Genomic DNA, 72,089 nt, shown 5'->3' on the forward strand with positions numbered 1-72,089 from the left:
CTGTGAAAACCTATCATGCAACCAGCGTTCGCATGGGTTCGAACTTGGGTGATACTACTAGTATTCAGTAGTCTTAATCATTCAGCCTGTGAAAGTCTCATAAAACCTCCAAAGTATAGGTGGAAAGAACTGAGCACCTTTGTCGCCTCATCCGAATTTCAGCCCTCTGTTTTAGTGAAATTCTTAGTAACATGTTTCGTCTGATATTATTTCTTTATGCCTCTTGTTTTCATAAAGAGACAAATTAGTCCTTAACAATTTAGAATCAGCCATAATTTAAGTTTTAGAAGCTAGAAGTCATTTCTGGCCAATCATCCAAGATATAGGTTTTAATGTGGTTTTGCATGCGATTCTCATGGACTATCTTATAAGACCTACAAAAAGCTCCCGAAATCTGTATTTATCTATCTTAAACTGCTCAGGTAGTTGAACTGCATAAACATCACATGTGATTGTGTGACACAGCAAGTCGCTTTTCAAAAGGTAGAACGGATCAGTCTAGGAATTTTGTACCGTTTTACACGTATCCTAATTACCTCTTTGCCTGCTCCCTTTTTCTCATTGACCTATGCTCATCGCCTTTGCTTTCCTTTTCATAGTGGTGCAGTTTCCGAGATGAGATGTCTACTCCAAATCCTTTTGACATCCTCACCGTCCCTCTCTGTCTTCTGGCATCTCGCGAAGACGGTGGTACTACTCACGTATAAGAATTCTTTGAAAAATAAATGAATTTTATTCATTGTAAATTCCCGAATTATTTAATTTACTATATTCTGTATGGTTGCTAAGACTCCACAGATACACTACCTATCAATTCTTGCAGAACTGGACAGGCTGACTGCCAGTACATTGTGCATTTCGATGTCCGACGAAACATGCTTTCCTTCTGGAACATCTATGTGTTTGGCTCACTACTGTCTTCAACCTGTACAGACTGATATTATATATCTGTTATCGATTTTACCTGCCTTCTAATGGACTCACAGATAATATCAACTGAAAACGCTTAAGATAGCACTTATCTGCATCATTCGTTCTAACCGATGATTTTAATGACTCTTTGAGGAAGTAAGGATAAGAACTTAAATATATAAACAGAGCTACTAAGTATGTCACTGCGTATGCCTCCCTAATGATAGATAGCAAACCCATATCTACAAACTTAAAAGGCTACTTCACAGCACTGATCTGGTTATATGTACGCCATAACATCTATCATTTTATACATTTAGAATCTAGAGTGATCCATTCCCAATATTTGCGTCTTTTAAAGGAATATGAATGTTGGACATATTTAGAGTTCCAAGGTTTCTTTAAGAGTGAGAGACTTAAACTTGTTTCCCTCTCTAGCTTTTCTTACGAATGAAAAAGTAAGGTGTGTAAAAATAGATGATACTGTGAAGGCCGTTACTGATCTGTTGTCCAGGCGTTCAGAAACCACAAATCTGTATTCCTACGTCATCAGACAGACTTCCTAGATACATATCTAAAATCATAACAGAACCCTATGAAGAGAACTTTAGTTAAGACATATAAGGGAAACCCTAGTCTCAGAATATTAGCAATTCCATGCTGAAGCATTCATTGACTAAGTCTTTTATTAGTTTCCCTTCTTACTCTTTGTAATAGAGGTTGTAGCAGGGCATTTAATGTTTGGCATAGAGAAATCCAAAAAACAAAACTTGGAAAAGTCAGAATTTCAATAATGTTCCGTTATATATTAAAAAATGCTTTTTACTATACTTGCCCATCAGCAGCCGAGCGGTAAACTCACTGAATACTAATAGTTCGGCCCGTGGTTCGAATCTTGGAGAATGGGCTGGCTGCATGGGTGTTTTCTTGATTTTCCCCATGTGTAACGTATATACGTGGCAGTTTCCTTTAAAGAATCCTCCAAGAAGGCATCCCTCCCTTTAGTCAGATAGCCCTTGAGTGTTTAGCTGCAATCAAACAAAACGAACGAAATCGCCAGAATTTTGCACTAACGAATCACCTACGCAAACTTCTGGGGGAGGATGGCATACTGCAGCCTTGATCATTATTTAGAAGAAAATGATAATAGCTTTCCTAATCACAATGGTTTTCTAGAAAAGGAGATCAATACTGAAAATGTACTTCTGTTCAGAGCTATATTTTCTGCTTTTTTTAAGAGGAATCACTTGATGTCAATATTTTTGTGACAAAGAAAAAAGTGTATGAATTAGAGTTCTCTAAAATCTCTTCATTGTTGTTTGCAGAGACCTTCCAATTTTTAAACAAAAATTTCTCGAAGAACTGGTTGTTTCTCATAAAAACTGGTACTTTGTTGTTTTAAGTCATTAACTCTTTCCAAAATTTTTGGAGTGTTATGTTATGTAGGTTATTAAATTATCTGCAGTATCTGAAACCTTTTGGCTGACTGCCAATAACCATCAATATTTTTGATGGGCACTGCTGTTCTTTAGTTTAGTTTTAAAATCTGTTCAGTCCTTTTTTTACTGTCTTACACCAGTAAACTAGGTAGGCGTTCATCTTCACTGGCTGCCAATTCATAGGCCAGTAGTGATCTTCATGGGTACAAGTATTCTTGGATTTAATTTTAAAAAGTATCTTAAGTTATTGCAATATCACATATCAGGGATCTTTAACTTGTAGGTCTCTGGCGATGAACAACATTGGCAGGCATCCATGTTCTTCAATATAATTTTAATTAAAAATGCTATTTAAATTTAGTGCAGTACTCTGTACTAGTGAATCTGTTTGTTAACAAGTGACAACCAAGCTTTAACTTTTTTTTGGATCGAATGTTATAAATTATGTAGGGGCTACCTTTCTCATGGAAACAGCCTCACATTAACTGAAGATTTGGAACATCTATTCACAGACTACATGGTTTGCTTCTAGCAGTCACTGCACCTAAGGTACAAAAAGTTCTCTTTGATTTCAAAATTTTTTAGAAATCTGATCGTCCAGTGCTTAGTAACAACCATTCTTGGTACAAAATGCATCCATTCTGCACTTCTGCCTTCGGATCTCACGTCGAAAAGGTAACACAACTATTATTATGCCTGAATAGAGAGAGGATCTAGAAATATCCCTCTGCACATATGAAACTTTTGAATTATTTCAGAATTTTATTAAAGATAACAGTCATGTTCTTAACTGTAGCATTTTTATGAATACAGACAAGAATATAATAATTATATCTATACAAATGTTTCTAGGTTCCCTAATCACATCTGTTTGGCTGTTATGTATAATACAACACTACTTTAAATACCTTATATGGCATTGAACCTATGGTAACGTTTTTAAAAAGTACAAAATCTTTTTTATAGATATATTAAGTTTGTGATGAAGCCACGGTTAATTTTTATACTCCATAAACACAACAACGTGGTTTAACATAGTAAAATCTAATTTTTTTTTGTAGTTTTTTCAACAGTTCACAACAATTTTATTTATATGTAGTAGTATTTTAAAACTGTACTTGGACGTATTCTTGTCTTTACTTACCAGTTTAGAAAATCTGGAAAATGTTTGGTATATACTTGATACTGTATAATGCATTTAATTTGCACCAACAAAACCAATTCTTATTTTTGTTTCGCTCATACCTTGCAAAGTTCATAGGATATGTTTCATGTTTTGCAGGTGTAATCTTTGGCATGAAAATACAGTTATATCTTGAACAGATCACTTCCACATACACAAATGACATAACATAACACAAAATATTCTGGTGAAATCCTATCTGAAATGATCTAATTTTTATGTCATGTTTCTCAGTATAAATCATACACACCAATACAGAACAGTATCTCGTATCTAAAAAATATTTTTTGGTTCCTTACGTATATCATTACAGTATTCATTTATGAAACCTCTCATTTTCTAAAAATGCAGGTTTTATTCCATATACTTTTGACACTTTGACATTTTCAATCTGTAATAGTGCTCAACTAGACCCAATATTTAAATTTGCTTGTTGTAGGCTTTTTACACCCCTATTCTGCATATCACAATATTAGTTGCTGTTATAATCAGTCACATTTATTCATGCTGTGAGAGAAAAACAGCACAGTTCAACATAGATGAAATAATTAACACTTAATTCCAAGAACCATTCCTACTATATTATGATACAAATTTAAGAGATTTATGAATGTGTTAGAATTGTAAAGTTTTCCGTTTAATGAAAACATTAGGAAATGTGACTTCAAATGGTTGCTACAGAATATTACAAGTTTGAATTTAACTGCACACTTTTGCCCAATTCATGCACTATAGAACCTCATTATTTTGGTTTAGTAGATTAATAATTAGATATCAGATTAGCATTAAGTTTTATTTTCTCAGTCATAGAGCATCCAAGAATAGAAATGATAATTAATTTAACACTTCAAAATATACTCATGTGCATGAAAATAACTGTAACTGATGCAAAATGGGAGAAAACATGGTCTTTGTAAAAGCAGTGTTCGTTCTTTAGTTATGATTGTTTAAATCAAATCTGGATTTTATGTATATGCTATTATTATTAAATTTAAATGAAATACATGTATATGCTTAGAGCAAATATTCACTTATTTTTAATGTGTCAAACAATTTATGGATATTAAGAGTTCTGCAGAAAATTCAACTTTTTGAAACCATCCATGCAAATGGGAAACAAAGAAATTTCAGCAAGTACTTCTGTAATGACAGGAAATAATAATAGGCATTATCTAACTATTAAGTAACTATAAGACTTATTCTAGAATTAAAATTATTTAATTTCCTGAATGCTTTAATATAAGTCTGGCTACACTCTTCTGTGTGAAAGACCACAAGCCCTTTGCCTGACACACAAACTTTTAAGCCTCCTTATTTTGCAATAAATAGTTAAAAATTAAAAAATGGGCTGTAACTTTAGCACTCATTTTTCATAATTATTATAAGACCAGTATATTCATCTTTTTGATTAGCAGCAAGTTCACTCCTATTTCTTTGTTTTTGATTATTGAAAAATTAAAATATCTAATTATTGGTAGCTCTTTTGATATTGGAATGTGTGAAAGTTTAATTTGTATACAGCTTTACATACTGAAACTTAACAAATATGCAAGTACTCTTATTAACCAGGGAAAAAAAAAAAAAAAAAAGTGTCCACATTTTTAAGTGACTATAGTGTTTTTTAATCTTAATCAATGAAAATCAATTGATATCATGGATGATGAAATAAAGAATGAAAATATATTTTATTTAAGAAGAAATTGGGATAATGTATTAGTCAATGTCTTGTAAGAAACACTACTTATATTATGCTTCTTAGATATGACTAATTCCTAATATGTGGAGTTATTTTCAGTAAAAAATAATTCAACAATGGATAATTTGTTTCCCAGACTTTATTCAGAATACATAATAATTATTTTACAAAGTTTTTATTCATCTTTTATTTCTGAAAATAAAGACATATCAGATAAAATTCCTTGAATAGAGTATAAATATTATTATTCAACCATATTACTCAAAAATTTGAGTTTCACAGTTTCAGAAAATTCTCCTGGCAGAGCTTGCTCTTGACTTTTAAATACATACCAGATTCCTGCCAATCGTTTACTGAAAAATAAAAAAGACTAAATTCAATTGTGAAACAGCCAAGATCACTGAAAACAATGCACTATTCATTTTGCAAACATAAGCCTGAAATATTAAAAATGATCAGATTGAGATCAGATATGAGATTATTTATGAACAGAAAAAAATTTGTAGTACTTGCATACTATCCCATTGGCCATGAAAATTGGTGCAGAACCACTAATCATTCCTGAGGAAATCCTTCACAGTCAATGGGATGAAGTGTTAAGTACAAATTCTCCGATTCCTCTTTAAAAATAAGATAAAATTTTGGCATGTAGGTCCCCGAGAATGCATTGTTAACATAAAATGAACTATTCTCTATTATCCACAATTGGGGGTATCACCCTGGCCAAAAGGGTTCATTGTTGCCTACTTTAACAATTTTCTCTTATACTACCAAGTTACATACAAACATAAGCATTTTTATTTGTTTATTGGCCATATAACATCATTACAAAATAAAGCAAACTAAAAAAAAAAGTGTTTTTATAGAAACTGTATGGCAACAGATGAATTGCAAAATATTTGTCCATTATACTTTATATTTTTCAAGCATCACCAAAGGAATGGAATGCTGTCCTGAAAAACATTTCTTAATTTAAATTTCTTTAAATATATCAATCACTTAAAATTATATGCTTGTATATCAATTTCCGGAATTCAGTTATATTAACTGGCATATTTAAACTTTGATTTTTAATCCTCTGATAAGCATAATAGCATACTAAAACACCACAGCTCATATTATCAGTTTGCAAAATATGTGAAGGACAAATTATTTTCCATTTAGTGCTAGTAGCAAATATTTTAGCTAAAACCTCACACCATGTATGAATTAAAATTTGATACTCTTGCCCACATGATTTATTTTGTGGATCATAAAATTCAAAAACCATATCTGGAATATTTACTATTATTAATATCCAATGACAATTTAAATTTGCAGGGATAAAAAATAATTTCGCTGATTTCAATCTTGTTAGTAATGGATCTTTAATACAAAAATTTGGTTTAGGAATTTGTAAGTTAGACTTAACAAAGGCAAAATCTTCATAACTGTTTAATATTTTAAATAAAAAAGAATCAATTATAGTATTATAGAGCCATCCTTTTCGAAAACATGAAGATACAGATTTAAACAAGTGTTCTTCATTACTTATAAAAGGATCTATAGATTTTAACATATATGGTGTAATTTCAATATCATGTATTTTTAAACATGATTTGGTCAAATCTTTATTCATTCTAACATTTACTGAAAAGTTTTGCTCTGCTGATGATAAATTTATCTTTTCCTGTGTACAAGGTGGAACATTTTCAGTTAAAATATTATAAATAAATTTTCTAAATTGAAGGGTATCTAAAGGAAGATTTAAGGCTAATTTATTTACATGTTGAAATGCATAATAACAGATGAAGACCCCACAACTGCTTTTATCATTTTGTAAAGCATGCGGTGGACACTGAATATCCCATGAACCGTTAATTTGTAACTCACTGTTAATTACATTAGACCATTTATTAGTTAAGTTTATGTATTTTGGATTGCATGAATTTATTAACGAGTCATATAAATAAAAGGTATTTTTCTTTAAATCTGCTATGATCAGAACCCAATGAGAATCAATCCAAGCAGGAATCAATAAATATTTGAAAGATTTCAAAGAAACAGGAAAAACATTTCCAAGTGATAATGCATCAGATAAGATAAGCTGGGTAATCGAGGAATCAGCAAAAGTATATTGATCATCACATTCTAAAATTTTGTATAAAAATGCATTTATGATTACATCAAATAACCACCCCCTAACAAAATCTGTACAAATCGATTTTATAAAAAATTCTTCACTTTTACTGATATAAGAATCTAAAGACTTTAAAGCAATACGATTGATACTATAGCAGCCAATTTGTAAAATTCTTTCAGAAATATCTTCGCTAGACTTTAATGGAAGGGAAAATGATTTATTTTGATCACTGGTTAAATCACATAGATATTTATCACTGTCATTTAAATCAAATGCTACGGCTTTAAATTTAATTTTCTTTTCCACACATTCATTTATTTCTGGGTCATCTACATTATCATTAAAATCTTGATTCTTATTCTGCTGACATTTCTGTAATTTTCTCTTTTTAGAAGTTTTAAACGATTGTGGGTTAAGTTTTTGATTTGGTGCAACTGGACATGATGCACTTGAAACTGCTCTTGAATTTTCATTCGAGTTTAAAATTCCTCTACATTCTGAAACTAATGAATTTAATGTTGTATGAACACACTTTAACATGACATTTTGGACTTTTGGTTGTCTTATTAATTGCAGTAATTCTTCTACAAGCTTTTCACATGCATTTACTCTCTGTTCAATACTTTGTGGATTGTAATGATTAACAGAATACACATTTATTGATTTCATACTTTCATTGCATTTCTGATTCGATTCAAGATTAATCCCCGAGGGATTAAACACACAATCATTTTGTCTATTAAGGAATGAATGCACTTTATGTATATGTTTGCACAGCAATTTATCTAAGCAATTGCAGTGATACAAGTGACTACACAATGAGACACATGATACTTTAGGGCATCTATAAAAGCAAAAATCCTGACACGGACAAATTTCAAAAAGACGCTGCACAGTATATATTTTATTTTTTGTCTGAGAACAAACAGTCCAAGAAGTATCAGAGCATTATTTACATCACTGTCCTTAATTTTTAGTCCTCTCTGATGCCTACTTAAACAAGAAATGGAATTTCTGGGAGATACATTAGTATCTTTCTCAATTGTCAGAAGTGTAGAAATTAAAATATCTAATCGTCTATTATGTCTCCGCTTAAAATAAACAGTTTTCAACTGATTGTGAAAAGATTCACAGTACATGTTAGTATCAGTAAATGCATGTGGAAAGTTCCGATAACACAAAGCCCATTCCTCTAATCTATTTTTATAATTTTCAGAAAAATATTCAATAAAATCTCTACTTTTCCTAGAATAGTCATTCAAAAACTTACTTATTTGATCATGAAAAGTGATCTGGTTTCTTTCATGTAATATTTTTGTTAATTCTCCTAGCATTTTTTGTCGCACTTCCTTATCTACCACTTTAGAATTTAGTTGCCGGAACCAACTTTGGCGTATGTGCCACGAACATAAAAGATGCTTAACATCTTGACCAAAAACCTTTGAAAATGCAGGATATGTAACTTTGTCATCATCTGTCATTACACAGTTTACATATAAATTTGGTACACGACACTTTAAACTATTAAATAAACAATAAAGAGTGTCAGCATCTAGAAAATTAGTAATAAAATGAGCAACTGGATAGCCACAACCAAATTCATCAGGTACTATAAGATTAAGAAGGTAAAAATCATACTGGTTAGTCTTATGTGTAGAATCGATACATAAAATCTCTGTACAACCTTTTATCATCATTTCTTTCTCTTCACGCGTCTGAAGACCAAGAGCAAACGATACTTTATGATTTGGAAGATTATCTAGATCAGTTGGACCGTACAAAGTTGAATTATTCTGAGGCTTATATAATGACACAGGATTGTATGCTTCACATTTTAAAGTTTCAATGATTGAATTAACAGAAACTGCATCACTACTTGGACGCAATGAATTGTTTAAATATCTAGAATAAGCAGAAATAGTTTTACGGGAGACAAATCTTTCCTTTACAGGGAAATTATTTCTATTCTTGCGATTTCCTGATCCATCTTGTAAGATATCCCTTATTTTTTGTGGAGGCACAGATAAACATAAATTTGCTTTTATCAAACACCGCGTACTTTGTTTCAATGGCTGATATTTACAATTTTCAAACTTTTGCTCATGATTATGTTTAGGAAAGTAAAAAACAGAGATTTTATTCGTTTCTTCACAAGCCCATATTCTGACAGGACAACATACACTTTTGGAAATTGTACCTTTTTCATTTTTCCGACTAGTTTTTTTTTCAAAATCAGAATAACCTTGTGTGGTAAACTGACAACAATAATAATGATAAGTTTTAGAATTTTTCGTTACTTTAGAAAACTTTCTGAATGAAGTAAATGTCGAGGTTCCTTCCAGTTCTAGCCAATCTTGAAAATAACTCATTGTTTCAAATGAATATTCTTTTAAGTTATTTAAATTATGTTCATCTGCTAAATGCTTATTAAAATTTAAAACATATGTAAAAGACTTATGGCAATCAGGTATGAAGCATACATACAATTTATTAACTTCTGTGCAAAATTTCTTATGTTTAAAAAATGATAATTTGCAAGGATAACATTTATTACAATTTAGACATTTCCGAGGGTAAACAGATGAAAAATTTTGTTTTAAATCAGGTACTTGTTTATTTGAACTTTTTTTTTTTTTTTTTTTTTTTTGTGGTTATAAAATGAATTCTTCGATTTATAAGTTTTCAAGCATATTTCACATTTACGAAGATAAGCCATTTCTATTTTATCACTAATACACTCTTTGGTTTCTAATTTTTTAGCACTCAATACATTATCAATGTTTATAAGAATATTACTCTGAGGAGAAGTTATTGAAAGTTTAAAATTTTCAGTTTTAAGTTTTTCTTTGCAATTTTTTTTATGTTTATTAAAAGAATTTTTAGTTTTATAGTTTTTTTACAAATATCACATTTTCTAGGATAAAGCGATGGTGCATTACAGTCAATTTCGGACCCCCCTCCAGTCAGAATAGGACACATAGACTTATTTTTCCTCACTTGACAATTAATTTCACTGCTTTCTACATGATCTTTTAGTAAACAAAATTTATTAAAGTGAAAGAAACTTAGGCCTGAACTACAAGAAGTGCTTTTTCTGGTCATAGAAATGTTCTTTTGCTGCAAAACATAACTAGAGGCAAAGTCAGAGTAAAAATCATCTTTTGTTGTACACAGTTTAGGTTGTGAAATATCAAAATTTGTTGAATCATTTTTTAAACTCCCTTTGCCACTAACAGAAGCACAATACAATGGATAACAATCACTGAAAGAAACAGCACTTGCCTGCTGTACACTACAACCAGCAGCAGTGACTGCATTCTTTAGTGATGATCCCATGTAGGCCATTACACTTCTTAGGCGCAAAACAGCTGAAGCAGCATTCTTCAGATGCAAACTGCCACTAACAGTCAAATCCCTCCTTGGACACAAACCATCACCAAAAGCACGAATTGGTTTCTTCTGAGAACTAGCAATTGGGACAGTAGTGTTCATAGAAGAATTAACAGTGGAACTAGCACTGCTCCTCAGAAAACGGCCAGAACCATGGACTGCAACACGCCTGAAGGAGTCAACATCAGCAAGGATATCATTTCTATGACAGGGGCTGGGAGTGACGTTATTCCTTGAATGCAAACCAGAAGCAGCATTCTTCGGATGACAGCCAGTACCACGGACACCAACAAGTCTAGAATGACAGCCAACACCGGGAATGACAACATTGTCAGGACTTAGGCCAGGGGTAGCAACGTTCCTTGGACGCAAATCAGAACCAGAACGAGGGACGGCAGCATTCCTTGGACGTGAACTAAAACCATTGACATATTTAAAATGAGAACCAACACTACATATGGCAACATTTCTAGGATGACATCTAGGTTTAGTCCCATTCCTTACATGCAAACCAGAACCAGTTCTATAGACAGAAGCGTTCCTTGGGCGAGATCCACCACCATGGCCAGCAATGCAAAGAGACCGAGAGCTAGCATCTGGGTTGGCAACGTTTTTCGGATGTGAGCCAGGGGTGGTATGATTTTGCAGATGCAAACTAAAACCATCTGTGTGGTTAACAGCATTCTTTGAATGAGAGTCACCACCATGGACAACACATTTAAAACGAGATCCAGCACCAAAAATAGCAACCCTCTTCAGCCGAGAGCCGGAAGCAACTTTAGCAGCATTTCTCAAATCAGAATTAGCCTTCTTAGTAGCATCTACAGCACAACCAAGCTTTAAAACAGTTGAATAGAGAGGATAAGAAGGGCATGCAGAAACAAAAGAATCAATCAGAGGTGGAAAATCCAATGTAGTAAATGAAACACAAGGCAATACAAAAGGACTTACCTTTGTAGAAACTGGCTTTGAAGTCAAAACAATCTTGATATTATCCAGGAAAACTGCCGCAAGTTTCTTGTTCCCCAGACGGTTTAGATGTAATCCATCCTTAGCCAATAACTTAGCTCCAAAATGATGAGACGACCTGCAAATAAAAAATGCTTCTCGATTTTGGCAATACTTTTCAAGATGAGAATTTCTCGATTTTGGCAGTACTTTTCAAGTTGAGAATTAATTTCTACAATCTTTCTATTAATTACCTGTAAACGGTTCAAAGCTGCTACTCGCTGATTTAAAGTTGTGAAAAAATCTTCGCCACGTGGTAGGATATCTGAAATGATAACATTGATATTCGGGTTCAAATGTTTAATATCCTTAAAGAGGCAATCGTACTTTTTAAGAATATCTTCAACACTGTTATTCGAATTGTTGGTACCAACATGTACCAAAATCAAATGGTATCGATTGTCCAAAAAGGATATCTTACGTCTTAACCTTTCTATCGTTGCACCAGGAAAAGAATGTAAATCTACTTCATAATTCAGAAGATTCGCCGGTAAATATTCATCCAAATATTTAACCATTGAATCTCCAATTATAAGTAATTTCATCTTTTTTGGTTGCATATCGGCAAAACAAACAACTACAAATAGAAACACAGATCAATAATTATATATGCTGTAAATAAAATGCAACTATAAATTAAATGAAAATCAAACACTAATCATAAATATAACAAAATACAAATAATTATTAATAGAAAAAAAGAAGATAAATAGCTGAAGGAAAGCGAGAAAAATGGCGCAAAAAATACACACCTCACACTCGCTAATTAACACGTGAACTAGATTAGCGCCAATTCTTGACCTCGCGGAAAAATTTACGGGAAAAAAATAACGCCAAATGCTCGCGAATTTTACAGATAACTGAGTCCCTGATACCGGAAGTTTACCGAAAAATGTGTACTTTTTCCCACGATGCCTTTCGAAATCGCTGATGCAATGTAAGGTTACCAGAATAAATTTTAGAGCCAAGTGCATTGTTCAAAAGTAGCCAAGCTTTTGTTCAATCTGTCTTTGTTCGTAGTCGTATTATTAATATTAGGTCGTTCGCGTCGTGAATACGAATCGGAAGTTTACCACAAAGTTGACCCTTTTAAAATAGAAAAATTAAAAGTTAGATGTATAGAAAGGCCAATAGGTTCGTAGGGCATAATTATTCCTATTATGTAAAAGAGCTGCTTTGAGGAAAACTGTGAGAGAAAAAAAATTTTAAATTGATGATGCTTAGTGAATTGAAACTAGTGCCATATTTATTCTCATTATTCAAAACTGCTTTAGGAAAGATTTTAAATGAAGTATGCTATAAAATTAAATATGTTATTAATCTGTTGCTTTAATAGTTCATTAATACTCTTAATTCAGTTTTGTTCATCAGGCTTTTGTAATATTTAAATTAAACTGTATATTTTTATTAAACCAAATAAATATATATTAATATCTTAAAACTGTTAAAAAATAAACTTAAAAAAGTTACAATAACATTTTTTTTTTTTTTAGTATCATTTGTTAATTTGTTGTCCCAAGTAAAACTGAGAATGACTAAAAACTTTAAAATGTTCTGGTTATGAACCCATTTTATACCGTAAATCAAAATATTGTATTAAGAAAATACAAAATTTGGGAACAACCTTTAACAGAAAATTTAAATAAAACTCTACTTTTGAACATTGCTGTCTAAATTTTTTTTTTTTTGGGGGGGGGGGGCTCCTGTGTCAGATTCCCAAAAAGTTAATAGTTTTATTTAAAATCTCTGCCGATTTATGCATTGTCATAAGAGTTATCATAAAGTCATGCATACAGTCATGCATAATTTTGCATAACATCTGTATATATATGCACAGAATAAACGACTTCTTTTCCAAAAGGAATTTTTTCAATGATTTCTGTACATACATATGTATTTATCTCACATAACTAAAAAAGATTAGCCGTAGAATGTTTGTTGTATATGGGACTGCTATAGTTGTGCATCTCTCTTTTTATTGTAATTGCCAGAACCAAATGTGTATATATACACACACACACCTTTACCTAGCCTTAATTTTCACAATCATTGGCCCTAGTCTATACTCCCAATTATCATTGAAATGCTTTAAATGATGAAAATAGTTGTGTTTTATCAATGTAAAACTTTTTTTAAAATTTATTTTGACAAATAACGAAATCTATTTTAATGCGATCTCCAGCTTCCTTATGTCTGCAAAAATATCTGGGACATTTTTATACTTATTATAAAAAATGAAATTATGAGAAGTTTGACTCCCATGTGACAAAGACTGAGCAGTGTTTTAAATTTCAAAATCTGCAGTTTTTGTATAATTTAATAAGTAATGTGATGTGCACATCAGATTTTGCATATGTATTTTAGAATTTTATACTCTTTAATTTACATCTAGTAATAATGTATTGGATTGAATTAAATTTTATAATATATGTTTCTGGTGTTATTTTTATTTTAATGTTTGAATTTGTGTTGAGTCAGAATACATATGTGTGAGCATCTCAGTTAAAGGATGAAAATACGACTTTTTAAGTAAATTCAAAATAGTTTCATTCAAATAATTTTGAAACTGATAAAAAGCTTTCAGAGATTTGTAAAATAATAATAATTTGTAATTGTCTCCCGAATCCTTCTCTTGTAAACATTGTATGGTAAAAAAATCTGAAAATATTAGTATATATGATGTTTGAATATATTCAAATCAAATAGATATTTATTGAAATTGTTTTGTTCTAAAGAGTTTATGTTCATAATGTATATTTTAGCATCTATAATCAGAATTACCTAAATCAAACTTATGTTTGTTTGTCCCTTCATAATAACTGATGGGCAACAAAAATAAGCTTGTTTTAGTACCTGACAGATTGAAGGAAAACCAGCACCTGTATATCTAAGTGGGTAGGTATTGCTGGGCCTTGCTAAGTACTAAGCTTCCACCAAAATGGAATTTTGAAGAAGAATGCTCTGAATGTGGTCAGAAAGTCTCCTACCACCAACCTCTCAAGGATTTCGCCTCACCTTCTGCTTTTAATGCTCCTTGCTAAACAACCATTACACACTTACATTACAACATCCATGCCTTCTTTGGTATTTGAACTCGAACCTTTTGGTATGGTACGCAGCGTCATTAACTACTATCCTGTCTGGGTGCTACAGCATAGTGTTGCTATAATGGAAGATGTCTTGTTCTGTGAAGACATGAAAACAATCACAAAAGAAAAAGATGCCTTTCTGCATGTGAAGGAATTCTTTGATTGGAATTACAGCGATGGCTGCTAACAGTGACGGACGTACGAGCTCTGAGCTCCGTAATGTCAATGCGAATGGTATCCTGAATACGGCGCCGCCAGCGGGCAATCAGCCTTCTTCTCCTCCACCTTTGCTGATACAAACCGAAATGGAAATAACTGCAACTACTCCACCTGCCTCTCCTTCAGCGCTAGAGTTATCCAAGAGCGCGATCCAGATATACTCACTCAAGAATCGGCACACAGACCTCCTTTTCGATATCCAGCGTCTACAACGAACGGAGACTCCGAATAAGGAACAGATGATCAAACAGTTACAGGATGAGGGTGAGAAAGTTTTATTTTCCCTACATACCCTATGTTCTAAACTCGGCATAAATTTATTTACCCTCCCTGCCACTGAAGAGGAATTCTTCAAAGAATGCAAAAAGACTTATAAAACCCCTGATTCGGATTCCAAAACTCAAAATTCTAACCCTAAAATTCAAAATACAAATCCACCCTCATCCCCAGCCAATCAAAATCCTCCAAAAGAAAATCCTAAAAATGATTCTAAAAAACGAACCAGACCAACTGATAATGAAGGATTTGTAGTTCCTCCAAAACATTTAATTGCCAAAAAAACACTTCCCAACACTAATAGTAATGAAAACATCACAACATCCAATTCTTTCACAAACATACAAAACTCTGATAACACTGAACACTCGACGCAGCAGCCGGCTGTCACTCAAACACCAAAAATTCAAGCACCACCTCCAATTTTCATAAAACCGCGAGCTGATTGGTTCTTTCTCCTCAATCAGCTCCGCCGACATGCACCAACTGTTCTTTCCAAACAAAACATTGATTTTCTTAAACTCACTACCACAAATGAAACCGACTATAGAACAGTTGTAAGATTCCTCACAGACAATAATATTGAATTCAAGTCCCACACACTCAAATCAGATAGACCACTTAAAGTGGTCATTAAGGGATTACCCTCAAATACACCTCTCAACGTTGTGCAGACTGCGGTTGAAGTGCTTGGCTTCAAAATTCACAAGATCTCCCAACTAAAGAAATGGAAGACCAAAATGCCAATGCCTCTCTTTTACTTACAAATCTTCAATAGCCTCAAAGCCGAAGAAATATATTCTATAACTGAACTCCTTGGAACTGAGGTATCCATGGAACACTTCAAAGGACAGAAGGGTCCCTCCCAATGCTGGCGTTGTCAGGGATTTTTTCATTCGTCTGAAGTTTGCACCTTACCAAGACGATGCGTCAGATGCGCTGGGCCGCATTAAGCCAAGGAATGCACTAAACCCTTTGAAGAGCCGAACAAATGTGCAAATTGTTCGGGAAACCATGCTGCTAACTGGCGTTCCTGCCCGAAGTTCCCAGGCTCCAAAAACAGACAACCTCCAAAGCCAAGCACCAAACCCAGTCAGACCGTTGACAACACAAACAAATTTAACTTACAACATAATACATTTCCAGTTCTGCCGGCTGCACACACTCCCAGTGCAAATAATACTCGCCCTGGAGTATCATACTCTGCTGCCCTTACGGGTATGCAACAGACTGCACCCCAAATTCTTCCAAATTTATCGGTCCCCTTAGGAGCAAATGCGACTCTAAATTGTACCGAGATCCTTTTGGCTATAATCCAAATTTCAAATCAGCCTGGCATTGACCAGAGCAAATTACTTCTGGCATTCAAAAACGCCTTACCGCAGCTCAGAGTGGCTCCATCTGGTGCTGACGCGGCCTACTATATCTTTGAGAGTTATATTACTCTCCAATTCTCTGATTCCCACATTCATTAAAATTCAATACTTTGAAAGGGTTGAAAAATCTTAAACTATGCACCTGGAATGCAAATGGCATTCTTTCCAAATTCCATGAGTTTAGAGACTATGTAGAAGAAAAGGATTTTGATATCATTTTTGTCCAAGAGACCAAACTCCAGCCAGGGAGAGCTCCCAAGCTTGTAGATTATGCACTATATAAAAATGACAGACAAGCTTCAAATACACGTGATGTTTATCATGGTGGCACTTGTATTTACATAAAAAATTCCATCCCGCATCGTAGAATTGACACACCAAATATGAGCAAACTTGAAGCAACAATCATCGAAATTTTTATTCAAAATTCACCATCCCTAGTTATGATCTCTGCCTATCTCCCACCAGGTGGAAATTTTCCTGTGGTAGATTTCAATAAACTGCTCAATTTTTCAAATAATCTTATCATAGCTGGTGATTTAAATTGTCACCATCAGCATTGGCGTTGTCATAGATCAAACCCTGCTGGTCGTGGCCTTCTAAAATGGGCTCAGTGCGCCCAAATTAAAATTATTGCGCCGGATTCCCCTACTAGATATGGTTCACAGGGTGCCCCTTCATTCATAGATTTGGCACTCTTTCGAAACATCCCTTTTGGATATCACGTGACTGTTGAAAACTGTTTATCTTCAGATCACAACCCCGTAATCATAGACCTTAACTGTACTACTTTTAATCAAAATTCTCCGGCACTCGTCTCTACAAACTGGGACAATTTTGGTTTCAAACTTAAAAGTAAAGATTTGCCCTCCCTTGAAATTAAATCCAGCCATGATATAGACTCGGTAATTGATCACTTAACGACCATTCTAACAGATACTTATAAGGAAGTATCAAAACCCACCCTTAGACCCAATTTTCGTAAATTACCCCAAGAAATTAAACTCAAAATTAAAGAAAAGAATAAAGTACGGAGACTTTGGCAAAGAAATAGGAATCCAGGTCTAAAAATTCAACTCCGTGCTCTCCAAAATGAGATCAAGGCATCATGTGACCAGTTCTTCCAATCACAATACACGAATTACATTCAGTCCCTAACGACCAATGATAACAGTCTTTGGCGCGCATCAGCCCGCCTACGCAAACACAAATCTAACATTCCGTCCTTAGCTACGGACGCAGTGGTGGCTCACACAGACGCTGAGAAATCCGAACTAATTGCGGATTCTCTTCAAACTCAATTTACACCACATAATGAAGGAATTTTTGCGAACAGCGCAAGTTCTTTCCCACAAGATGTTGAACGTTTCCTCTCCTCGCCTTTCGCGAGAGATATACACTATACATCCATGAGCGAGGTAAGTGAATACATTACCAAGCTCAAACCCAAAAAAGCCCCTGGTATGGACTCTATTTCTAATCGTATGATTAAAAATTTACCCACCAACTATCTATTTTTCTTAGTAATGCTTATAAATTTTATGATACAGCATTGCTATTTTCCTCAAAGCTGGAAACAAGCACTTATTGTGCCTATTCCAAAACCAGGCCAAAGCCTTTCTAATCCTCAAAATTATAGACCTATCAGCCTCCTATCCTCGTTATCTAAGATATACGAGTTTGTGTTACTTAAACGCCTGAATGATTTTCTCCGAAATCACAACGTTCTGATTGATGAACAATTTGGATTTCGAGCAAAACACTGCACCACGCACCAGCTGCTGAGGACAGTGGAGTTCATTCACGAAGGGTTTCGTAACAAAATGCTTACTGGCGCTTTATTTCTTGACATAGCCAAAGCATTTGATAGGACTTGGCATATAGGAATTATTATCAAGCTCATACGACTTGACGTTTCGGCCCATTTAATTCATATAATTAATTCGTACCTCACTAATAGATCTTTTTCTGTACGAGTTAATTCTTTCATTTCGGCACCCCGTCCTATACTCAGCGGCGTTCCCCAAGGGTCACTTTTAGGCCCAATTTTGTTCAACATTTTTATAAATGACATACCAAAATCACCTAGTATCACTCTTGCACTTTATGCAGATGATACGGCCATCCTAGCTCAACACAAACGCCTTGAAAACTTGGTCCAAACCATTCAGAGTTATCTCTCTAGCCTTGAGCACTGGCTCATCACTTGGAAAATCAAAATTAATGTTGCTAAATGTGCTGCAATGATATTCAAACGTAGCCCCCTCCCGTACCCTTCCATTAATATTAAATTCTTTGATGACTATGTTCCCTGGTCAAATTCTTACAAGTACCTAGGAGTTGTACTTGATTCAAAATTAACCTGGCGCCTTCACATTGAAAATGTTCTCAACAAAGCGAAAGGTGCTAGGGCCCAACTTTACCCATTTTTAGCTCGAAAGAGCAATCTGTCAATTAAAAACAAAATCCTTCTCTATACATCCATTATAAGACCTGTCTTTATGTATGCATGTACAATCTGGGGTACTGCTGCAAAAACTCGTGTGAAAAAAACTTCAATCTTTTCAAAGTAAAACCTTACGTATGGCCCTGAATGCAGCCTGGTACGTCCGTACAGATGTGATTCATTCGGACCTAAATATTAAACCTGTAGATTATCATATTAAAAAGCTTAGTCAAAATTTATTCCTCAAAATTGAACAGATTGATAACCGAGCACTTCAGCAGATTCCAGCATACGATCCTGCTATTCGCAGCTCACAGAAGAGACCAAGAGCCGTGATTGGCCGAAAGTTCGGCATCTACCCTCCATCCAAAAGGGTGAGACACGCCCTCTCAACATCAGCTCACATTTTAAGACGTGCATCTGCTCGCTCCTGATTTTGTGATATTAGAACTCTTCTTTTATTATACCTGATCAGAGTGCATGCCGCTGTAACAGTAGGTCGGCATTGCAATAGACTCTGGTTGCTTTCTCCGCTGCTTCATTTTCTGCCATCCGCTCCACCATGGATCGAATGATTGATTTTATTGCCTCTGAGATTACCAACTTAGAATGCATCAAAGAAGCTGATGGATCTCTCTCATCTAAGGACGCACGAGACCTTAAATTCCTTCGACGCCTCAAACTTTTCATTGACAGAGAACTGAACGCTGATCGTTCTTCTACTTCTCTTCCCAAACCAAACATCCCTGCTCCTAAGGTTAATGACAGTGATTCTTCAATAACTGGAATCAACAAAACTAATGTCAGACGAGCCAGCAGCCCTGCGCGCTCAGATGAAGAGCAGTCGAAAAAACATAAAGCACTGAATGAAGACAGCTCCGACACGGACTCAGGTCCTAAAGGAGATTTTACTAGAAGACTAAGAAAACCCTCTCGAAAGTCTACTCTGACGGATTCCTCTGTTTTGTCAGAAGTTTCGACAGCTGAGCCGACCACGGAAATAACTTATGATAATATGGATACAGCCCCAGACGTGGATAATATGGATAAAGCCCACGCTAATGTGGCGCCATCTAGTGAGATCCCCGAAAAGCCGGCTGCGAGTACGTCTCAGACGGAAAGCATGGTGCGGCCTATCGGTGCTGCAGATGAGGTCACGTGCCCGGCTGGGCTAATAGGTGATGCTCATGATCATGAAACTGGTACCAATTCTGCCGAAAATAATGAGCAGGATGTGGATAAATTCATACATCCAAATAAAGTGAGCAATAAAGCTCCCCCGATTATTATACAGGATGGTAAATACTCCTGGTCAAAATATAAGGAAATGTTTAAAGATGCAGGAATTAAGCTAAAATCAGGTATAATGAAAGCTCAAGACCACTATGAGCTAAAAGTTGACAGTATAGAAACTCATAAGAGTTTAACTGCATTACTTAATGCCAAAGGAGTGAAATATCACTCATTTATTTTACCCGAAAACAAGAAGGTTAAAGTTGTTATACGCAGCTTACCGATCGACACGCCAACCTCAGAGATATCTGATGAACTGATAGATAGAGGTTTCCCAGTTGAACGAGTCTCGCAATTAATAAGACGCAGAAATGGAGAAAAATTTAATCTGCCCCTGTTTCTAGTTATTTTGAAGAGGAATGAAAAAGCGAGAGGGATACCTAATATAACTAAATTATGTTTGCTGAATGTTAAAGTAGAAGCTTACAAAGGAAGGAAAGGGCCGGTACAATGCTTTCGGTGTCAAGCATTTCATCATGCCCAGGCAGGATGTATGCATGACCCGAAATGCATGAAATGCGCTGGCGATCATTATTCAAAAGACTGCCCCAAGCCAAGAGAAGATAAACCTAAGTGTATAAATTGCCAATTAGATCATACAAGCAACTACAGGGGTTGCCCGAATTTTCCCAAAATAAATACTCAAAATCCGCCTTTGAAGAATTTCAGTGATAGAGTAATTATCAATAAATCTTATGCCGCCGCTGTTGGCGGGCAAACAATGAATACTCTAGATGAAGCTAGAAGTATTTTTGAAGGGCTTAAAAACCTTGTTGAGGCTATTAAGGCTTCCGGCATTCTACAAGTAAATTTAGCTCCTAGCGCCAATGCTAGTAGTTTCAACGCGGTCAATAATGAACCCAATCATGGATAGGAAAGATAATAATTTTAGGCCAATCAAGATGTTAGTGTGGAATGCTAACAACATAAGAGGAAAGAAAGATGAGTTGGAGGACTTTATGTATGAGAACGACATTGATATTTGCCTGATCTCCGAGACGCACATCACCCCAGGAGACAGAGTTAGCATCAAAAATTATAGAACCTACCGATGTGATAGGTTACATCACAGAGGAGGTGGAGCACTCATCTACGTCCATTGTAAATATTCATCTTGTTTAATTTCGACTGAAAGAGACAAGGGCTATGAAATTGTGATTGCCTCTATTAGCTTGCCTAAGATTGGAGATACCTTATTTGCGGCAATCTACAACCCCCCTACTAATAGGCTAACTGAGGAAATGTTACAAAATATTATTCCGGATTCTTCAATAATGATTGTTGGTGGCGACCTCAATAGTAAGCATAAAGATTGGGGCTGCCGTAGCACTAATCACAATGGTAAAGTACTGAGAGAGTATATCAGTAACCACCCAGTTGGTATATTTGCGCCTGACGTACCGACGTTCAGGCCCAGCAACATCAGGTACACTCCTGATATTCTAGATATCATCTTGACTAATACAGGAATTAATATGGTGCTGGAGGTTCGAGACGACTTAAGCTCTGATCATACTCCTGTGATTGCTACACTAGGGGTCACCAGTATTAATTATACGAATGTTAAGACCCATACCGACTGGAGAATGTACCACAATGTTGTGAAAGTGAGGCTCCCTAAATTAGGTGCTATGAAAAGCCCTTCTGATATTGACAAGGAGATTGATAAGTTTACTACATGTCTTAATGACTCTTACTATGAGGCCACCAAGGTTACTCAAAGGTCTTGTAAAATCGCTAAGATTCCAAGGTACGTCAAATCTCTCATAGCCGAAAGAAACAGGCTGCGAAGGAGGTATAATATCACCTGGGACCCAATTATTAAAACGGAGTTAAATAGGATCAGTAAGCATATTAAGCTTGAAATGCATAAATTAAAGTGTGAGGCTTGGAATGTTAAAATGGAGGAGTTAAACTTAGACAGTGATGCCTTCTGGCAGTTTACAAAAATGTTAAAGAGGACGCATCAGTGTGATAGGCCAATTATTGACAACGGCGTCACTGCTTATTCAGATACTGACAAATGTCAGATTTTTGCTTCACATCTTGAAAAGCAGTTTTCTCCGAATCAGACACCTCGTAATATTCACTTTGAGACCCAAGTCAGAATGAAAGTAGAAGAATGGCTAGGTGCTCCCACGGCTCTAAATGCCGATGGTTTAACTAATCCAAGAGAAGTTACGGATATTATCTCCAAATTGAACCCCAAGAAAGCCCCAGGTATTGATGGAGTTACAAATTTAATGATCAGGAACCTCCCGCGCGGTGGAATCACAAGACTTTCCAGCATTTTTAATATATGCATTACGTTATGCTACTTCCCGGACTGCTGGAAGTACGCAAAAGTTTTCCTACTACCGAAGCCTGCAAAAGACATCACTAAGGCGGAAAATCACAGGCCCATAAGCTTGCTCTCTAATATAGGCAAGATCTTTCAACGAATAATTTTAAGGAAATTCCAGCCTTATTTACAGGTACTTCCGGAAGATCAGTATGGATTTAGGAGCGAACTTTGCACATCTAAACAACTGATTAGGCTTGTGGAATTTATCGGCTCTGCTCTGCATCATAAGAGTTGTACTGCAGTGCTCATGCTGGACGTGGCCAAAGCATTTGACCGTGTCTGGCATGAGGGCTTAATATATAAATTGATAATGATGAATTTGCCTAGAGAACTGATCTTACTCACCAGATCTTATATTGCAAATCGTTACTTTACAGTTAGCTGCAAGCAAAGTCATTCTGGATACAAAACTATCGCTGCAGGCGTCCCCCAGGGGTCCTGTCTTGGCCCAGTACTCTATCTTTTCTATGCGGCTGATTTCCCGCGGGATAAACTCAACAGAAATACATTGCTGGCCTGCTATGCGGATGACACCGCTGTAGCGGTCAGATCTATTCAGCCTAACAGGGCAATTTCTGTTATGCAGGATATAATTATGGACATTGAGGAGTGGTGCTCCAGGTGGGAGATTTCCATCAATGCGACTAAATCACAGCTACTTCTTGTTAGAAGGAAGAAAATACTGGTCTCAGTTCAGCCACTTTACCTATTCGGCCAACGTGTCCCGATGGTAAACAAGGCCAAGTATTTAGGTGTTTACTTGAATCGAAGACTCACGTGGAGTACGCATGTCAATTACATTGCAAACAAGACCAGAGGAATTGCTCAACAATTACAAGTACTGCTAGGGCGCAGCTCGCAGTTAGATCTGAGAAGGAAAAGACAGATTTATATTTCCATTTTAAGACCAATTATGTGTTATGCGTCCCCTGTCTGGGCGACTGCTACGAGCTCAGATATCAACAAATTGCAGGTGACTCAAAACACAATCTTACGCACCATGACAGGAGCGCATTTTTACATCCGTAACAAACTCCTGCACGATGATTTACAAGTTGAATATATTGACAAATATCTGCAAAAACTTAACAGCAAGTTCTTTGACAAAGGCTTGAATTGCAGTAAAGGAAACTTTAATGCTGTACTGAACTATGTCTGCATTCCTGAGGACTACAATATCAGGCCTTTTACGGCTCACAGAATGAGGGATCACAATTTTGTCACTTAGCCCACTCGTTTTCAAATATGTAAATAACACATTTTTATGCGTACATTACTTCACTTTCATTTGTTTATTACATGTTCAACACTGTATCCTATGCACATTTCATGTATTTTCATTTCTTTTGCATCTTCATAGCTCCATACACGTGATTATTACTCTTGTCTCAGGGGTAAGAGTTAAGTTACTTTGATGATTGGACTTTGTCACTATGGCCGATGGGCCCTCTTTTCCTTACCCGCTCCGATTTCCTGGCTGGGAACTAGCTGATAGTTGACATTCTGATTGTCCTTAGGGGATTAGATCAATATAGCTTATTAAAGCCCAACTGGGCTAATATAAGCATAAGCAATTAGCATTTAAGCAAGCATCTCAACATCAGTTCCAGCTCCCGCGCCATGAAGGAAGGACGTCTCTTCAGCGAGCTGCCATATAATTGCTTATTTCATCCTCTGCTACTACTATCAAGATCTTCAAGCAAAGTTATCAGTCTGTTTACTTAAGAATCACATCTCCCGCAGATTTCAAATCTGCCTATGAATATTTTCATCGCGATCTCAATAATTATTTGCACTCCCCAACACAAGCCACATGCCAATGAGCCTATTAATCGTAAAATCTTTCCTATCCACTTTTTGCTTTAGTGTTTGTACTGTGTATAAAAAATTATAAAAAAAGTATAAAATATAAAACACAAAAAAAAAAAAAAAAATTTTAAAAACCTAAAAACTTATAAAAAAATTCTGAAACTTAAGTTTTTATTTTCTCATCTCTATCCCTAAACTTTCTTGAGCCTGTGGCTCCCTCTAGTGTGCATCAAGTAAATCACTTATGCCAAATTTTTCTTATTTCTGCTCGCTTTTAGTAATTCTGATGTGGAGGTAGATGGTTTTGAACCATAGGAACTCCGAAATTTTTAAATCATTGGCATTGGCAAGGAATTCTTTGTGAAGTATGCTCTTTTGTCAATCAAAACAAAATTCAGAAATCGCTTGGATGCTCAAGCAGATATGCGAATTGCTATTAACAATAAAGTGCCACAATTTGAAAAAAAAATATCCAATACAGAGGAATAGAAATAGTTATTAATTATTGTTTTGAAAAATTTATGCAAATATTAAATTTTGTAATATTTTTTTTTAGTTCCATGTTTTATTTTTGTTTATTATTAAAATTTGATTACATAACTGTTTTCTTTTTCCTCACCCTCCCTAGAAACTTTGTTAGGGGCTGCAAGAATATAATTTTTTAGAACTGCTAGACATGGAAAAGTTTTGGAACCTGTGTCTTAGAAGATGATATTGTGAAGTTCAGTTTTGAACTAATAAAGAATACTGTATATGTACATATAAAAAAAATCTAATATCTATGTGAATATGTTTCAAACCTGTTTCTGAATATATATATATTTATTTATATTTACATAATACACTTAAAAAAAGGGAAAATAACTAAAGTTTTCATTTAATAAACTAAATATACATGCAGGAGTAGTGTTTGACCTACTCCACTCTCATGTAGACATTACTCATGCAGGAGTAGTGTTTGAGCCCAATACTGGCATATGTATATATATATAGGAGTGAAATCATTAAGCAACTGGGAAACAAAATAATTTTGCCCTTTACAACATTAAATTTTTTCCATACATCTAAAGCATTCTTAGTTACATTGCTGTCATAAAATCTGGTCTAAATTTTTGTGAAATGTAAGTTAGTACATTGCTTATACCACTTGTCCATCAGAGTTCTTATGCAATCATTGGTTGTATGCATATATTGGAGTTTAAAAAATGATTTAAAAAAACATGTAACTTCAAGTTGCGTAAGTCAGGTATAACTCTACTTGATATGGGATTAAGACCAGGAAATTAGCTAGATGCTTTTAAACATGGACTGTTTATTGTATGACATTCTAACTCGATGAAAAGGAGATTATCATTTGCTTATATTATACATTATACATATCAATAAGTGTGGTGTTAACTTATTCTGAGTCTTTACATGCGGAAAGATCTTGAATATTCATAATAGTGCAACTTTGTACCTGTTACTTGTGGTGTTTATGTTGCAGCAGTATAGGTAATTATTTCTTAGGTTCGATACATAAAACCCGAAAAGACAGATTCCTGTGGTTTACACCTTTTGTTTGCTTTCTATCATCCACATCAGAGCACTTTTGGACTGACAGATTTCAAGTGTCCTTAATGTACTTAAGCATAACAGTAAAAAAATAGCTTATTTGAAGTTCGAATCTTGGCACAAGTGAGTCGGTTCTTCTGAACCATATTGATCAAGTTGCTGCATAGCAATGAATTATGTAGCATTAATATTTCAGAAAACACAAACAGTTCATTGTTTCTGGTAAAAAAAAAGGGGATGCAATGTCACAAAATAAGCGAAATGTAATCACAGAAAAACGCAATGAAGTTCATTCACTATGACATAAATCAACAGTGCTATGTATTAAATCGATGAAGAATTAGCAATTTAAAAAAGACTGGAAGAAAAATAATAGATCGAATAAGAAGCAGACTATATTACTTAAAATGAATGACTCGTAAAATTTCTGGGCTGGCGTAAACATTCAGGAAATGTAGTGTTAGAAGAATTAATGTGCAATTTGAGAATACAGTCAATGCGTGGGAAGGTGCAGAAAGAACGTCTATGCATACAACGTCGAATAGATAATCTTTGTTTGATCAGTTGACTTATGCGAAAACCGGTTCTTTGGAGAAATCAAACGAGAAACAGTGCTTCAAACGAAACATTTTCGTTTAAGTATAAAATTATCTCGCTAGCTAGGCGAGAAGCAGTTTTCAACGAAACATGTTTCAGTTAGGAACACTTCAGTAGTACACTGTTGGCCATTAAAATAGCAACACTGTGAAGAAAAGCAAATACAAAAAAGATATTTATTGCAAAAAGATATGTATGGCATACGACGTGCAGTCTCCTCGCTGCCTCTAGACACATATACGGCCATCAGAATATCACACGCTGAACAGGGACATGTCTGAAAAGACAACATTGTGACATTCTTTCATCCAGCTTTGTCGTTTGGTGCACCAGAATCACTGTCTCTCTCTATGCTGCATTTTCAAGCGAAGCCAAAGTAGCGGTCATCGTGTTGATAGTTCACTCCGCTGCAGGGCTTAAATTTTAAAATTATAAGTGCCGGAGCCCTATGGAAGACCGCCAGCAAAGAGCAATAAAAGTAAATAAATAAATTAAATGACTATTAAACTCATTAATAATTTTAAAATTAAACAGTTAATTATAATCAAATTAATTAATAGCTATTTAATTAAAGTTTATAGATTTTATTCAATTAACAATTATTATATAATTCATTATAATTTAATTGATAATTATTAGATAATTAATTATTATTTATTGAAATAATTAAAACTAAAATAATTGTAAAGCGACAAATTAAAATGTCATAAGCGATTTTTAATATAATTTTATTGCTAAAAATAAAATTTTCGAGTTAAAATTTCTACAGAAATTGTTATTCAGTTACATAAAAGAATTGCCGCAGCCTTCTTATTTAGGGCTCCGGTGCACTCCGGCTAGAATTGTAATTTATCTTGAAAACTGAGAAGTACCAGAGCTGGGCTCCGGTGCAATTTAAGCACTGCTCTGCTGCAAATGTCGAAGCACCGTACGAGCGGATACTCGGCGTACTGCAAACATACCCATTTCCTAACTAATGGTTCGTTATGTGTTTGTGCGGTTTTTTTCAAGGCTAACCTCACAATATGTCTGTCCTCTCGAGCGTTAGTCAGGAGACGGCGTTGATATCCTGCATGCCGTTCAGTATGACCCTCAGCAACCCATTGATTATATATTCGCATGACAGTGATTGGATGTCGAGCAGTGCGACGGGCGATATCGCGGAACGATAATCCACACTCTCTATGGGAAACAATCCTGCCTCTACCATATTCCGACTCTTGCTGGTAAGAATTTCGTCTTAATATTTGAGGCATAACACGATATCCTGAGAAAACTCTGGCCGTACAAAGCGCGTTCCGAATGAGAAATCCACTATACAACTTTCTTTATGCAATACGTCAGATGTCTTTTCTCCCTCCTTGCATGCGCTTAAATTCTAATCTATTTGCATACAAAATCTCTTCTTCCTTTCACGTGCTTTTACCGTTCGTCGCATCATTCCTTCCTGGTGTTGCAATTTTAATGGCCAGCAGTGTAGGTGAGGACAAGCTCATTTCCCGAAAAAACAGTGTGCTTATATAAGCCTTCTCTTGTCTTACTTAAAACTGCCTGAGCAAGGTTTATTCAGTTAAGCATATCGACTAACGTGTCAACGTTCTATAACTTTGACTACTTATTTCACAGTTTTGTTTGCATTAGCTAATGAGAATGTATCCGAATACTCAATATAATCCAAATGAATAAATTCGACAGTGACTGCATTACCACTTTCATGGGAACGGACTGATCTTACTGATGCATCGTCTGATCTGAGAACCAGAATTCTGACAAGAGTGTAATACAGTTAGAACTGTATTGTTACTAAGTATTACAATAAGGCATTCAAAATCACCAAAAGGACAGACGCAGAGCTAGAATGGCAGTTTCTGGGAAGGATCGTGGGATAGCAAGAGTTACTGCAAATTAGTTGAAAGCTTCTACCATTCAGCATCACTTACCTACATACTCTAGACGTGTAGTTTTAAAAAACAGTGTTGTAAGGAAAGGTGGTTTGAATTTTCGGCGTCTGTTGCAATATCCATAACTCCTAGGCATGGAGAGCAGAACAGAACACTGGAAACGAGCTCCTGCCCTGGATTAACTTTCAGAAAAAATCCTCAGATCTGCAGGAGACCATTCAGGCGGACGTAACTCACGCGGTCTCCTACGGACTTTATATATATAACATTGGACGAAAGATAACGCTCAGTCAATAAAAGTTCCAGCTGGGTACCAGTCCTGTTTCAATGATTATATTTGATGTGTTGTTCCATCTACTAAGTGCACCAGAGGACCGAAGAGCCAATGACCCAATGAAAACGCCTCATATCTAATCATGTTGCGACCTACAGTCAATAGGCAGACAAGACAGTGCCATATGGTCCCTGCAGGTTCTGAATGGTGCCATATGGTCCCTGCAGGTCCTGAATGATGCCATATGGTCCTGAAACATTCTCTGAATGAACGTAGGTTCTAGTCCTGTAAAGACTGATTATACGTGGCCGAAACTGCTTATGTATAGATCTTAGACAGTAGCTTCCCGATTTTCCGACGTAGATCCCCGGAGAGGGGGCATTGAGAGCAACGTTTATTCTGGTGTTGCGGCTGATAATTTTCGAATGTATCCGGTTAGAACTGGATCGTGTTCTGCGATGAATTATGATTTTCGTTAGCTTGGGATTCATACGTGAAAGAAGATTGGCTTACCTTAATTCAGCATAGAAGTCCCAGTGAGCTGTGTACCCTTTGTCAACGTAAAACAACCATACCTCTGTATATACTGGCATTATTATCTAGGCAGCCAAATTCTATAATAACCAAATTTTTACTGATCTTTCGCAGCACTTTAAGAGCCCAATGATTTATGGACAAGATCCTGCCAACTTCTGTATTGCCAAAACTATGGCATTTGTCAGCGATCATCCTTGAGCAAGATAATAGCCAGCTGCATGCGGCCAACGCCTCCAAGGAATGTCTGTTTAATATTACAACGTCCCTTTTGCTTGCCAGATCTTCAGTTTTTTTCCCAAAAGTGATATGCATGAGGCGTGTTAGGACGACAGTTACAACCATTTGACAACGCGCATAAACCTGATCAACAATTAAAAACTCTTGTCATCAAGTTTCGAAATTATGTTTCAATTTTGTTTCTGAAAGTGCTTATAGGATTGAAACCAAAGAATTGAGTTGGCACTATTTATGTTCGGAAATATGCTCTTCAGCCAATATGAGATCAATTATGCACGGTGACTATCGTTCTCTTGAAAGTTAACATTAGCATCTGGTGGAATAGCATCAATGAAGGAGTGTACGCAGGGCCAATGGTAGGTTCTTTGCCCCACGGTGCAGTCTTTGCTGTCTTAACTTCTGCCGCCCAGTGCCTCCCTAAATTCTAAAAAATTTGTCTTCCCTAAGTGCTACCGCCCGGTACGGCTGCACAGGCTCCGAACCTGGTCCTGAGTGAATGTGATCGGCAGCGATATTGTGGTAAGCTGTAGTGCTAATAGCTGTTTTCTGAGAGCATAATTTCATTGCCGTCAGTGAATAGTTGTCTCTTTTACAGTTGTCTTTTTTTCAATCGTCAGGAGTTCACTTTTAGGGATCTTGGGCCATGTTTATCAGTCCCTCTCCGTGGGTCCTTCGTCGACGTAGGGAAGAGACGGCAATGCATGAGTTGGCTGCTCTACTTATGCGAGTTAATCGGACCTGACCTCCCCCACGCTGCTCACTTATTCTGCGCATACGTTGGGAGTGGAATATGGAGAAAATTAGCGGCCTTCACAGAACTATAAGCACCGTTCTGTTCAGTGCGCGCTCAGGCGCGGTAGGGATTCGTAATGATACTACCAAGGTCTGACTCGGGCTGAGTGATCGCTAAATAGTTTTTAGACACCCTTTGGTGTACACAGCCATACAGCATTGAATGCTGTATGGCAATAAGCCATACAGCATTCAATGCTGTATGGCTTATTGCCGGGTCGGAACTATTTTAATCTTTATGGCATGGTAGGCCGCCAGATTCGGGCAGAACAAAATATCGCAGATCTGTAGCGACAACTGATGAATGCTTGGCAGAATGTGTCGCAGGATGACATTAGGAACCTCTACCATTCCTTGCCTCGACGAATTAAAGCATGCATTGCCGCCAAAGGCGGTTCGACCAACTACTAACTTGAACACTCAATGGGTGATTGTGAGCCATGAACAGGTACTATAACTTTGACCTTTTAATCAGTTTATTACCTGTGTATGAGTTATACATATATTCAATTTCATCAAAAAACAACCACTTCCTTCATGGTGCTTGGATTTTTTGCAAAAGAGTGTAGTTTGTGTTCCGAAGTATGCTCTTCAATCAATTTGAGACCAATTATGCATGGTGACTAAGCGTAGACTCATAGGCTTCCATCGTATTTTCATTTCTGTATTCTCATTCCTCTTGCATGTTTCATGATGATCATATAATTTTTCTAAATGCACACAGCTGATGGTTAAAGTACTCTGCTTTTGGGCGTTAAAATTGCTACACTTCCATATATGGATACGTCCATCATGATGGCTGACGCAGAACCGAGTTTCATCATGATGTTGAAGCAGAACCTCTACAAAGAGGATGTAGTGGTACTCTTGTGTCCAATATCGTCGTTCGTCAATCTACTGGTACGTACGCCTGTCTCTGCTGCGTCATCAATTGAAAACCGCAATAACGGTCGCAGTCCTAACAGTTCGTGGTGCTGCAGACGTCATAGCGCGGTCTGTGCAGACACTCGTAGTCCTGAACATGAGGAGCCAAATTCCTGACTCAGGGCACGTGAAGTCATTGTACAATCCCGCAAAAGCCGAGACGAAATGGCTGTCCTCTAGGCGCTAGTGGACCGATAAACCCTCCAATCCTGGAGCAGTCGATTTCTGACAGGTGCTGGTAGGAGTTTTTCGTTTATAATATGTAGGCGTAATACTCAAACGACCGATGTTCATTTGTGATTTCTAAATGAAAATCGCGGTGTGACTTTACAATTATACACAATACAGATGTTATTCATACCTGCTTTGTGTGCATGCGCTAGAATGCTCATCATTAACTATTTGCACATCCCACCATGTAGTACTTTAGGCAAATTTGACATTTGTTGCATGCCGCAGTCATGGTATAGCAAGTTTAGCAGCTAGCAGTATAATACCAATTTCAAGGAAGAAAGCAAAGTATGACAGTAGGGACTCAAATAGGTGGGAAATATAGTCCTCAAATATGTACTTTGTAGGTTATGTAATCATCAGATCCTGACTAAGGCAAGGGCATACGGGGCAGTTGCCCCAGGCCCCCACATCACAGAAGGGCCCTTAATCGACTAGAAAGTTTATTACTATAAAAATTTAAATATATCTAAAAAGTTCGCGTGTTTGAAGCAGTAAAGCATAGGAGGGTCCCAAAAAAGTTTTTGGTAAAGTCCCCATTTAGGCTAAGTTGGGCACTGGCAATCATGCTTCTTATATCATTGCTTCTCATTTTAGTTTGACAACAGCTTGGATTTTTTTCTAAAGTCACATACGGCACATTATATAAGTATTAGGACCAAGCAAAGGAAGCAGTGTGATTTAATTAATGCCAAGGTAATCAAGAGTTACATAGCACTAATAATTTATTATTAAAATTTAGAGGTACCAAAAGATATAGCATTGATCAAGAAACCAAGCTGTAGTGTTCTCATATGCTAGCATCCTTAAACCAAGAATTGTGTTCTTTCCTAATAAATAATGCTGTATGATACATGATATCTCTAAATATTTATTACAAATATTACTGTTATGTGTAAAAAATTTGAATATTGACAAAACACTGCCTTCGAAGAACTTAAATTACATACCACGGTAGATTTTGTTTCAATTAACTTAAAGCAAAGTGTGTAAGGAACATCTGCTAAGAGAACGGATGCTTTTCTGGACGATTTTTGAGATACAGACTTGTATTCATGTTACAACATTTCATTTGCTTGTCAGGACGAAAAGGGGAAGTTCATTTTTTACCAAAGACTTCTACATATTTGTTAACATTCCAGGTTTCAATTGATTAGAATCTCCTGAGAAGTTAGAACAACTTCTATGAATTTAGGATAAATAGGAAAAAGTAGGGGGGAAAATAAACTTACTCAAAATTCTGAATTTTGAGTAAATTGAAAATTTGATTCAAATTTTGATTACAGCACCCAAGGAAATTTGACTTATTAAGAAAAGTTAGTATCCATTTTTGATAAAACTTTTAAGGTATTTCTCCGACTTTCTTGGCATGCCTTCATGATGTAATGGTCTACACACTGGGCGCGTATTCCAGAGGTCCGTTGTTGGATTCCCGGCGACAGCATTGCTCATTTTTCATCTTTTCTGCTTCCAAAAAAATACATAATGTCTCTAAAGTGGCACTCAAACTAAAAGAGTGGTGGATGATGATTCTCCACACCCAGGATTTGGCGAGTGGGTCCCATAAAACCTCAGTCACCTTTTAAAAGGGGAAGTGTATAAGGTAATTCTCCCAGCTTCTTAGCATGCTTTCGTAGTGTAGTGGTCAGCACGCTGGGCGCGTATTCCAGAGGTCCGTGGTTCGATTCCCTGTGAAGGCGTCACTAATTTTTTACTTCTACTGCATTAAAAAAAAAAAGAAGAAGAAGAAGAAGAAGAAGAAAGAAACAATATCTCTATAGTGCCGCCTGAACTAAAAATGATGGTTGATGACGATTCTTCACCACTAGAGTTTGGTGATTAATCAACAGTGCCCTTTAAAAGGGGGAGTATATAACATATTTCTCCCACCTTCTTAGCGTGCCTTCGTGGTGTATTGGTCTGCATGCTTGGCGGGTCTTCGAGAGGTCCGTGGTTCGATTCCCGGAGAGGGCATTGCTCATTTTTCATGTCTCTTGTTTTAAAATAACTTAATGCCTCTACAAACTCATCAGGGAAAGAGGAATTTAAATTATCACAAATTTTGAATTATCAAAGTTATGTTTGATTTATGAAGAAAAGTTAGTATACATTTTTAAAACAACTCATCAGGGAAAGAGATATCTAAATTTAAATTATCACAAATTTTGAATTAACAAAGTTCTATTGTCTTTTCAAACTATTAGATATTAGAAATAGTATTAGTAAGTCTGAATACTATTATCAGAAGCTCTATGCTAACAGGAATAATTTTTTAATGCCATAACTTCATATCAGTGAAATCTCCCATCTGTTAGGTACAATTTTATCTTTATTTCCAACATTAGCAATGAGATTCATTACATTAAAAACAAGAATTTTTATTTTAAAAAAAGTTAAAAATTTCCATAATTTTTAAATATTAAATCTGAGAACTTTTTTATGAGATCATGCATTGACAAATTATGTATGAATAAAAAATTCAGGATGTTTATTTCATTAACACATCATGATGCTAAGTTTTTTTTTCCCCCTTGAGAAAGTAAATAAAAATTCCATATTAAACATTTCTGAAATGTGAAAAAAATGTAATAATATATACTATTGGATTAAAATTATAAATTTTTATTAAACATATTTCTGAAAATCTTTTAAGCATCATGCATATAGTTTATGTGAGAGAGCAGAAGCAAATAACAAGTAATGAAATAGCAATAACTAAATATCTACACAGTGAAATCTCTGCAAGAAGGGCATCCATGGCTCTTATCTTTCATGGAATCCATCATCTTATAGAGATATTTAAAGCTTAATATTTAAAAACGAATTCTGTGAAGTTTGATTTATGATCTCAGAAACATTACTCATTTTCAGGAAGTGGTTGCCCCAATGATTTCACTGTAACTGTTAAAAATGATCAATAATTATAAATAAGTAAGCAGTAAAATCAAAACTTCTGCCCATTTCACAAACCACTGCATTTAATAATTGTTATTGACAACTTATGTTAGCACACAGTGATGAAATAGCACATATACATATATAAATAGTAAACTATTACATAAGTTATATTAAATGTAATAAAATCTCCCTAAGATGACCATATATGATTCCTGATGATTTTTCAATTTCTGTTTCTTTTAATAGCTTTTAGATTGCTCAAACAAGAAAATAACTATTACTAATGCCCAATAATAAAGCTTTTTTATGTTCTCAGAATTACTATTAACTTTCAGAAGTTTCCAAAATTGTTTTACCAAAGATTTTGTACAATAATAAAATTTCATATGTGTTATATGTTAACTTTTGTTATACTTATTATAAGTAATGTACAGATCATAATTAAATTGCCAGATTAATTTTTCAAACTGCAGATTGGTATTTTTGCTTTCATTGAAAACATCAAAATGGATGTACGTGTAAAATTTGAATTTGTTTGGCAAAGTGAAATTCCAATAGTATGTGGATTTGTGCCTTTATGCAAACAAAAGCAAGCTCTTATGATATAAGTCAGTTGCATTTAAGAAATATATAACTTACAATCGTTACACAAAATACAATAAATATCAAACATCTTTAACATGACTCATCCTTGCCATTTTAGGTCAATACTATTTCTTACTGCTGGATAGAAATTTCTATTAAAATTTTACATGCTGGATATGAAGGTTTATATATTCAGGAAAAACATGACTATTGATTTGACCATTTGTCATTTTTTATGGAAATTTTTTTCTATGTAATTTTATTCCATAGTACTGTTTTGTTTTTAAAACAGTAATTTATTCCTCTATTATAAATAAAATGACAAAATAATCATATTTATCACAATATGGTTTATTTTAAATCCTTTTTTTTTATTATTATTACTTATTTTTATTTTTCACCTTTTAGGGGTTTCATTCTGTCCATCAGAATATATAAGTGAATAGTAAAAACTGATGTTGAGAGGATGAAGGATAATTGAATTTCTGTTAAATTATATTTAACAGTACATATCTAAAAAAATAGAAATTTAATACAGATCTCCACTTTGCAAAAGAACAGCACTGCTGTAAAATCTTTAATAAGACAAAATGGTAAAAAGTAATGAAGCAGCTAAGGTGAATTTATATAGAAAAACTAACCTTTATTAAAGGATATTATATAGAATACTTTTTTTTTTTTTTTAAAGGACAGCTATTAAATCATCATTGGCATTTATTTCTGTATGGTTAGCTTCTGTGCTTATGTTTCAGAATATGATGCTAATGTCTGAAATGTTGACTCATACCTGATACTCTGAAGAAACTTATGGAAATGATTCACTGCGAAAATTTTATCCAAATGAAATCTTGAATGTTTAGGAATACGCAGAGCTAAAATGTCTTACAACTAGTCCGAAGACAGTATGAGAATTATAATAATCTGCCTGGGGAAAATCTTAAAGCTGATAATGTAACCAAAGTCATAGGTAAGGTTTTCAGTGCCCAGCTGAAGTTTTCGCACCCCCTTTTGTTTGCTAAGAACAGAAAATATTTAATTTTAAAATTTAGTAACATCAGTTTGGCTCCCCTTGGGGGGGGGGGCAAGGGACAGATGTCCACCCTTACTACAATCTAGCTATGCCCCAGGAGGTAACAATGAAAAGAATGTTACATGTGAACCACCATGCAAGGAGACCAATTGTCCTCATTTGGTAGAATCTGTCCTTCTTCAAGAAGTGTCCTCCCAACTGTCTTCCTTTTCAATATTTTACAACTAATCTGTTTATCTCTGTATTAGTTAAAGATGCTGCTTCGAAATGTTACACGTCAATGGTCATGTGATGGTGCAGTTTGAAGAAACATGATTATAAAATGCACAGACAACACATTCTGGGCATATCAAAACATCACGCAGCCACACTTGTCATGCACCTCACACTTTTGCGCACTTTACTTTGTTTATTTTAATGTGTCTATAATATTATAGTTCGCATTTACATCTGATGCAAATACAAATTTCCTTTCACTGTATAATTATTAAACTCTGAGTATAATAATTGTGACAATATACTTGCAGAAGACTTGAAAAATGCAGTATTTGTAACAGTTTTATCTGAGGCATCGAATCATAATGAAACAAAATTGTATCCAATAATAGTAAGATATTATAATGTTAACAATGGCACTCACATAAAAATTTTTAATTTAAAGTCTATTGAGGGCGAAGAAATTTTGGTGAACCATCTATGCAGAGTAATAAATGAAAACAATTTGAAATATAAAGTTGTTGCACTAACAGCAGATAATACAAATACAAATTTTGGTGGGAAAAGATGCAAAAGGAGTAAATAATGTCTATGAAAAATTACCAGATTTACTCTAAAAGAAAACACTAGGCATAGGTTGTAATACACATATTTTGTCAAATGCAATAAACATGGTATCATCTGCCATGCCAATTGATGTAGAAGTAATAATAACAACAATTTATTTGTATTTTAGTCGTTTTACGGTTCGTGTGACTGCTTTAAAAAAATTTTGTAAAGACACAAATGTCCTGCTTTGTTCGCTTTTTGTCCTCCTTTTCATTGTAAAAAGAAAAGGGTCACCTTCATTAAATCATTTTCTTATAATATAAATGTTGTCCTTTTTTAAAATCATATTAATTTCTTAAGAAATAAAACATAAATAAAAGAAACAATCATATGATGAATACATAGATTATGTAGATAGAAGTACATGTATATTCGGTGTAAAAAAATGAGTCCATTGGAAACTGTAAAGGAGATGGCAGTGAAAATGTAAAGTGAGTTGTGAAATATCTGGTTGTGCAAGATATAGGAGACAGGTTGAAGACCACTTATTAATATCTAATTATTTGAATCTATAAGATCACTATGTCTATAATTTAGGTGCCCAAATGGGTCAAAAAGTTAAAAATTTGTTACACTTTGACTAATGTTTAGGATACTAGCTGTTAAAATTGATATCTGCAGATACTTCCTTAAAACTGTTGGTTTCCTTGTTTTTCCTGTTACATCATAATTGGTCCTACTTTTCAGCAGGCATTATATGAAATAAATGTTGCACCATAATTCTGCTTTCCAACTTTCTTCATAAAGGTGAAAGGACGTAAAAAAGAACAACTTTTTAAACAGAAACAGTAAATTTTACATAAGCTGCAATAATAAGTGTAGTTAAATATAGTAATAAGCAATAAAATCTATATCTAAAATTATCTAACATACTTGCATTCAAAATTCTTTAGTTTTTAGTCATCTAAATTTTCTCAGTAATTTGCCGATTACGCCCTAATTTTTAAATAAAGATAAAACAATTGATATCTAAGACACTACTTAACAGTCTTACTTTTATTTTCAAAGAAAATATATCTATACTTTTTGCAAATATGCAGTTTTACGATTGCAAGGACAAATATTGTAGAAATCAATAAGGAATCTCTGCATTGATGAACTCACATAATTGTTCATTATATATAAAAACAAATTCTGTTAACATGAAAATATATATGTGGACAAGTTTTTTTACATACACAATTCTTTTGACCTAAATATTTATTTTTGATTGATTTCAAAGGTTGCAATCATAAATATTCCACATTCATTACATAATATATAAAAACAAATATTTGAGAAAATTAATAATAATTGCCTTCCTTAAATCTTTTAGGGAAATATGTTTTTAATACAATGTCAGGTTTCTTTTCATAATACAGTGGACATATTCAACAAAGAGTTAACAGAGCGTAATGTTCGGAAAAAACTTGCTTAGCAAAACAATCCATTATACAGTTTTTATAATATTTCAAAGATTACTCCACTTGACAATAAAAACGTAATATAATAAAACGCATCTCTCCATTAAATCAGTAATAAATAAGTATCTCTCCATTAAATAGATAATAAAATATAACACAGATTTCAATCTGATTTCATAAATTTCATGCATTTTAAAAAACTACTGCACACTCCAAATATTATATACATATATGCCAGAAATATATATTTCTATTTGTGTATGTACGAAGAAATAATGCATGAGTAAAATCACATATCTAATGCATTTTTTGAGCAGACTGATTAGTTTTAATGCACGCGTATGTATAATGATAATCTTAAGTTCTTGCTACAAACTATACCACTAAAGAGAAGAGTCGTAAATATTTTATAAAAACTTCCCCAAACCCATTCACATGGCAATTACAACATACGTAAAAGTATGATAACAAAAAATAACCAGTACGGCGATAAATAGCCAATTACAATAACCCTTCATTCGTCAATAGCACTCGTGTGTCGAGAGTATTTGCCCTGAGGCCGGTAAATATCCGGGTAAGCCTCCTTCGTGGTCGCCGCTTTTTCGGATGGCCAAGAGTCTCCTTTCCCCATCGATGACGAGTAGCTGATAGCTTTGCAATTTGTAATCGATTACGAAGTCTCGATACTCTGTTTACGTTTTAGGCGGAATTGTGGAAAATTTTGCGGAACGGAAAAGGGCCTTCACCTTCATATTTTATTTTATTTATTTATTTTTTTGCGGTATACGAGACTGGGCGCAATGCGAATAAATCTGTATGATACACAGAAACTTGCTCATATTGCTGATACAATGATCAAGAGTATTGATATGTTTAGTTCATTTCTGTTGTTAAAATAAAAAACCGCAATTGTGCATGTAATGAGTGTAAACAATAATGAAAATTTAGATATGTCTGTATTGTTGACTAAGTAGTAATAATGCCTGATTGTAAAATATATATTAGACTACTGATTGTATATGTACGATTTAAAGTAATAATTACGTTGGGTAGAACACAGCAAAAAAATCACTGAATTTTTATTTATTTGAATGACCCATAATTTTTGTTTTGTTCATAGGGATATATCTTTTTTAGGTGATATATCTATTTTAATATATTGTGTACTTAATTGTGTGTGCATATATATACGAATAAACGGGCCTTAAAACTTGGGTTGATTTAGTAAAAAAATTAAATATAGTATAATGTGTTATTATAAACATTATAATACTATACCACACAAGCACTTTCTTATATATGTAATATAATCTTAGAGAAATACCAACTGAATCCTTCTTTGAATATCTATAATATTCTCTGACTGTGTTGTTTCACATACAATGATCAAGCAAAGACAGCGTTAAAATTTTGCTCCGAACAGCTGAGATGCGTGTCTGAAATTTTGTACTAAACAGCACAAACTTATGTCTGGAGGTAAGAAATTTATAAATTTTGTTTTGTCTACGATTTTCATTTCTCTACATCGAAAAATTATACTGGTGTGGGGGCACCACTTCACTTAACATTTGATTTCAAGTGGCATCTGATGTTTTATGTCAATAAAAATATGACAGTTCATCCTAATTTTAATCTCTTCTTTATTGTTAGCTTTTAAGAAATTTGCTTCTTATTTGCATTTTGTTCTCTTTCTGTCAGTAGATGATATTAAGGATTTGGTTTTTATTATTTAACCATACTCTCCAATTTCTTTCTGTTGCTTCTCATGTAGGCACATGTTTCTTTTTCATTCTTGCAGCAGATATTAAGATGTGTAGTGCTTCAAGTGAACTAATATTTTGTGGATTTTTGTTTGCTATTGATTTCTTTTTAAATTATAATCCTGCTTAGTGTTAAGATTTATGCGCTGTTTATATCTGGTAATTAATAATAAAAAAACTATGTATTTTCATCATTTTGTGTACATTTTAACCATACAATTATTTTTGTATGCGAATAAATTTGTATTTATTGACTTTTCTTTACACCCAATTATCCCTAAAGTATATATGCTATGCTGAATGCATTATTTCAGATTCAAAATGTATACACAGAGAGATGCATATCACACTATGATGATAACAAAAGTGGTAATTTAATAACATTGACATCAAATATCACCTAAGACAACCACTTCCATAGAAAATTTTTTGTAGCAGCTGTGTCTGACTGTCTTACAGAAGTGTTTTGTGATTTAGAATTAACTCGCTGTAATACTGATGCAATTTAAGGTTACTAATATGCGCATTCAGCTGTTTTTCTTTATTAGTTCAAACAACCCATGTTATTGATCAAAAAGCAATACCTTATCGTTAGTCATATTATAAAAATTAAAAAATGGGTTTTGGAAATTTTCCTCCTTATGCAATGATTTCCAGTTTGGTAAAAAAGCTTTCATAAGTTGATCTTACTATGGGCACGTATTGAATTTTATTTAGTGTTAAAAATCATTTCTATGGTATATGTACATATTTTTACAGTTTTTAAAATACTTCAGAAATTCATTATCTCATGCCACAAGGCATGCATAAAATAAGCTTATTTCCTTGTCCAGAAGAAGCCTTTTTTTGACAATGGATCACTGAAAGTTATGCTGTATCTTTCTGTTAATTAGAAAATAATTTTGGATAATAAAATAAATGTATTAGAAAAATATTATATTAAAATGATATTTTTAAAACACATAATTAAATTAATGTATTAGAAATCTGTAATTTAAAGCAAACCTTCGTTCTTCAACTACATATTCATTTTCGATACCCAAAGGCTAATTCCATCATAATAGCTTGTATTTTAACTCGTCATTATTCAGCAAAACTTTTTGATTAAAAAATTCTGTATTCGTCCTTTGTGATAAAAGCCCAAGATACGAACCTCCACCATCTGCAAAATGCATGGCTCTCTTTGTACAGGATCTCTGTGGCTGTTACTGGAAGCCTAAAGTATGTTCAAGCAGTAGTAAATAGGCTTCCTTATTCTCTGTTTATTTAGTGTGTGATATATTTGTTTGTGTGTGTTTATTTGATAGTGTGTCTGTATAAATACTTTTGTCTGCCATTGGAAATAAAAATATATGCATTACAAATCCGAGTTATTAAGTATATTAAGGCTGTTTACATTTTTCATTCCAAAACATATATTCAATTAAAATACATTATGCAATTTGTGTTCATCTACATTTGTTAATGTTTAATTAATGCCAACAGAAACATGTTCGCATAAATTCCTCTAAGTAATTTAAACATGAGGTTGTTTAAGAAGGTCATTTTTTATCCATTCATTTATTGAAATATTTGCATTACTTCTTATATATTAAAATTTACATATATTATGTACTTTTTTCAGTAGACAATCCAAGAATATTCTATATGTTAAAATGTATGGTATATGCAATAATTCCCCCCCCCCAAAAAAAAAGAAAAAAAAAAACTTATCCTCTATTTGTGATCTTATTATCTGATTGTGTCTTCTTCAAAATACACAAATAATCTGATGGAATGAAAATATTTTGGTCATTAAAACTTTTTAATCACTGCTCTTTACATCTGCATTTCTTTTTTCACATAATCTGAAGTTTTCGAGTAGTCTGAAGGTTTTCAAACTGTGTTTCACAGAAATTTTAGATACCATGCAACTCCTCTAGGGCATCTGTAAGTCAAAATTTAAAACAATTTTTAATATCACTGGACATCAAAATGAAATACTTGAAATAATCTTTGAAATTCTCTTATTATTGTTAAAAAATATTAAGCAGATTTTTGTTTATGATTAAATTTATAATGAATTTCTTTTTACTTTCTGCATAAAATGCACAAATTTTATATTTCAATTCTTTAACATTTATTTTTCTGAGGATAGAAATTCTTCTATAGAAAAAATTACGATTTTAGAAGTTTTTCTGAATTTAAAGATTTGAAGACAACCCTGTTATAAGGGTTTACGATTATAATGTGAATGACCCAAATAATTGTAAATGGCCTATGGCCATACTTAATACACATATTATTTAAATTGACATGCTTTACCTGTAATGTACATTTGTGACTTATGTTATAATTTAAGTGCACCAGTTTACTCACACTTATCTGTATTGTGTGTATGTATTATATGCATCTCTAGACTCAGGTTAAAGCTAGCTCGTTTCCCCTTTCTCAGCTTTCCCAGATGACATTTTTGGGTCTTTACTGGAACTCGACGCACACTTTATTTCGGCTAGAATAACCACTTATCTCACTCTTCTTTTATTCAAAAATTATAACATACTAATTTGGGGAAAAAATTATATTTTATGTTAGTTACTCATGACAACATTCGAAACAACCTACATGTTCGACAAGGGGTAGGGGTCTAGGAAAGCCACAACTTTTTCAATGAACTGGATGAATAAATGCAGCCCTGCCTTTTGTTGTGTTTTATGCATTTATAAATTTCTACCTGACTGTTTATTCTTTAATTTTATATAACACAATTAATCGATGCTTGTTTCTTGTATGGAATTTTAACATTAATTCTACATAACATGAGTAATCTTTTTTTTTTTTTAAATTGTATTTTAGCATTATTAAAAAACACTTTGGCACTATGAACTGAGAATATCTGTCAATCTGTCTTCTACGTTAATTTACAATAATATAAATGTGAATATCTGAATGGAGTTATATTGAAAGATCTACTGGATGCTATGATTCCATGATGGTCAATCCACCACATTGGAAATATTAAATCAAACAATAAGTACAGGAAAAGATTCAGCAAGACAATATATCCTCTTTTGAATGAATACATTTAACTGTAGTTATTCCAAATATGTTTTATACAACACCCCAAAATCATGGAAAATAACTTTCTAAACCGAGTTTACAGTGTAAAAAAAGTAGTGGAAAAATGTTGTAGTCATGTAACTGGGCTATCTAACATAAAAATTACAGCATATTACACCAGTGTTCTTACCTTTACTGCATATTACAACCAAATAACTACAATTAGATATGAGAAAGAACAGGCAGTGTCAGTACAACCAAGAGTAAAACTTTTACAGAGTTGCTAATTTGAAAACAAGTGAACCTGTAAAACTAACCCTGCATACTGGTTTGCTTTAGATGCATTTGGTAACCAATATGCAGTAAGTCTTTACCAGATTCAGTTTTGAGTGCATTAAATACTATATTGCTCATATGTCTTGATCGTGACAATCAATGCAGCTGCAGCATTATTGAATAGAAATAAGTTATATGACTCTCAAATAAGTGTTTGTAAAGTTGTTCAGGAAATAAATATTACTAAATAATAACATGTATTATGTTTATTGAATTGTACAAAACTTATATGTTATACTTTGAATTATCGTCAATTTTAATTGTCTGAAATCTGGTATTTGATAGTATATAGTTGTAGCAGTTTTTTCACTATAAATTCTGAAGAATCCGAAAATAAATGCACATACTAAAGTATTTCAAATATGATAATATTCAGTATTTAAGATTATCCTAAAAGTATGAAATTTATTATTTTATTTGAAAATAAGTATTAGTGTATCCATGGCATGCAGGTCCCCGAGATTACTCTATTATCCACTCATAGGTGGGGGTGTCACCTTTGCCAAAGGCTCTTTGTAGCCTGCTTTAGGTTTCATACTAATTTTAATTACTGGCCATCTACTGAAATGGTTTCTTTATGTATATCCACCTTTATTCCAACACTGGTATTTCTACGGCGATGGAGGTTTAGTTGACCATACTTCTTGACAATTCTTTTACTTTTTTTTAGTTTAATTTTTTTTTCAATTTGAAGCGGTAGACCAGTATTTTCATCTCGCATAACTGTTTTTGAAGCAGACTCTAAAATCTCCTTCAAAGAGTTGGCTACATTGTGTAAATTTTCGCTATCTAAATTCCAAAGGAGTGACCGAATTGATCTGTAATTTGCATCGCACTCATTGATCAAATTTCTTTTTTTACTCAACGTTGCTTCTTCAGATATGGTGGGTAAATTATCTGATGTTCCACCTGAAGGAGTTTCAGTTGATGAATATTTTCGTTTTCTGGTGCCTGAAATACTTCTCGAGACTAAATCTTCATCAACTTTGAAAATAGGTGTTGAAAATAGCCATTCTGCAGTACATTCCAAACTCCAGGCTGGAAACTTCATGCCAGCAAACACAATATGCTTGCACAGCAGTCGGTTTCTTCTGAAATCTAAGCATGTGCATTGACACAGTTGTTTCTGTTCATCAAACGTGACAGAATAAACTGCATCATGCTTAGTTTCAGAAGAAACTTTAAAGAAGCCATGTGAATTTTTTTTTATACTACCCACATAAACTTCAGCAGCTCTTAATTTTGTTTTTATGTGATCAATTAACCATTTTGGCTTATTGATTAAATAATTTGGTACATGTTCATTGTATAATCTGGCCTGCGAAAGCATACTCAGATTTTTTCTGACGTAAATTCTATATCTTTCTGGCAGAAATTTCTCAACCAAGATCTTAATTATTTCAGACAGCATACAGTTTTTATATCCCTGAAGATATCTATATTTTAGTTCCTCATTCAACACCATTGTTCGAGTTTATGAATAAGTTATTTGGTTTGTAAGCCAAAGCCCATCTCTCAATTTCCTTGAACCATGTTTATTCAAAATAATCTTTCACAGCTTCATATTGGTTCCACGATTTTAATACCTCTATTGCTGCAACCATTTCATCTTGAGTTGGAGCATTTGCTATGGCACGTAATTTACACAAAAGCTCTTCTTTGGGAACAACCACTGCATTCTTTTTCTTAGAAGCCCATCTTGACCATGCCTGCTCTCGATGGAAACTACATATAAAAGCCTTAATTCCTGTAAAGACATTTTCCAAACTTGTAATTTCTTCCATTGCAAAATCAACCATCCCATATTTTGGTCTAACGAGAGGCGACTAATTTTTAATAATTATAAGAGCTTCTTCTAATGCTTTGGCTGTTTCATTTTGTGTAATTATTATGCTCACTATTTGATAGTTCACATTTGTTTTGACAACTAAAAAATAAAAGTGGGAGAGCATACTTACAGGTTCGATAGGTCGCGTCGAGAAGAACAAGATTAGAACCATATAAGACATATAAATTTTTCATTTCTTCACTTTGATATACAAATAGCAGATTTAGTTTTGAATCTGTAAAGTCATTTGGCTCAGTATCATCATATGTATTTTCAGTACATGGTCTAAAAAAAACAGAACACTTGGAAGTATCCCAGCTATTTATTAACATTTCTGTATTTTCCTGGTCAATTTTACTAGTTCTAATATCGGATTTTGCTTGGCTTATTATTTTCCTTATTGCCTCCATTTCTGGATAAAATCATCTGCGCGTTTTATCAGTTTCTCCCAATTCAGTTGAAACGTATACTTCTAATAGCTCTGCAATTACAGTGGCATTGCATTTTCCATTCTTAACTTTAGAAGCTATGAAATGCCGCACTCTAGCATCTATAGGTTCTATTACTGCAGCCATGTTACCCATTAGATGGTTTTGATGATCTTGGCTATTAGGTAAATTAAACATGAAAACTTCTTCACCAGCAATACTATCTTTATTGGCAAGTTTTTCCTTAATTTTCCGAGATATCATAATCTTTCTTTTTCGGGTTGGCACTACCTGTAATTTAAACATATTTATCACAGTAAAATTTAGAAATTCCAGCACAGTCATCTAAAACTAATTATTGATAAAGGTTCAATTTTAAAAACTTTCTGTTCATAGCAAATTATTCAAAAAAAAAAAAAAAAAAGAGGAGTCATTTCTCCTTTCTTTCCTTTAAAAAAAGCTGTAAAAAGAATCTTCCATTTTTATAACAATAGATCAAATTACTTCTTCAAAGAAACATAACCAATAAAACTTCACTTTGAACAACTTATTTCTATTTGTAGCAAATTGGTTAGAATATAATTAGCATAAAAAGCCTTTATTTCTGGCCTGAAAACATCATTTTATTTGCATGTCAATTACTGAATTATTTATTTAGGAAAATATTACCGTTAAAAACCCTCTTTTGGAAAAAAAAAAAAAAAAGAACCTATTTAGAAAAATATGTTGAATAAAGAGACACAAAAAATCATTTCTCTTTTTTACATTGTGACTCTAAAAATACCTTTTGTTTTTATGTCAAAAAGTATGTATACTTTATCATAGAATACCTTCAATACATCTTGCTCATACATGACAGAATTATATTTTTTCCTTAAAAAAAAATTCCCTAAAATTACTAAGACCATCTTAGAACAAAAAGTTAAATAAACTTCTACCTTGAACTGAGGCATCCTGTACATTCGGGTAACATTAATTACAGCTGGACAATTAACTTTTTTAGTTGTCTGGTTCTTGGAATATGCTTTACCAAAAGCATGATCAGTTTGACACTAAAAGAAAAAAAAAAAAAAAAACACACACACACATATATATATATATATATATATATAATCCAAGAGGTGATATTTTTGTATAAATTTTTAAATATAACAATGTTATTTTACCTTTTCATTTTTTTCTTTAGCATAATTTTCCTTTTGACGTTTATTCAGATCTTTTCCTTGATGGCAAACATAGGTTTTTCGCCCAAAGTGGAAATAGGGAATATCATCTAACCAGTTTAATCGTAAATCTGGAGTTAGTTCAACTGGAAAGAAAATTTTGATTTAGATCACAATCTGATAAGCTTTGATTTTTAAAAGAAAGAAATTACAGATCTCTATAAACATATTATACATTTAACATTATACTTTGATTTTTAAAAGAAAGAAATTACAGATCTCTATAAACATATTATACATTTAACTGTCTCTATATATACTACATACTGTAGACACTGCTTAATGTATTGCAGCTGATGTCGTGTATATTGCTATTGAATTTCTAAGTTCTGCTCTTTCATATATGGAAACATAAAAAATGCATCATTTGCTGTAATTTTATTTGCTCAATTTGGTTAATATAATCAAAATATTATACAATAAATTTCTTAAACTGAAGAACGAAAATGATTTTAATCAAGCATTTAGAAGAAAGCGCAAAACAATAAAATTTAAAAAAAAAAAAAATTTAATTTCATACGAATTTTCAATAGCTATTGATTTGGAAGGGCTTCAGCACAGTTCCCTCTTCTTCAAAAGGGAGGTAAAAATTCCTGAAAACATCTTTGCCAAAATACACTTGCATTTTTGCCCAATTTCAGATTTTACATTGGCAAAATCTCTTTAAACAAGGATGCCCTCCAAGTATTAAGATTATAGGTATAGAATTGGTCCAATAAATTTCAGAAACATTATGGACTACTCAAATGAACTTTTGCAATGAAGACTGTAAACAACTGATAATCAAACTTTTATTTTTCCTAATTAAAATGTTAAGAAAGTGGCTAGTTATATTTATAGTTAATTCAATTCCTATTTTAAAAGATACTTTTCTCATCATCTTATATTATCAAAAATGGGCAAATGTAATCACATTAAGCAGCACCTACTGCAAACATAGAGAGATATTAAAAGCATTAAACTATTATGTAAAAAAATTATGTCATTTTGTCTCATATTAAAATTATATATGCTAGGTAAAGTATAGAATGAGCTAGCTGCCTTACGCAAAAGGGATGCCTTTGAGAAGGTCTAATGGGAAACTGTCTTGTATTCACTTATATATAAGGAGAACAGGAAAATTCCCATGCAGCTAATCCATTCAACAGTATTTGTACCTTGATCAAACATCCAGTATTCAGCTATCTCATCTGCTAGTCCATTGGTGCTAAGAGTCAAAATAGACAGTAATGTGATTTTACACACAAGATAAGTAGCATTCATTGACTAAAGAAATATATATATCACATCACTAAAGAAATATATATACATTTCAGAAAACTTTCCTGTTTTCTAAAATTCAATATCTTTATTATTATAACTTCCTGATATTTCAATGCATTATAATTTTATGGTGAACTATTACCTGAAAATAAAACAGAATATTTTTTGAATTGGTAGTGTTTATTATAAGGTTATTTTGAAACATGTTGTTAATGATAAAACTAAAGAATGGATTTTCTTTATAGACTATTAAATGATTATATTTCAAATCAACAGACTGCATTCATACACTAAAATAGGATGAAAAATATAGTAGTCATGGAGACAATTGTGGAGTTTCTCAAGAAACAACAATAAAAATTTTCAAATCTAACACGGTATATCTTGTTTAATGTTTAATATAGTACGGAATGTTTCGTGAAGCATCAGCTATTTAAAAAAAAAAAAAAAAAAACATGCAATACCTGACAATGAAACCAAATAAAAATCAAACATAACGCTATTACACGTTATGCAACAAAATTAATGAATATGAACGTCTATAAACCCTTTTCTCAACTTGGTCCGAATCTCGCAACATCAACTAGATCTTACGCAATAAAATTAATACAAATTAGTGCTGATAAGTTCTTTGGAACAAAAAGGCCAAATATCAACTAAACAATCAAAGAAAGCATTTACATTCTAGAGGATTTTTATTTACTCATTACATCTTCAAAAATTACTTACTCTCTTTATCTAATGACTTTCCATAGTAATAAACATATTTTGTTACAGTTTCTACTTCGTGTCTGCGAAGTATTTCTTTAAATTCGCTCCAAGATTTCGCAAAATTCATTTTGCCTCTAAACACAAAGGTTCATACACGAGACGGACTTTGAAACTCGTAATCGATAAACCGGCCATTCCCCTATCGTTGACACAAGTCTTTCTATCGATGGGAAAAGGAGACTCTAGGCCATCCGAAAAAGCGGCGACCCTCCTTCCTTCGTCGGGTCTCAGATATCAGACAGATTCAATGCTCGCCAAGCTTTGTTGCCAACGGAGATATCAAAGGTACATATCCGGTGATGACGTAGAACACACTTCCGGGTTCCGATTTGCGGAATTTTCCCAAGGAGGTTAGAATAGAAAGAGGAAGGGTTCGCAGTTTTCTCCACTATCGGGGAATGAAACTCCACCCAACAAGCGGCGTCCATGTTTGTAACTTCAAAACATTGCATTACGGCAGTGAAACGTACGTGTTTGTAAGCTGTTCTATGCATGCATTTTCCAATAAAAATATGTAAAATTTATAATGAAATGCTTTGTATTGTTAGTTTTTTGTTTTAAAGTTATAAAGATGATATCCGTAATTTACTACGTACAGAAAATCATTAAGAAATAGTTCGACATCTAAATGCATGTGCCTTGAAGCCTTTAAAAATGATGTTTCTGCATATTTCAAGAATTTGTTTAGGTTTTATTAGGAACCTGTTGGGTGTACTTTCCAATTTTTCCTTTAAGAAGTGATATTTCTGATTTATTCACAATATTATAATTTATTAAAGAATCATTTAAAATAATTTTAACCTGAAATTAAAAGCAGAGAATTATCTAAAAAAATAGTCACAGGTTGCATTTTTTTTTTAATGAAAGTTTTAAATAGATTATTTTCACAACCAACAACTTTATAACAACAAGAAAATAAATATTAATAAAAATAAAACAGATTTATGTGAATTCAGTGATTTCAGTTTATGCGCATTTCATATTTATGAATCTCAAAGAAATTGCCTTGAATTAAGCTGAATTACAGAAATATACCTATATAAATTTTTGGATACATCTTTCCACATGTTCAGTTGTGTAAATATTTTACTTGATCAAATGCACAAATTATATTCCTAACAGTTCACAAAACTTAAAAATGAATAATAATTAATACATAAAGAAGAGCATTACTTTATTTAACACCTTTACAATTCATAAAAACAGTAACAATTGATTTCTTACTTTTAAAGAAAATTACAAAACGAACTACCTAAAACGTTCAAATTATAGAGTTTAAATCCTAGCATATATCATTCTATTTATTTTAAGGAACGAAGATACCAGCTATAAACAGAAACATTAAAATGTATTTAAGGTATTTTGATTATTATTAAGTACTTTTTTTCACATCTGGAAAGAAAACAACATAACATTGTGATATTTTTTAACATATTTATCAAATTACTTAGAAAATGAAAATCAATACTTATGAATGAAAAGTAATCTTAGGAATCTTTTTCGAAAATCTGTTTGTGCATCCATATGCAACACAAGCTGACATGCTTCAAAAAGAAAAGAAAAAAATATATTGCAATTACAGATTTCTTTCACAAGTCACAGCGATAACAGAAACATGGCCGCGAAGCTTCACCGTTTGAGTTGAACCTTCCCTCCTTCTATTCTAACCTCCTTGGTCCATCCCGAGATTTGAAAATCTTTCGCCAATAACCAGTCTGTTCGCTTCTTATTATCATCGGACACTAAAACAAGATTTCCTATTTTCAAAGGTTGTGAAGCTTTTACATGTTCATAATTTTGCCGTAACTGTCCGAGATATTCGATTCGAAATCTTTTACGTAGATCTTGTAAAAGTTTTTGTCGATAAATAAGCCTTTTGTTTAAAGATTTTGCATCTATATTATCCAGATCAGGAACTCCAATTTGTCGAATCTCATGGAGAAACATGGAAGGTGTGATCGGAGATAAATCTTCAACATCTTCCGAGACATACGTCAATAGACGATTATTCATTATTGCTTCACAATCATACAAAATTGTTATCATTTCTTCATGATTCAGAGATGATCGTCCTAAAACTTTACGAAGGATTCTTTTTAGGACTCCTATTAATCGCTCCCACCATCCTCCCCACCAGGGAGCTGATGGCGGAAGAAATTTCCATGTGATCCTGTGGATACTAGCTTGTTCTAAGATTTTATCCCAATTTAAGCTTTTGAATAATCTATCACTTCCTTTGAAATTCGTTCCATTTTCGGAATAGATGGTGTGGGGTCTTCCACGCCGAGTAAGAGAAGCAGCAGTCTTTGAGATTGTAGGTGTTGACTTGACTGGATAGTTGATATTGAAGGGAAATCAAAAATCAGGGATAGTGATTTTTACCTGTGCTGTTTTTCGCGCAGTACATTTGGAATTGATTTTCTCGTATCAACTGAAAGTTTTCTGCAAGCGCTGAGATGTTTCATTGGGATGCCAAAAAATGTATAATTCTTAGAAAATAAAAGGTAAAAAGGCTTACCTTTTAGTCGATCTTCTTTCTTCTCCAAAGGGATATCCGGGAGTATTTTTCTTAAGTACATCTATACACTACTCAATCTAATTAAATATTTACTATGATTTTCTTTCTTTTCAATTCCTCCGAACAAACCATGGATCTTCTTGTAAACATATTTTTGTCTCATGTGGCTCACTCCAGTTTGGATTCATTAGCATTACCTGGAATACATCACTGGAAGCACAAAGAATAAGGCGATGTGCAGCAAACTGCTTTCCTCCAACTTCTAACGTAATGTCACTGAGAAGGCGTTCAGCATATAAACTAAAATATATATGTAACACAGAAGAATAGGATTAACATGTTTCACTCAAACGTCCATCACGAGTTCTCCAAGTTCAACTAAAAAGTTCTGATTTAGTTTTTCCTGCGCGCATGCGCAATTCACGTGGTTGTCGGTGAGAGTTTCAACACTTGGTTCGAAAAATATGGAAGAGATAGCAAAACGAAGAAGGGAGTGCATTCGCGTATTTCGAACTGGAAAGAAAGTTGGATGTAATATGAACGTGCGTTCTAAGCATTAAAAAAAAAAAAAAAAAAAAAAAAAAAAAACTGTTTACATTTTTTTCTCGTAAGAAACGTTTTCTTTATATATGCAAAATTTCTTTCTCTTGTATCATATATATAAATGTGTATGTGTGTTGTTCGAAAGTACACATGCATATTTGTGTATTGAAGTATAAATCATTATAGTTCATTAATCTCTTAAATATTATTAATACACATACATATACAATTATGCTTTCATGCATATTTTACCTGCAGAAATTTAAATTGTGTTTCAGTTTATGTTAGCAGTGATTTAAATGAAAATTTATATAATGACACATATAAAAATAAAAGTTAATTATTTTAGCATTGATGATGAACTTTGAATTTCATATTCTAGTAATGTTGAAATTTCTGTGTGTGAGTCATTTCCTGTTAAACTATTTAGGGAACAGCTTTAGTATTGGTCCTTTTGGCGATTTTTTTATTTGGCGACAAACTTCGGTCGCCAAGATAGACCCGGTTTTGAAGATCGGAAAAAAATGGCGGATTGTCAACAAAACCCGATCTAGACTAAATAACAATCCTAAAAAATAAGCTCTTAATCAGAATAAACAGTCTTTCTCTAATTTTCAATATTTCTAGTACTGCTATGATAAATTCTTGAAACACTACTGTAAATGAATTTATGACAGTTATCATGTTATGAGTAATGAAATTTACAAAATGTTAATATTTTTAATTACAAAATATAATGTATTAAACATTAATATTTTAAGTAGTTAGTTCATATTTATATTTTATTATATTAGTACTTAACTAATATTTTAAATTTACAAAAGGTTAATTTTTATGTTTATGAATAATGAAATTTACAAAAGGTTAATAAATGCATTTCAAACTAGTATATGTTACTTTAGTTTCTTAGATTCTGTTATTAAAAGAAAATAAAAAAATATTTCAAAGTGAAGGAAATCAAATTCAATTATAATGAGCAAGTTTTGTACCAGTGTTAGAAATATTTTTTATGATTAAATATTGTAAATGGTAAAAATATTAAGAAATGTGTATTTTTTAATCCCTCAATTTATTACAAGTAATTTATGATTATAATTTAAAAGCTAAAATTAAATTATCATAATGAGTAAATTTTGTACCAATGATAATAATACAACAATCATCGTAAATGATGATTTCTGTGAACATTTCGAACAGTCATTGGAATCCACTAGTGGTGGAGTGATAGCCACTGAACAGTGGTAGTTCAGGCTGGCTATATGGGAGTTTTAGTAGTTTTCCGTAGATGTAATGTGAATCTGAGCCAGTTTCTCTTAAAAAGTACTTTATGAAGGCATCCTTCTTCTGCTAGCCAGCATATGTATTTATTTTCTATTCATAATTCTCTCTTATTTTCTTATTTCTTAATTCTAAATCTGACTTCTGAAGAGAGGAAGTGTTGCATCTATAGGTAAAAAAATATGGTCAATATGTTTGCAAAATCCTGTCAGTTTTGGAAAGCATTTAAATAAACTAAATAATTTGTATGTGATGCAAACAAAAATGCATTACACTATTTCATATACTGAATAATTAATCAGGGAACAAAACAATCGCCATTTTTGGCGATGTTTACATTTAACGGTTCCTTTGCAGAAGTGCTTCCTTTTATTTCTTTAATACATCATATAATATACTTAATAATAAAAATGGTACAACTCTAATATACGCCCTAATTTCACCAAATGTGGCGATATGTGTTCTGCGCTGGTTTTTGGCGTGATTGCGTGTTCTATGGCAACCCTGTTGACGTTGAAAAATCTTTCGTTGGAGCTCGTTGGTTCGCCTCTGTGTCTGAGAAGATGGGAGGGAAAGATAAAATGGTAGTTATTGAATTGAAGTTTGGCAAAGGGAAATATGATTGTGGCTATCCTGTTGAGGGGTAGCGGGTATTTTGAAGTGTGGAAAGAGGGTCTGGGAGATTATTTTTAATGGCAGTGCATGATAGAAGTAGGGATTTGTGATTTTATTTATTTGTGAACCTAGTATAAATTTTCTGGATAGTGTGTCTGGCTGTCATGTAAATACGATAGCGATTACGTGGCGGTATGAAATTTATATTTCTGCTTTTCGAAAACGCATTAATTCATGGTAAGTGCATTTTATTTTATCCTTGTTCTTATTTTGTACAATGTTATGTTCATTGGTTCTTTAGTATGAATTTCTGTCGTTATTGTTGTTTTTTTAAATTGTTTGAAATTTATTTTAGTTTATTTTGTTGTTTAGTGTCTAGACTGTACAATTCGTGGACGTTTTTTAAAGTTGAAACAGAACGCTGTGTACATGGTATTATTTGAAATTTATTGTTGTTATGTTATTTTATTAAAGCGAGGAGTGCGAAGATCGTAGATTCCTTCCTTGCCTAAATTGTGCAATTCGTAGAATTTTTTTAAAGTTTAAACAAGATGCTGTGTACATGGTATTCTTTGAAATTTATTGTTGTTATGTTAATTTATTAAAGCGAGGTCTGCGTAGTTTGTAGATTCGTTCGTTGCCTACATTGTGCAATTCGTAGATGTTTTTTTAAGTTAAAACATGTCGATGTGTACATGGATTCTTGTCAAATATTTTTGGTTAGAAACTTTACGTTTTTGCTATCTAAATTTTTTGTTTTTGTTTCGGATTTTTAGCTAAATTGTGTGTTCAAAACGTAGTTTTTGCATGTACAAAAACCGCGTTTTTGGAGACATTTTAGGCTAAAAGTTCAAGATGTAGACAAAAAATTTAGATAGTAATATGGCAGCGTGAAGTTTCTCGCCAAAAATATTTGGCGACTTGAGGGCGCATATCAGAGTAGTTCCATAAAAATCAGTATTTAAAATCACTGAAGTATTGCTTTGTTAATAACATTTGCATATTTATGGTAAACATAGATGATTTGGCAATCTTTTGCCAACATTGCACCTGATCAGTAATTTTTATTGTTATGATCAGTACTTTTCAGATGTAATTTCATAACTGTCTTAATACGCATATGCATATATAAAATAGAAGCATGCAAATATAAATCATAAAACAAGGCAAGATTTTTTAATCAGATGCAAAACAGAGGAAGAATGATCTCGCAATAGTCTTCTTCAAAGAAATGAAATACAGTCAAAAGTCGTTAATTCGGACTCACATAATCCGGACCTCAAAGCTAAAAACTTTCTGCGCATGCGCCGCGTTGGCACAGGCGTTTTACGCGTGCGCGTAAGACCTTGACTACTGCGCATATGCGTGTGCGCAAGTGCAGAATACGTTTTCGCCTGCACGTTTAATGTATAACGGACGGTGTAAGCTAAAATTATCTAATTATCTATTTCAGTTAATGTTAATGATTGTGTTGTTCTTTAATCTTCGAATTGGATCCCGCTTATTATTTTTTGCAGACTGTAAGAGCAATTTTATAAAAGTAAACTTGAACTTTCGATTATGTCAAATAGAATTTCCAATGCTGGAACTTCCAAAGGATCTACAAAACGAAAGTATGTTTCGATGTCCAACAAACAAAAAGTGGAATTGCTGCATAAAATGGATAAAGACATGAAGAATGTGACAGAGAGGTTAGTGAAAACGAAAAAATTTCGATTGACAAGTTAGTCGGTATTCTTGGCACAGCAATTAACGGGACTTGAACAGCGGAACTTTGTAACTGAACAAGAAATTATGTCTTTTTATAGAATTAAAGAGAAAGTATTATCACATAAAATGAAGCAACTTAAACAACTTACATTGAGAGAAATGTTTATAAGTAAACAAATAAATATTAAGCTTTTTTTTTTTTTTTTGGTTGATCTTTGGATTATGGTAACTTGGCGATTTCTTTGCGAAAATTTGGCGACCAACTCTGCTACAGCAACCCTCTATTTTTTTTTTTTCCCCCGCCGCCATTTAGTCTTCACGAAGTAAAGACATGTTTCCTTTCTTTTTATTTACTGAACAGTTTTTCCAACAATCTACTAGCCAAATTACAATTATACTGGAAATTTTATCTAACATAACTGCTTAATCATGACAAATATTCACTGCAAAATTGGGAAAAAGTGCACAATCGCAAACTCCTTGCGCGTTTTTCACAATAACACATACACATAAACCATGTACACGTCGACTTATTTTTACTTAAAAAAAATTCCAGAATTGCACAAAAATGGCATTACGCACACTCTTCACTATATCCATGTATACTGCTTTTTTCTCATAAATTAGAAAAATTTCACGAAAATACATGACTGTTTTCTGAATCTTTAAACCCGGTAAAAAGAACATATATGAAATTACTTTATCGCGAAAAAGTATATACCCTTTCCAAATATTAACATTTCCACGTATAAAATATCTAAAAACTTTTACCTCTAAATTATCTATTATATTATAAACGTCACCAACGAATTCATACCGCAAACATTACAAATACTTAGTGTCAAATATTTAAATTATTTCCACGCACGTTTACTTCAGCTAAAACGTATACCAAATTCCTACAAACATAAAATTCACAAAATAACTATCATTTAATTAACATATCACTAAACCATGTACACGTCGACTTATTTTTACTTAAAAAAAAATATCCCAGAATTGCACAAAAATGGCATTGCGCACACTCTTCACTATATCCATGTACACTGCTTTTTTCTCATAAATTAGAAAAATTTCACGAAAATGCATGACAATTTTCTGAATCTTTAAACCCGGTAAAAAGAACATATATGAACTTACCTTATCGTGAAAAAGTATATACCCTTTCCAAATATGAACATTTCCCCGTATAAAATAAATAAAATATCCATAAACTTTTACCTCTAAATTATCTATTATATTATAAACGTCACCAACGAATTCATACCGCAAACATTACAAATACTTAGTGTCAAATATTTGAACTATTTCCATGCATGTTTACTTCAACTGAAACGTATACCAAATTCCTACAAACATAAAATTCACAAAATAATTGTCATTTAATTAAAATATCACTAAACCATGTACAGGTCGACTTATTTTTACTTAAAAAAACATCCCAGAATTGCACAAAAATGGCATTGCGCACACTCTTCACTATATCCATGTACACTGCTTTTTTCTCATAAATTAGAAAAATTTCACGAAAATGCATGAAAATTTTGTTAATCTTTAAATCCGATAAAAAGAACATACATGAAATTACCTGATCGCGAAAAAGTATATACCCTTTCCAAAGATGAACATTTCCACGTATAAAATAAATAAAATATCCAAAAACTTTTACCTCTAAATTATCTATTATATTATAAACGTCACCAATGAATTCATACCGCTAACATTACAAATGGTTACAAATACTTAGTGTCAAATATTTAAATTATTTCCATGCACGTTTACTTCCACTGAAATGTATACCAAATTCCTACAAACATATAATTCACAAAATAACTATCATTTAATTAAAATATAATTAAATTCAAAAACACTACTTAAAATATAAATAAGCACATACATTAAATTAATAAAAGCTTACAATCCTAATTACTTTAAACTAAATCATTGCTAATAACAATTTTCCAATAATACCATATCACTTTATTTACTCCTTACATTTAGAACAATGCATAAAAATAATATCCTCAAATAATTAAAAATACTAACTTACCTAATCTTCTTCAGAAACTTGATTACGTGGCGGATAAACTTTTCTTATTTCCTCCGCTAAATAAAAAGCAATCGTATGTGCGCCTGTTTCAGGATCTTTAAAATCATACTTATAGTTCACAGCAAGGTACCAGGTAAAATAAATAACTTAATAAAACATCTTTACTTCTATCTCGCACAACCTTAAAAAAACACGTATTATGTACTACCCCTTTCAATCCCACTAAATACCCATATCGAATTCACTTTAGTTAGGGCCATGGGATCCAATAATTAACCAATGCTGTTTCACACAACACAGAATAAAGCTAAATACAAAATTTCCAGATTTTCCCCCTTTTCCGATTACAGAACTGTAATTCGTCCATTAATGTCACATGACATATCTCATGATCTCTCATTTCCCTCACACAAAATAATGCGTGATCGGAACTGAGTACTTCTCACATTATTGTCAAAGTCCTAGGTAGTAACCTTTATTGTCTCCTAAATGTCGCCAAACTACCAGTTACCATATTCCAAAGATCAGCCGAACATCTATGTATATACTGTACACTATATACATAGTATATACTATGTATAACTATATATATTCTTTGAATCACCCATTTACTATTCATCGTATATATTCCGTTTTTACTGTTCATCATAAAGTAGCCAAATCCCATGTGCACTGGATACTAGGATTAAATCCAGTAATTTATTAGATTGTTTATGTATTCCTATTTTATTTATAACACGCTTTTATTTAGTAGAATAAGAATAATACATGAATACACAGCCTTTTAGTTGCAAGAAATAAGATTTTGCATAGTTATTTAAAGATGCAACAATATTTATTATCTCAAACATATTCTATATTAGTTGTATTTCTGGGGCAAATATGCATTAATGCTCTTACCTATTATTATGTGATTATAAAAATTTCATTTTGTCAAGTTGCTTATATGTTCGTAACTAGAATTGGTGTTGATTCTATGGTGTTGATACCTGTGAATATAAGCCTCATCGAAAATATATGCATATTGCATGCCTCATCGAAAATATATGCATATTGCATGCCTCATCAGTGCTAAGAAAATGTAGTTTTTTTTTTTTTTTTTTTTTAACTTGTGGCTAAAAATTGTTTATCAGACATTATTCTATCAAATATTTGCTGCTTTTTTGTGAAACAAAAAACATCTTCCCTGTCAACACTGACACAATCTCAAAATTTTCATTGCCAATATGTAATTGTTTGCATACAGCACTATTACTAAGAAAATTATAGTACATATAAAAAATGCTAAGAATAATAAAACCTTTGGTAACACCAGATATACATATTGATTTGATATTATCTGATAAACATTGTAATGAAATGAATAAATATGTCATTAAAATATTTGAGGAGCAAAAATACATTAAATAATTAAAAGAAGAGGCTAGATAAAATATTCAAATTCTCCAGCTTCTACATTTAGTATGACAGTAAAAAGTCTGAAAATAATATTATTTCTTTGGTAAAAATATGTCTTAAGTTATTTCTCAGAATGATATATAAAAAGCCGCATGTGTATCGTGTATGCAGTGTCTTCTGGATGCATATGTGAATAAAGCAGGCGCAGCTCGTGCAAAACCGATGAACACTGGTAGTTTGGTCCAACTTTCGATCCCGGCGAGTGGGCTGAACTCCATGGGTGTTTTCTTGATTTTATGCATGTGTGTCGTTTATGCACTATCTTCTGCATGCATACGTGAATAAAGCGCTGAAAATTGGTAGTCCGGTCCAATTTTCGAATCCCGGCAAGCGGGCGGACTGCATGGGTGTTTTCGGGATTTTCCGCATATGTAATGTGTTGGCAGTATGTTGTGGATGCATACGTTAATAAAGCAGGCGCAGCCTGGGTAAAATCGCGGAATACTGGTAGTTTGGTCCAACTTTCGAATCCCGACGTACTGTCCAGAAATTGTGAATGCATATGTGAATACAGTGGGCGCAGCACAGGAAAAAAATCGCTGAACACTGGTAGTTCGCTCCAAATTTCGAATCCCGTCGAACGAAAGCGGGCTTCACTGGTAGTTTGGTCCAACTTTCGAATAAAAGCCAAAATTTACCAGGCAATTGCTTTCTTAACATCTATTAAACTTAAAAAAATTGTTTAATAGATGTTGAAAAGAAGGAACAAATTATATTTATCTTGGTAATATGTCTTATGATATGCTTATTTACGTTGTCATAATATTGCAGTAACTTAAAGATCATTTCATATATAACTTGTTTCTTAAGTTGCATAATCTGTTTTCATAACTTTTTGTTATCAAATATATATACAGTCAAAAGTCGTTACTCCGGACTCGTCGGGACTTCGGCAATTCCGGATTATCGATTTTTCCCGATTATAGATCATCAGTTTAAATCTGGTAAGATGGCATGCAAAAATTCTAAAATTAGAAATATATATGAAACCGTAATTTATAAAATAAAGAACAATTATGATCTAAAGGGTATCAAAATTTACAAAACAAAAGCTTAATATTTATTTGTTTACTTTATTAAACATTTCTTTTAATGTAAGTTGTTTAAGTTGCTTCGTTTTATGTGATAATACTTTCTCTTTAATTCTATAAACAGACATAATTTCTTGTTCAGTTACAAAGTTCCGTTGTTCAAGTCCCGTAATTGCTGTGCCGAGAATACTGACTAACTTGTCAATCGAAATTTTTTCGTTTTCACTAACCTCTCTGTCACCTTCTTCATGTTTTTATCCATTTTTTGCAGCAATTCCACTTTTTGTTTGATGGACATCGAAACATACTTTCGTTTTGTAGATCCTTTGGGAGCTCCAGCATCAGAAATTCTATTTGACATAATCGAAAGTTCAAGTTTACTTTTATAAAATTGCTCTTACAGTCTGCAAAAAATAATAAGCCGGATCCAATTCGAAGATTGAGGAACAACGCAATCATCAACATTAACTGAAATAGATAATTAGATAGTTTTAGCTTATAACCGTCCGTTATACATTGAACGCGCACGCAAAAACGTATTCTGCACTTGCGCACACGCATATGTGCAGTAGTAAAGGTCTTACGCGCACGCGTAAACGCCTATGTGCATGTGTCAATGCGGCGCATGCGCAGAAAGTTTTTAGCTTTGAAGTCCGGATTATAGATCATTCCGAATTATGGGTGTCCGAATTAACGACTTTTGACTGTAAAAGGTAAATATCTAATCAAATATTCTTCCTTTCACAGCAGTGTTATTTACCGTGATATAACGTGTGTTTGCATTTATTATACAGTTATGATCATTATTCATTACACAGTTTTATATATTTGTTATATGCATTTAATTTATATCATTATGTATTATATGATTTTGCTTTTAAAATATATCACAATATATATTTCGAGTTGCTAATAAAACTACAGTGGCTCCCAAAAGTGTTCGTACACTTATGATTTTCATTAAAATAGGGCTCTATCCATTAATTAAAAGTAAACTTTCTGAATGAGACTTAATAATAAGATCTTATAATCTATTCGTAACAAAATTATATAAAATATTTTTTTAATGTAGCGAAACTTTAGTTTTAAGAAATTAATGACAAACATTTTATCTCATAAAAGTCTTCGTACACTGAAATATTTTTGAATAAAATCAGAATTAGAATTATTGTTTGCCGCTTTTTTTAATTTTTGAATTGTGGTGGCATTTAAAAAAATCGTTTGCTTTAATTTTTTTATTGTTTACTTCATAATATTCTATTTATTATTGAAAAATGGGTCGCAGTCACCACGAAAACAGCCATGCAGCCAGTCCGTTCGCGTGATTCGAACCTCTGACTGAACTACCAGTGTTCAGCGACATGTACGCTCGGCCGCTGGTGATGTTCACGGGTGGTAATTATGTGAATTAGGATGCTATCACACCACTCACCCGATGGCAAAAATATAGAAAAAGGCAAAGTCAAAGGTTAAATTCATTAATTCTAGTCAGAATGCACTAGCAAAGTAAAGCACTGTGGTTTTACATAATTTCTGATTAAGCTATTGAAATCGTACAAACTGAAATAATTCTTGCATTTAAACTTGTATTCCAAATTAAGATTTAACTTGAAATTAATGTAGATAATTACTGAGAGAATTAAATTTTTGTAGTGTACTTTAGGTGAAATGAGATCACTTGGGGTCACATGATGTGAACCAGCGAATCAGGATGTTTTACCATGAAAGCATAGTAAATTCTTAAATTAATGTCTTTTTGCAAATTTATTGGCTTTTTTACAAAATTTTAAATGACATTTAAATGTTTATACCTTTAAAATAAAAACTTCTTGGAACTAACATTTGTCTATATTTTTTATGTGTATACAGTCAAAAGTCGTTAATCCGGACTCGTCTGGACTTCGGCGATTCCGGATTATAGATCATCAGTTTAAATCTCGTAAGATGGCATGCAGAAATTCTAAAATTAAAAATATGAAACCGTAATTTATGAAATAAAGAACAATTATGATCTAAAGGGTATCAAAATTTGCAAAAAGAAAAAGCTTAATATTTATTTGTTTACTTAAATAAACATTTCTTTCAATGTAAGTTGTTTAAGTTTTGCTTCGTTTCATGTGATAATACTTTCTCTTTAATTCTATTAAACAGACATAATTTCTTGTTCAGTTACAAAGTTCCGCTGTTCAAGTCCTATAATTGCTGTGTCAAGAACACCGACTAATTTGTCAATCGAAATTTTTTCGTTTTCAATAACCTCTGTTACTTTTCTTCGCTATCGGAAGCGAATTATAATGACGAGGAACTTGTTTTAAATCATATCAAAGACGGAGCATATCGAGATGAAATACTACATTTGGTAAGGAATTATAAGCCAAATAAAATAAAAACATCTGATCTTCAATTATAAGCCAAATAAAATAAAAACATCTGCCCTGAAGATAAGGATAGTGCTGACAGATAACTTCCAGTTCATTACGCGCCCGCCGCGCGGCGTTCCCCCCGCCGAGCAGCGTGAAATTGATAAACAGATTTCGGATTTCAAAACATACTTTCGCTTTAGATCCTTTATATATTAACAAATATATATCGGAAATTCTATTTGATATAATCGAAAGTTTAAGCTTACTTTTATAAAATTGCTCTTACAGTCTGCAAAAAGTAATAAGCCGGATCCAATTCGAAAATTAAGGAACAACGCAATCATCAACATTAACTGAAATAGATAATTAGATAATTTTAGCTTATACGTCCATTATACATAAAACGCGCACGCGAAAACGTATTCTGCACTTGCGCACACTCATATGCGCAGTCGTAAAAGGTCTTACGCGCACGCGTAAACGCCTATGCGCATGTGTCAACGCGGTGCATGCGCAGAAAGTTTTTAGTTTTGAGGTCCGGATTATAGATCATTCCGAATTATGGGTGTCCGAATTAACGACTTTTGACTGTACTGTGTGTTGTCGCCAATAGTCTGCTTGGCAAGATTAGCGCCAGTGAAACGAAAAAGTACCATAAGTTGCATTCTATGAAATTGTACTTAAATGATAAAATTTTAAAATCTACAATCTGAAAATTAGAATATGGTTGGAAAATTACCATAAAATTTCTTGTTTCTACCAAAACGCTTTTAATATTCTGCGATGGAATGGAATAGCTCTTATGAAAATTTTTTTATGGTACTTGAAATGGCTTCTTGTTTGCTTAAGAATTATAACCAGATAGTGAAGCTCTTACAACAAATTTTATCTGATTAATATAATTTATGACTTTTTTTTAATGAAATGGCTGTTGTACATAACGATTGTAATTGTTTAAGAGGTATGTTATATTTTCCCATGAAAACATTATGGCATACTAAAATTCAGTTGATAAAATTAATTTATTTTTGGTTGTTGGGTATTATATTTCTATGCAAATACATTATGGTATATTGATGATTGTCTTCAAACTCCTAATATTTTTACTCTACTTTTGACCATTTTTGGCTAACAAAAACTGATAACAATGTACGTTAGCCAAAATAATGGATAAGCATGATATCAAAACGTACTCATAAATTCTCGGTGGTTTCATATAACACTGAGAAATCCTTAATAAACCACTTTTATCTGTTGATTATCTAACCAAATAAATAGCATCTGTTCCTCCCAAATTTCCACAAATAATTTTTCAAGGTTTTTTATATGCTATATCTCTATAGTTTCTGTTGATCATGTAACTTAAAAAGAAATATCTGTTAGAATAATTTTTGAAAGGACAATATTTCCATCAATCTTCTTGACTGACAAGAAAAAATATGTAGATAATGTGTTGAGTTATTATAGCATAGGGAAAGACGACACCAATTTTACAACAAATCTGAAATTTTGTTTTGAATGTCTTTGGTTAAACTAAATGCTATAATTTATTTAGGATGAAATAATTCTTTGGCATAATGTAATTCATATCATCTATGTTGCTACAATTCTGTTTCAATACAAGAAAGACCATCATATCAGTGCAAGATTTCGTATGTGGAGACTTGATTTCTAATCTTTGTGTAATATAATATGGAGAAGCTCGTTCTGTGAATTTTGATAAGCATAATTTATTCTTCTATTAGATTGGAATGGACTCTGTGTTTTCATATATTATGTTTCATATTCAAAGTGTTAGTTCAGTGTTTCATATTCAAAGATGTTGAAGTTCATACAATGTAATTAATAGACTTATCACACAGACCTTTTTAATAGAATTATTCTTGAATTTTTGGTTCAGATATAAAGTTAATAATTAAAAACAGCATTAGAAAAGCAAAACTGATTAAAAGAACACTTCAGTTATTTTTAAAATTGGCATATTTAAATGCTTTTGTTCATATAAAAACAACAATAAACACATTTCTAAATAATAAGATTATTAAGAATCCTTAAGAAAATTTGGAACATTTATAAAGGTTTGCAAGGACAACATGATCGATTTTGTTATAAATCACATGGTTTTGATGTTTTGAGTATGCTCCTGCTAGACCGGTAGAAGCCTGGTGATCCTGTTATGAACAAATCTTAACAGATAAAGATATAACATGTGAATATAGAATCCAAAGAAAACGTAAGGCTAGATTGGAGTATTTGAATATGGCTAAGCACATTGGTTATCAGCCTGAAAAAGAATGCCTTTATGAAGAACTTTATAGGGAAAACTGGTTCGTATTCACAAAACACATGCAAAAAAAATAAAAACTGCACAGCAAGTTTGTTCACCAGGATTTGAGCTGAGATTAAACTACCAGTATTGAGTCATTTAAACCACTCGTAGGACAAACCTAAAGAAAATGCTTGTTCCTCCTTTACATAAACAAGAAAATTTTTTATAAAAAATGTTACTTCTTCTTTTAAACAAGGAAATGTCCTTCGATTTCTTGCGATCAGGACGCTATACAACTTATCCTTAAATAGGAAGCAAAAATTTGTATACTAGATTTTTCAAGTAAAATTCTGTGCATTACCAAATGATCAGCTTTTAAAATTCTCTCTGATTCAGTAATACAGCTAGAATTTACACATCCTCGAACAAAATCAAACATTTCGGAAGAGCTAAGCAACTCCATTTTTGAATGTACGAAGTCAGATCACAAATCAAAATACCGATTTTTATTCGCCATACTAATGTGTGAAAGCGCCACCTATAGATGAATTGAATCCCGGATACACCAGAAGGCAGTGATATTAGACATTTAAAACTACAGGGGTTAAAAAAAAAAAAAAAAAAAAAAAAGATTTTGTCTAGCAAGTATTACAGTTACTGAAACTGATTAAAAATGCTGTATTCAGCACCTAAAGACTCATGTTGGACATAAAAATGAAATTGGACATATGTTTCTTTCAAAGGAAGCTAGAATGTATTTAGCTTCCATGATTGCTGCTGGTATTTCTTTCAAAAGAATTTTAGGCAAAATTCATGATTCTATTGCACGAGATCAGACATGTATGCATCTAATCACTCGCCATGATTTACATAATATTGAATTCCACTTCAATCTGTCATCTGTAAGAGACACAGATGACGCAGTAACTGTGGACTCATGGGGTCATGAAATGGAGGGCACAGAAAATTCTTGTGTGCTCTTTTATAAATCAGCTAAGTGACATATACCCTGAGCTTAACCCTGAAGATTTTATTTTTATAATTATGAATGAAGCTCAGTATTACATGTTAGAAAAATTTGATAAAGACAGTATTTGTGTTGATGGGACCCATGGTTTATATAACTATGGGTTTGAACTTATCACACTGTTGGTCCTCGATAACCTTCGTCAGGGGTTTCCTTGTGCTTTCTCCATATGTAGCAGAAATGATCAAACAGTAATGGCCCTGTTTTTTTTTTTTTTTTTTTTTTTTTGCATATTCAGAAAGCATGTGGAAACATTCAGCTTGAAGTATTTATGTCAGACATGCCCAGTAATTTTCTTAACGGGTGGTGCCAAACCATGCCAGCTCCAAAAAAAAGTGTCTTTTCTGTAGCTGGCATGTGGATAGAGCATGACGAACACAATTCAAAAAAGTAACTAGTTAAGAAAAACAACTGGAGATTTTTAAAATACTGCGAATTTTATTAGAAGAGTGGGATATTTCAGCATTTGAACATATGTTACAAGCAGAAACCAAAACATTACTAAATGACTCTGATACTTCACTTAACCTTCGGGCAGTGTTTCACGAGTCAATATGCAAAATATGTCACAGCGTGGACATATTACAGTGTGGCATCAATACAAAGATGTACCTAGAAAGGATGCACAAGACTATAAAGTATCTCTATCTTCATGGAAAAATAGCTAAATGACTCAACAAGTCTATAACAATACTAATGAATTTTATCACAGATAAATTGATCAACAGACTAATTATTCTGAACAAGGGTAAACTGTGCAGCAACTTACAAAATATGTGCAAATGAAACAAGATAATCCTAACTGAATCGTATTCAGTTATTCAGAATGAAAGAGGTTGGGAAATCAAGTGATTGTTCTGAAATCTGGTCAAGCAAAAATTTAATGCTTGTACTTGCCAACTTACTTGTACTGAAGCCAATGCACGTATTCACAAATATACTTGTACATGTGTGGATGCAAGTATAAAATGGAATATGTGCAAGAATAACCATTCTGTATGTTATTACAGAAAAAAATAAAAAATGTGATGACTATAATGATTTATGTACTGATCATGATGACGACAAACTTACCGAGCAGGATATAATTTCATCATAATTAGGCAAAACTGCACCTAGCACTTCCAAAACTCTAATGGAAAAAGTTCAGAATATGAATGAAAATATTTTATTTATGATATGTTCGATAAAAACTGATGCTGAGTATCGTCAATAAAAAGATTGGTTGACACAATGCAACCAACACTGGATGCAGTCCGTGCCCAGAACGACAGCTTTTCTGAACTTGAAACTGCTGGTTCTCCTAACAAAAACATTATACTGCAAGGTGTGACAAAGAAGAAAAAAAATTGATGTGCCCCAGAGGCATTTATTTTCTATAAAAAAGGGAGAAAGAAAAAAAAAACACACACACACACACACACAAAAAAAAAAACTTGTGTAAACCTACAAAAGAATATTACTACTAAATCACTGCCTTACAGTTACTAAATATTGGAGAGTCGAATCATAACACAGATACAAGGCCAGTATCACAGCAACACAATCTAGAACACTAAACTTCTTGATACTAGGCTAGTAATATAATATTTATGCATACAGGTAATCTTTGAATACCCAGTAGCTTCCATTGTAGATTTATGGCCAAAAATTCCTTGCAATAATATATAATCAAAATTTTTCTAATAACTAATAATAAATGTTACAAAAGAAAAGTCTATATCAAGACATCTCATCACTGAATATTATTTTAAATTACTAATTCTTAAAACTTTGACTGCTGTGTGCATTTTATGTGGTTTGGCCATGGCACCAAAATTATTATTTTTTTTTTATTATTATGCAATGTATATTGTGTTGAAATATTACCTACAGAAGATAAGGTGAGTTGTATAATCATGTTTCGTGCATTTTTATACTTGGTATCACCGGTGATCCCCAAGGTGCTGTAGACCATTATTGGAATTTATTATTTAAATTTTTGCAATTAATTATTCTTAAAATCATTATAGTATCTACGGTACTATTTAAAAATTTATCAGTATCAATATTTACTCTAATTATGTATTTTTACTATTGGTTGGTGGTTCCCAAGGCGCTGTAGCCAAGTTGAGTGCCGGCCACTGGTGACCCCCCCCACAGCAATCAACGTTAATCAGCTCTTTAAATACAATATAATGATTTTCTAATTTTATTATAATAATTATTTTTGTTGATAAAGGTCATAAATGTTAAAAAGAAATTTAAAAAATAAGAATAAACATTGGATTTGCTGTGAAGCTTATTGCAGTGAAATTTTAGTATAATTCTGAAAATAATATATTGCAAAGAATAAAAACATATTTTTAATCTACATTCCTAAACTACGTTGAATTTTCTAACTATGTGTAATTTCTTTACATCTCATACTTGTAAAAAACTATATACATTATAAGCAATCTTTATTAAGTATACAAAAGGTAAACAGAATTAATAAATTTAATACGAGGATGATATGGCAAGATATAATACAGTCACGTAAAGAAAAATATGTCCTGATGGCAAAACGACCACAGTGAAATGGTGACGGCTAAAAATCCTAGACACAGAGGAACATATTAGAAAGTTTAAAGAAAGACGTTTTGTAGCAAACTTTCTCCAGTTCAGGAAATTTTTAAAGTTTTTTACCACTAGTATGAGATTTGAATTTTGTCGTACAGTAGAAGCCTAGACATTTGCAATGCTTGAGACCAAAGGTTTTGAGTATTTCATTCAATTATTATATACATTATTATAATAATATACATACACATTATTACATTAATATACATATACATTAGTTTATTCTATGCATTAAATTATTATTATATACATATACTATATTATTAATTTATATTATTGATTACAGGAATATTTAAAAGCATTAAAGACATATACAATAAAGTCATATAAAAATGAGGGATATTAATAAATCATAATTTTTTTAATGTGTTTAAAACTTTCTGGTAGAGGTTTGTTTTAAAACTTTAAGGTGCTCCAGTGTAAGTTTTTTTTATAAATTATATAGAGTCGTAATCTCTTGCTTTGTGACACAGCTCTGTTCACCATGTTCCAAACCCTCATAAAAAAATATTTTCTAATCCCTATCAAATTCAGTATTCATGTTGAAATGTTTTTCTTGCTGTGGCGAGTTCAAAACAGAGGCAATGATTTTTATCATTGGTCATCTGATATGCCAGTGTTGGCTCATCTGAACACATGCATTCAAGGATATCTTCTTCTTGCACAGTCTCCTCATTTATTTTCTTTCTAATATAAAAGCAATTCTTTTGCTTTAACCCTTGCTGCACTGACCCTGAAACCAGAAAATTCACTGTCATCACTCTCAGTTTCAATAAGCAGAGAAGATGGCCATACATTGCACCAGGCATTTAATAATGTTGTTTAAGAAACATAATTCCACAATTCAGCTAACAAATAACTACAGTCTTTAATGATGATTTTTTTTTTTTTAATAATCACAAAGCAAATGATTGCTGACATAATTGGGCACAAAGTGACTGAATTTAATACATTCCGCAACACTTCACTTACGAATCACAGAAATCTGAAATCATCGCCAAGCCAAACATACATAGATGTTCTTCGGCCAAGCGACGAAGGTTACCATGCTGAAAATATACCTACTGTGCATGCGTGAAGCAACTTCAATGCTAGAGCGAGACGCTACTTCTAACTTCCTACCTCCATGGAGGGGGCAAGAGGGTGTATGATGCCCTGGGCACCGCTCGCAGAGGGGCGCCAAATGGTCTCCAAACAAGATTTTCTTCATATCACTGTTTTTTTGGGGGGAGGGGGCGCCAAAAAGGCATTTTGCCCTGGGCGCCAGTTATGCCTGCTACTCCACTGAGAAAGATGTAATTATATAATACCAGAAAGATGTAATTATATAATGTACCAGAAAGATGCACCCTATAATTTTATCTTCCTGAACCTCATGAAGATATACTGAAAGGAGAATAGTCATTATGAAGACAAAAATGGAAAAACAAACACTATAAACCCAATACTACAATTAGGAAATATTATGCATTTGGAGATTGTGATGTTAATCATTTTCCCAATATTCGAACTGTCTTACTGATTTTCTCAATAGTACTGTTTTACACTGTTAGAGTTAAGAAATGTTTTCCAACTTTTAAAAAGAATACAGAACTAGTATTTAAGAAACAGTACAAATGAAGATCATCTCAATGGTTTAGCTCTACTTTCAAGTAACAGCGATTTAATCTTCAAAGTGAAGAATAAAGTTGTTACAAATAATTTTTGCCAAAAATCACAGTTTAAATTAATTTTTGTAACTAAATTTATTAAAAAGATATAAAAATTAACTAAAAGCATTTTTTCATTTATATTTTAATATACATGATGTTCAAATCCTTTGTGACATCATGTATATTAAAATATAAATAAAATATCCTTTGTCATATCTAACATTTAAATCACATTTAATGTCATGTAATGTGACGAAAACCATGCATGTTTATATTCATTATGCAAATTAAGCATTTTACCTATAAACTAGATCACACAATGAGACATGAAAAGATATTTTGAAAATCCGAGAATACATGTGTCATAGACAACTGGCAAATGCCAGCACAAGGAGGAAACTTAAAGGACTTCTTATGGTCCTCTTCTATGATCCTAGCTATCCAATGATAAGAAGAAAGAATGAACACAAATTTTGCAGAAGCTTAAAACATTCAGTAAATTATCTCGTATTAAAACTCTAAATCCCCGAGTATAGCATTACTCTAGACATTCCAAAAGGCAGTAGCAATGCTCTTAAGAAATTTATTTTCAGAAATTTAAAGAATTTCAAAGTTCTTATTATAAATTTATCCTGCAGAGAGCATATATATTCAATCATTGGCTAAAGCTGTAACATGAAAATGCCCTTTAACCCAGTATGTCAAGTGGCAAGCACTTATTTGGCAAAAACTGTTAAGTCAACAATGATCTGTTTGCAATTGTTGAGTATGATGCAAATTAAACTTTTCTGGTGAAAAAAACCATAGATAAATTCATGTTCTTTTAAATGATTTTTATGTGCAAGCATATCTTTATTGCTTGTTGATTACTCCATTCAGACACATGTCATAGTGCAGAACAATGGCAGCAATCTGCACCCCACAATTTTAATTGTGATGCATTATATTTTTAACAACGAATAGAAGCAGACAAGCAAGAAACATCCATTACCTAGCAAGCATAGAGAGTGCATATACCATGGCTGAGTATTTATAATTTCAGAGCACTTTGTTTTAATGTTACACAGTGGCTGGGCGAGAGTTTTCACATTGCGGTTACTGCAGATAAAATGACATAAATTTACAGACAAATGTGTTTAAATTAAAATTAGAAATTTAAAAGCCTATTGTCAATTTGCTGCAATTAAGTTTTAATTTGTTAATACATTTTTTCATATTTTTATATCTTAAATACTTCTCCCTTCAAACAGAAAAATTCTAGGCGATAGAAAAGCCTTTTGAGCAAAATTTTGAGAAAAAAGCATTAGAACGAAAGCAAAAGCATGGAAATTATGTATAATATGTATAATTTCAATGAAAAAAAGCCTTCAAAATGTAATTTATAAATACTAAAACAAAATATGATTCTGTAATTAAATTTAGAATACAGTTTGAAGGTCTACATAGTATAAATTTGTAAAGTTCCTCAGGTGGCTGGAAGATCACATCAAAAATTCATGCAGTCTTGTGAAAATCTTTCATAAAAAGTATTGTTATGAATATAAAATCAAAACAAGTACATGAAATTCTATTAAAATTAATACCTATTTACTTATTACAGTCAAATGTCGTTAATCCGGACTTGTCGGGACTTCGGCGATTCCGGTTATCGATTTTTCCGGATTATAGATCATCAGTTTAAATCTGGTAAGATGGCATGCAGAAATTATAACATTAAAAACATGAAACCGTAATTTATGAAATAAAGGACAATTATGATCTAAAGGGTATCAAAATTTACATAAAAAAGTTTAATATTTCTTTGTTTACTTTACTTTCTTTGCTATCGGAAGCAAATTATAATGATGAGGAATTTGATTTAAATCATATCAAAGACGGAGTACATCGAGATGAAATACTGCATTTAGTAAGGAATTATAAGCCAAATAAAATAAAA

The 72,089-nt window shown here is 32.9% G+C and overlaps 2 protein-coding genes and 1 long non-coding RNA gene across 8 annotated transcripts; 1 reads left to right on the forward strand and 2 right to left on the reverse strand.

Moving 5' to 3' along the window:
* Nucleotides 1–5,351: 5,351 nt before the first annotated feature.
* Nucleotides 5,352–12,496, reverse strand: LOC146999223 (platelet-activating factor acetylhydrolase IB subunit alpha2-like). Of its 3 annotated transcripts, none has more exons than XR_015041920.1 (3): nucleotides 11,694–12,496; nucleotides 5,740–5,850; nucleotides 5,352–5,600 (listed from the first exon to the last, which is right to left on the reverse strand). XR_015041920.1 is itself a non-coding variant. In XM_085819789.1 (3 exons), the coding sequence occupies exons 1-2, from the start codon at nucleotides 12,308–12,310 to the stop codon at nucleotides 11,806–11,808; spliced, it is 390 nt and encodes a 129-aa protein (XP_085675915.1). In that variant the 5' UTR covers nucleotides 12,311–12,496; the 3' UTR covers nucleotides 5,352–5,600; nucleotides 11,694–11,805. The 3 variants fall into 3 exon arrangements, 2 of the variants coding, with proteins under 2 accessions (XP_085675915.1, XP_085675912.1); XM_085819789.1 differs by lacking the exon at nucleotides 5,740–5,850 and having other exon boundaries at nucleotides 11,694–11,829; nucleotides 11,945–12,496; XM_085819786.1 differs by having other exon boundaries at nucleotides 5,352–5,850; nucleotides 11,694–11,829; nucleotides 11,945–12,496.
* Nucleotides 12,497–12,681: 185 nt separating this feature from the next.
* Nucleotides 12,682–25,390, forward strand: LOC146999224 (uncharacterized). Its single transcript, XR_015041925.1, has 2 exons — nucleotides 12,682–13,041; nucleotides 25,231–25,390. It is a non-coding gene; the product is annotated as an uncharacterized LOC146999224 (long non-coding RNA).
* A 16,545-nt stretch (nucleotides 25,391–41,935) lies between these two features.
* LOC146999225 (uncharacterized) lies at nucleotides 41,936–49,323 on the reverse strand. Of its 4 annotated transcripts, none has more exons than XR_015041931.1 (5): nucleotides 48,997–49,258; nucleotides 48,051–48,211; nucleotides 46,948–47,090; nucleotides 46,720–46,833; nucleotides 41,936–42,077 (listed from the first exon to the last, which is right to left on the reverse strand). XR_015041931.1 is itself a non-coding variant. In XM_085819798.1 (5 exons), exons 4-5 carry the CDS (start codon nucleotides 46,741–46,743, stop codon nucleotides 45,776–45,778), a joined length of 321 nt encoding a protein of 106 aa, XP_085675924.1. In that variant the 5' UTR covers nucleotides 46,744–46,833; nucleotides 46,948–47,090; nucleotides 48,051–48,211; nucleotides 48,997–49,323; the 3' UTR covers nucleotides 45,308–45,775. The 4 variants fall into 4 exon arrangements, 2 of the variants coding, with proteins under 2 accessions (XP_085675924.1, XP_085675926.1); XM_085819798.1 differs by lacking the exon at nucleotides 41,936–42,077 and adding an exon at nucleotides 45,308–46,072 and having other exon boundaries at nucleotides 48,997–49,323; XR_015041935.1 differs by lacking the exon at nucleotides 46,720–46,833 and having other exon boundaries at nucleotides 48,997–49,250.
* Between the last annotated feature and the right edge of the window lie 22,766 nt (nucleotides 49,324–72,089).

Source organism: Stegodyphus dumicola, chromosome 1 (genome assembly GCF_044657685.1).
Source record: "Stegodyphus dumicola isolate Sdum_Otavi_A_Nest chromosome 1, ASM4465768v1".
In the NCBI taxonomy this organism is placed as follows: domain Eukaryota; kingdom Metazoa; phylum Arthropoda; class Arachnida; order Araneae; family Eresidae; genus Stegodyphus; species Stegodyphus dumicola.

Excerpts from the sequence above, each read along its gene's own strand:
- LOC146999223 (XM_085819789.1), bottom strand. The coding sequence starts at position 12,310 with ATGCAACCAAAAAAGATGAAATTACTTATAATTGGAGATTCAATGGTT. Across the intron at positions 11,830-11,944 it reads CAGCTTTGAACCGTTTACAG|GTCGTCTCATCATTTTGGAG; the intron begins GTAATTAATAGA and ends TTTTATTTGCAG.
- LOC146999225 (XM_085819798.1), bottom strand. The coding sequence starts at position 46,743 with ATGTACAGGATGCCTCAGTTCAAG. Across the intron at positions 46,073-46,719 it reads ACAGGATGCCTCAGTTCAAG|GTAGTGCCAACCCGAAAAAG; the intron begins GTAGAAGTTTAT and ends TTTAAATTACAG.